Source organism: Bos javanicus, chromosome 18 (genome assembly GCF_032452875.1).
Source record: "Bos javanicus breed banteng chromosome 18, ARS-OSU_banteng_1.0, whole genome shotgun sequence".
NCBI lineage: Eukaryota > Metazoa > Chordata > Mammalia > Artiodactyla > Bovidae > Bos > Bos javanicus.
This window is the reverse complement of record NC_083885.1, coordinates 26,620,257-26,692,345: the sequence shown is the minus strand read 5'-3', so window position 1 is coordinate 26,692,345 and position 72,089 is coordinate 26,620,257. Positions and strand designations below refer to the sequence as shown.

The following is a 72,089-nucleotide window of genomic DNA, read 5'->3' as shown; positions in this document are numbered from 1 at the left end:
AAACCTCTAGCTATCAATTTCACTCCTCTTTGAGGATTTCAAGACTGTCTTTTTAGCACTCAGGTTTGTAAGCCAAGCCACAATAATTACCAAAGATTCCACTACCGAAGCACCTCTCTGTTTAACTACTGATCTTCCTCGACTAACAAGGGTTACCTCCCGATACACATAAGTTGAAAATATAATAAATAGAAAATGAATTTAATATACCTAACTTACCAAACATCATAGTTTAACCTAACCTACTTTAAACTTGATCAGAACACTTACATTGGTGGCAGGGGCTTCCCTGAAGGCTCAGTGGTAAAGAATCTGCCTGCCAGTTCAGGTGACACAGGTTCGATCCCTGGGTCAGTAAGATCCCCTGGAGAAGGAAATGGCAACTGACTCCAGTATTCTTGCCTGGGAAATCCAATGGATAGAGAAGCCTTGCAGGCTACAGCCCATAGGGTCACAAAAGAGTCAGACATGACTTAGCAACTAAACAACCCCCTTAAACTTGCTCAGAACACTTACATTAGCCTACAATTGGACAAAGTCATCCAACGCAAAGCCTATTTTATCATAAAGTGTTGAAGATCTCTGAAGATACTGAATACTGTACTGAAAGTGAAGAACAGAATGATTAAAAGTGTATCAGTTATTTACCCTGGTGATCACGTGGCTGACTGGGAGCTGCGGTTCACTGTTGATGTCCAGCATCACCAGTGAGTATTATACATGTGTATTGCTGGCCCAGGAAGAGAGCAAATTTAAAATTCCAAGTATGATTTTTATTGAACACATATCACTTTCACATCATTGTTAAGTCTAAAAGTCATCAGTCAGGACCTCCTTGGTGGTACGGTGGATGAAAATTCACCAGCCAGTGCAGGGGACACGGGTTCGATCCCTGGTCCAGGAAGATCCCACATGCCTGGGAGCAACTAAGCCCACTACTGAAGCCCACGTGCCTGAGGCCTGTGCCGTGCAACCAGAGAAGTCACCGCAATAAGAAGCCCATGCACCGCAACGAAGAGCAGCCCCTGCTCACCGCAACTAGAGAAAGCCCGCATGTAGCAACAAAGACACAACACTACCAAAAATAAATTAATCAATTAATAAAAAAGGAGGTTGTGCATTTTTTTAAATAAAAGAAAAATCATCAGTCGAAGCATTACAAGTTGAGGACAGTCTGTATTTAATCGCACTTGCCACAAGAGAAACTTCACAAGTGTAGACTCCCCCCACCCAAGACCACAGAGAAGAAACAGACATTTTGAAATGCTATATTCTTGTTTTAAAAGTTGATACTCTCATTTCGGGAAGAGAGGGAAGAAAAACAAGTAATTAGTTATACTGAAATCCTCTGGGAAAAAGAACCAGGATCAGAGACTGGAAGAAGGACTTTTACTTTTTACTTCACATCTTATAAAATTTTTTTGAATTTTCTACTCGACACATATAACTCTTTAAAGTCACCAGAGGATATCCTGGTATTAGATTTAAGATCCTTTGGTATTCATTTCTACAATCCTCTGTGTTAAATCTTTTTAAAAGGTGATTTTTAATAAAGTTCATCCTCTGTTGTCACTGGGTCCATTCAGAACCAGGAGAAATAGAGATCTCTTCATCTGAGCCCTTCATTTTACAGATGGAAAAACTGATGCTCAGACTAGAGAACTAGACATTAGAGAACTAGTCTGCCTAAGTCTCACCCAGTAATTGGTATGGCCAATGCAGGGACTAAGGCTTCTTAACTTTCAATACATCCTAACTAATATCTATATAAAGACTCTACAACAAGCTTTTTAAACCCTAAATGTAGCAATATTTTGAATGCCATACCCTGAAAGAAAAGGGACGAAAGTGGGAACTATCAGATGTGAAGTAGTGGAGGAGATTCAAGGAGGAAACTAACGAAGCATGTGGACGTTTTCTTGTAATGCCTGAATTTCTTTAAAGTGACATCACAGGGACAGGTAAGGAACATGCTCTGTGCGGCTCTAGAAAGAAGAACTAGGTCCCATGGGAGGAAGTCCAAAAGGGCAACTGCCGTTGGTCCAACTGTCCAGGATGGAGTGTTGCCTGTTTCTGCGTGAGTTTGCTCATGCGTACAGCAAGCTGGGCAACAATGTGCCAGCTATGTTGGAGAAAGAGACAGATGTAAGAAGAAAAATAAGCTGGATACAATCCAAGGTCTCTTGCCCTCTGGGCCAGGGCAGACTTGTACACACTGGCCGCTCCTTAAGTGCAGGAAAATCATTCTTCCTCTTGCCTCCTTTCACTTGGACACTGCCTCATCCTCTACTACTCTGCCCATGAAATAAATGAGCTACACGTGGCTTCACAGGACTAAAGCTTTAAATCAGCAGCAACCATTACTGGACACAGTGGCAAAGTAAGAGCACAGGGTCCCACAAACAGCCAAGGAGTAGAGCTCCCAAACAGAGCTAGACAAAGTTCAGAACTTGAGATGGCCTATTTGTTACATCCCAGTCTTTCCATCTCATGACCCTATACGTCTCACTAGGGTTTTAGTGTTATTTTTGTCTGTTTTCTTGTTTGTTTTGCACTCATTTCAAAGCATCCTGTCTATTCAAATAACAGCAAAGCAGGCTAAACAATCTTAAACAGCCTAAGGGTACTGGATCTTTGAAATAATATTAAACAAATACAGCTTCTAAACTTCCTTAGGGCAAGCCTACCCTTGTATCTTCTTTGAAAAAGAAAGTGAGAGGTAAGAATTAGCAGAATGAAAAGTGGGATAAACACTGAATATTATCCCCAAAAAGACTATTTTATAAGTTTCTTCATTAATTTATTTACCCATGTAATGAGTAATGTGTGTAAAAATATAATAATAATAATGTGTGAAAAACATATGAGCTCTGACCAGACCAAACTTTGAACTTTGGGAAAGTGACTTAACCTCTGAGTTTCAAACTCATCAAGTGCATGGAAAGAAAAATAAATTTCTGTTGATCTTCAGATTCATACACTGAGCTAACTGAAAGCATCCTTACTCAAACTCAACATGAACCTATATAACCTTCCAGAGTTCTCTGTTCCGCATTGCATCACCACACACGTAGCCATAAATCTGAGTCATACTAAATATATTACTTCTTCCTTACCCACCCACATTGATCTAGTCACCAAAGTCCTCCACTCTAAAAAGGAGTATTGTGCAATCATTAAAAATAAGATTGAGGGACTTCCCTGGAAGTCTAGTAGTTAAGACTCCACACTCCCAAGGCAGGGAACTAAGATCCCACAGGCTGCATGGCACAGTCAAAATAAAAAAGAGGGAGAGATGGAGAAATACCTAATATCTTAGAATGATGTCCCAAAAGCATGTGTACATACACACAGAGGATAAGATAAGAGACAGAAAGGGAGGGAAGAAGATACAAAAAGAAATTACAAACTGCTTTCGCCAGTTACCTAAAGGATGTTGGAAATGGAGTTGTTGCTTATTTTTCTCTTTTTGCTTATCAATACTATGGGCTTCCCTGGTGGCTCAGAGGTTAAAGCATCTGTCTCCAATGCGGGAGACCCCGGTTCGATCCCTGGATCGGGAAGATCCCCTAGAGAAGGAAATGGTAACCCACTCTAGTATTCTTGCCTGGAGAATCCCATGAACAGAGGAGCCTGGCAGACTACAGTCCACGGGGTTGCAAAGAGTCGGACACAACTGAGCAACTTCACTTATCAATACTATATAAGTTTTCTATCATAACTATTAATCAAAGGATAAAGTTACAGTTTTAATTATGAGAATTAACAGTGGAATAGATTCCTTTGCTAAAATACCAGAAAAACAAACCCTGTTGTTGCTTCAAGATTGAAAGAAGCAGCATGGAGCAGTGATTAGGACACAGACTCAGCCAGATAGCCTGGCCTGAACACGAGCTCGGCCACGCTGCCTTATGATACACTAGGTGAACTACTTAACCTCTTAGCTTCCTCATCTATAAAATGGGGATGATATTAGGGTCAACAGGACAATTAAATTAATTCCTACTACACCCTTTAAACGGAACCTGTAATATATCAGGATGTACTGCTGACCCTTGAACAATGTGGGTTTGAACTGCACAGGTCCACTTTCATGCAGATTTTTTTCAACAGTATATACTACGGTACCACCTGGTCCAAGGTTGGTTGAATTCACAGGTGTGGAACCATGGGTAGGAGGGCCAACTATCAGTTAGATGGGGATTTTCAACTGCACGGAGCCGGGGAAGTTGGGGGGGCCCTGAGTTGTTCCAGGATCAACTGTATTTAAATGTTGCTATCGGTAGTAACAGTAGCACAAGCAACTTCATCATCATCATCCTGTCCTTCTCTGTCCTAAGCTAGGGCCTTAATTTCTCTCATTGGACTATCTCAACAACCTTCTAATTCCTCTCCCTGTTTCTAGCACATCATAAATTCATCATCCAATCAGTAACCAGACTGATCGATCTAAAGACAATTGTATCCATGTCACCTTATTTCAGACAACATCTTTATCTTAGTGGGCTATAGTTACTAGTTCTGGTCTGGCCCCCCTATCCATTCTCCTTTCCTCACTTCCAAAATAAGTTACTTTGTACTTTGGAGTGTGATAACTCCAAACTGATTTCCACAAACTCTGGTGCAACACCACATCATTTCCTACATACCTTCTGGCTTTGCTTATGCTATTTTCTTTGCTTGGATTGTATCGCCCTTCTTTTCTCCCTTGGATGGCTTTTATCCATTCAATCAGGTTCAACATAGACGCATGTCCAGAAAGCTTCCCTGAAACCCCAGATAATATGACTCCCCTTCTTTTTTTACATAATATCCGGTATTCTACTACAAAGTGTTCTCGTGTGGCTATTTTGCACACCAAACTATGGGAATCTCAAGGGCAAGGACTATGTTGATTTCTTTGTATGCTCAGATTCTAGCTCTGCACACACACTCAAGTGTGTGTATAACTGAGTTTATCTGTGTAATTACCTCATAAGGATTTGCTTTCCAAGTGACTCAGTGGTACAGAATCCGCTTGCCAATGCTGGAGACCCAGGAGATGCAGGTTCTATCCCTGAGTCGGGAAGATCCCCTGGAGTAGGAAATGGCAACCCACTCTCATATTATTGCCTGGAGAATTCCACAGACAGAGGAGCCAGGCAGGCTATAATCCATGGGGTCGCAGAGAGACAATCACAACTTAGCAACCAAACAGAAACAACAACAAAGATTTGTGGGATTAACTGAAATGGCAATTCTCTTTTTAGTTTACTTTTTAAATCAAAAGAAAGAACAGAAAAACATCACACACACACACACACCTACCCAACCACCTACTATGTACCAACTCTGAGCTAGGTACAGTGGAAATGGTGATGACATTATCATATAAAAACAGTGATAAAGTGAAAGTCACTCAGTCGTGTCTGACTTTTTGTGATCCCATGGATTGTACAGTCTATGGAATTCTCCAGGCCAAAATACTAGAGTGGGTAGCCTTTCCCTTCTCCAGGAGATCTTGCCAACCCAGGGATCAAACCCACGTCTCATGCATTGCAGGTGGATTCTTTACCAGCTGAGCCACAGGGAAGCCCGAGAATACTGGAGTGGTAGCCTATCCCTTCTCTGCTGGATCTTCCCAACCCGGGAATCGAACCAGGGTCTCCTGCATTGCAGGCGGATTCTTTACCAACTGAGCTATCAGGGAAACCCCAAAAACATTGATAAGGTTCTTAGAAAACAATAACAGTATGAGGTAACATTTGATTAAGTACAAAAATAAGATACAAATACAGGAATTTAAGGGATTAGCAAAGGAATAAGTTCTTTATTAAATTCAGTACATTGAGACCTGTGAAATTGGACCCTTGATGGTTCAGGGCATAACAGGGATTCTCCTAGACAGAAGCCTGGCTGCATGAAGAGTGGTCTGTATTTTGTCTTCTACTTGTATTCTTTCCTTATATTCCACCGTAGCATGGTGTTTTTTTGGGGGGGAGGGGGGCCTCTCCATATGGCATGTAAGACCTTAATTTCCCGACCAGGAATCAAACCTGTGACCCCCGCACTGGGAGCATGGAGTCTTAACCACTGGGCCGCCAGGGAAGTCCTTTCTGTTCACTTCTTGGAATCCACAGTGGCCACTAAACATGTCCTCTTTGTCTTAAGTAGAGCAAGGATAAGCTGGTATGTTCAAAAACAATGTCAATAACCACCAAAAGGTGAAAATATAAGTCAAGGAAACTATAATAGCAGAAATTAACAGTCAAACATTTGTGAGCACCCAAACAACAATAAAAGCATCAACACACACAGAGTGTACTTAAAGTGGTGATCATAGTGCCCTAGGAGTAATAAACCTTGGCAACAAGTAGCTATAACTTCCTCAGAACAAACCAGTAGGTAGGAGGATTCTGCAGACAAGGAAACTGAGGCTCAGAATGATTAAGAGAGTGGCTCAAAGTCACAAGGTTTGTTGTAGAGACAATATTCAAGCCAGTGTCCACTAAATTGGAGAGTCTATATCCTTTTCATTATTGTGGGCTCCCCTCCTAGCCTGCTGTACCCCCCCAACACATAAAATAGATTTCTCTCCTGATCAATACTACCTATTACTTTAAGCTATACCTGCTAAGTATTGATTCACGTGTCGCTTCAAAATGCTCACCTCCTATTGGCAGAGGCCAGCCTAGCTGCAGAGGAAAAGAGGATCCAAGAAATCCATATACTCCATGATTCTGGTCTGTTTTGTTCCTTGACGCCCGAGACCAATTCACTGTCACGAGCATTCTATTCTGGCTGCCCCAGGCAGTAAGGAAGAAACACAATATTGGGAACTGTGTATACACGCTGCATATTTGCTGAAATAACCAAAGAGGGTATGGAAACAATGGAAGATCATATTCAAAGGCCTCTCCTAACCTCCCTATTCCCCACCACGTAAGAGGTAAAACACAGTTCCCATCACAGAAGACAAAAGGCATAACCTCTGGTATCAGAACCAGGATTTAAAGTTGTGGAACTGAGACATATCAATTTTCTTATGTGTAAAAGGGGTTATTATGAGGATTCAAAATAATAAGTGTAACTTGCCCAGCCCTCTGTAAGGTCAGCTGAACACTGCTGCTATTGTAAATATTAGTAGTAGAAGTAGTAGTTACTGTTTTAGCACAGGACCACAAGTAACGAAACACTGGCCTGGCAAGTCCTCAACGAACTGTATGCGCTCTTGGAAACCAGCTCCTACATGAATCCTTTCCCTTCAACAAGGGACCATGTACAGTCCAACCTAGACAAATAATCAGGGGCTTGACAAAGCATATGTGAGGAGACAGTGCAATCTTCCCATTCCTTGAGGGGCTACCGATCTGATGAATGATGAGAGTGAAAGTCGGTAGTGAGGCATAATGGTAGGAAGCATTCCCCATTAAATATTTAAATCCCAGTCACCATTCCCAAGGCCCCAGAACTCACATACTCAGATCTGAAACAAATGAAAAACAAGAGAGCAAGTAAAAGTTAGCAACCCACTTCAGAAATGACTGCATTCGTTCTGTTGAGCAGCTCTGTCAGTTCTGGTGGTTCCCACCCATTTGCCTGTGTGTAACTCTATTCAGAAGGGAAGTCTTTAATCACAGCACTATTACAGGATCTTATATCCTGAACCTATGAGGATTCTTGTCAAAAGTAAATATCTTGCAAAGGAAACTGAGTCACTGGCTCACAGCTCTATCTATCCCAGGCTTATTCCTGATGCTGAGCGGCCACAGGGCAGTACCTATCTTTTCCCTGTGTGCTTAAGGTTATCTAACTATGACTTGGCCTTCCACCTCCCCATGCACTGTCTATAAAGGTCATAAATGTCCTTCTATCTGCCTAGACTCAGGTCAGCACACAGATTCTGACTCTTATGTTATACTGGTCGTTTAACTTTCCCTTTTTTTTTACATGTAAAGCAGTATGTCAAGGCATCCTATCCCATTGAGCCCTCAATGCCTTGACACAGGGCAGTACCTATTCTGAGGTTAATGTGAGGATGTCAGGGAGAGGGATACAGTTAGGAGATATATACAGCTAATGCATCAGGCCATAAAAGTAACTGGGCTCCATTTGCATTTGAAAGTAACAAAGAGAAAAGGAAAAAATCATGTTAATAGCCCACAATATCTTGCCAAATAAATTTAAAGGAAAAGTGTCACATTTCCTCCTTATAAGCAATGACTCTTACCTTTGGATCAACTCCTGCAAATCCACCTTGGCCCCCCCATCAGGTCAACAGCATTATTTGAAGTCAACTCAGTAGCCTAAAATTTAAACAACTGTATATTTGCAGAATCTATCCCATCCCTATTATTTTAGCTACTGCGGCTGGTTATTTGACACCCATCTTTGATTCCATCTTCAGCTATCAACCCTTCAATATCTATACTCTTCTTTACCTCTAATCCATCCCAGGGGTCAATTAAAAGCTTCGGACATAAATCTCCTCTCAGTTAGCCTACAGAGAATTCATTCTCTTTTCATCCTGTCTTAAGTATCTGCATTTTCACGTATCAAATCTACCTCTGTGGTTTTAACCTTTTTAAAATAAAGTTCTTATTCCCAAACACTAAATGTCTCCCCAGGAAATAAAGGTCCAGATATCTCAGCCTGGTTTTCAAGTATTTTTACAACCTGACCCCCAATGTCCTGCATCCATCACACTTTCTGTCCCCCTCCTTGAATTCTGGAGTCCACGCAAGATAAACTGGCTATTGGTCCCAGAGTGCACAGGATCCAGGAGGATCCTTTCCTCAACATGCGTGCATGATGTTTCCCACCTGCAAGGAGACCTTCATCCACCATCTGTTCATGTCTAAGCCATCCTTCAGCAGCAAATGTCCCCCTTCCTGAAGACCTACCTGAACTCCCACACAGAAACGGTCTTTCCCTTCTCTGAGCCTTAGTGCCCTCTCTCTAACATGAATTACAGTGTGATGACTCCACAGGCGGAGTTCGTCACCAGTGCACTCAAACTTTTCTTAGTGCAACAAATTAATCTCTGAGGAGTTTGAATCCCGGCCATTTATTAAACCTGGGGTTGTTTAGTTAACCTCTACCAGCCTCCATTCACTTGCTTGTATAATGGGGGTAAGACTCCCCTGGTGGTCCAGTGGCTATGACTCTGTGCTTCCAAAGCAGGGGACCTGGGTTCAATCATTGGTCTGGGAACTAGATCCCACATACTGCAGCTAAAGATCCCGTGTGTTGCAACTAAGACCCAATGCAGCCAAATAAAATAAAATAAATTAATTAATAAAATGGGGGTAAGAATGATTCCTACTTCACTTAGCTTAATATGAGGATGTCGTGAGACAACATATGAGACAACAGTACTTAGCTGGCTGTCTGACACAGAAGAGCTCACTAAATTTTAGCTATGGTTCTTATTTATTTGTATCTGTGGAAGGTACTCTCCAAAAAGAGTTCCCTCTCTATAAGTGTGTGTTCAGTCAGTTCAGTTCAGTCGCTCAGTCGTGTCCAACTCTGTGACCCCATGAACCACAGCACGCCAGGCCTCTCTGTCCATCACCAACTCCCAGAGTTCACCCAAATCCACGTCCATTGAGTCGGTGATGCCATCCAACCATCTCATCCTCTGTCGTCCCCTTCTCCTTCTGCCCTCAATCTTTCCCAGCATCAGGGTCTTTTCAAATGAGTCCCTCTTCACATGAGGTGGCCAAAACATTGGAGTTTCAGCTTCAGTATCAGTCCTTCCAATGAATATTCAGGACTGATTTTCTTTAGGATGGACTGGTTGGATCTCCTCGCAGTCCAAGGGACTCTCAAGAGTCTTCTCCAACACCACAGTTCAAAAGCATCAATTCTTCAGCACTCAGCTTTCTTCACAGTCCAACTCTCACATCTATACATGACTACTGGAAAAACCATAGCCCTGACTAGACAGACCTTTGTTGGCAAAGTAATGTCTCTGCTTTTGAATATGCTGTCTAGGTTGGTCATAACTTTCCTTCCAAGGAGTGAGCGTAGTGTGTGTTACTTCACCCATTACCACTATTACTACCCCTCCTCTTGAATCAGGGCTGGCATTATGACTTCCCTCGATCAATAAAATGCAACAGGCCTTGCGGATGCCACCACCCCAGAGCCTTCTATATTGCCCAGCTATGGTCAGTCCCACTATGTTCTTCAACACCACTGACAACAGCGAGTCTTTGGACCACGTCTCCTTTGAGCTGTTTGCAGACAAAGTTCCAAAGTCAGTGGAAAACTTTCATGATCTGAGCACTGGAGGGAAAGGATAAATCCTGCTTTAACAGAAAAATTCCAGGATTTATGTGCCAGGGTGGTGACTTCACATGCCATAATGGCACTGGGTGGCAAGTCCATCGATGGGGAGAAATTTGATGATAAGAATTTCATCCTGAAATATACAGGTCCTGGCATCTTGTCCGTGGCAAACACAGGCCCCAACACAAACGGTTTGCAACTTTTCATCTGCGTGGCTAAGACTGAGTGGTTGGATGGCAAGCATGCGGTCTTTGGCGAGGTGAAGGAGGTCATGAATATTGCGGAAGCCATAGAGAGCTTTGGGTCCAAAAACAGCAATACCAGCAAGAAGATCACCACTGTGGACTGTGGACAAGTCTAATAAATATGACTTTTTTATCCTTAAAAATAAATAAATAAAATGCAACAGAAGTGATACCACTTCTGGTCTTCTCCTTTAAAAAGCCAGGCAGCTTCTGCTTTCTCCCTGGTAAAGCCAGGCACCTCGCCGTAAAGAAACTTGGACTAGACTATTGGATGATGAGACCACAAAGAAAGAGAAAGGCCATATGGAAGAGCACCGAGATGCCAGACATATGAGTGATGTCATATTGGACTTCCAGCCAAGCTCAGTAGCCAGCTGAATGCATGTGCATGGGAGACTCCCCAAGCAAGACAAGCAGAAAAACTGCCCATTTGAGTCTCAGAAACCTTAAAGTCAGCCATGGATTTATGGGAAATCATAAATTACTATCTAGATAACTAAAACAACATCTATCCACTTTCCCCTCTGCTAGACCATGAGCTCCTTATGCGTAAGGATCATATCAAATTTACATTTGTATCATCAGCTCCAGAAGCGTCAATTAACTCATACATTAATACACTAGTGGAGTATGTGAGTGGCTAAGGCAGAGTTGTTTGAACGGAAAGCTACTGAATGAATTATTTTCTATCTCTTTATGAGGATACTGGACATACAGAATCAAAGCCCAGGGTACAAAAACATTAATACAATCTTACAACCTAAGCAAGAGGACCCCATTTTTGAAAGCTCCAGGCGCAGCATCTTGGTTAAACATTTCCCTTCCAAAACAACCTGGATCCGTGTCAACTTCTAAGACACTGGCAACCTGGGCAGCCTGAGGAAAGGAAATGGGAAACTTGGATTTATTGCACCAAGTTGAAACTGCAGAGGGAAACAGACGGGAGATAAAACGTTCCTTGATGTTGACATTTTTCTACCCATTCAAGTAGTGATTGCTGCTCACCATCTGTCTTGGCTCCAGAGAGTTGGGTCTTTGAGCATTGAAAGAGCTTCCTTCTGTCACTTCTGCAGAATGATATCAAATGTATCACCTCTTAAGATTATATTTTGTCTAACACAGAGTCTAGCTCTGTCCCTTTAAGCCTGACAGCCCATCCCCAGATCAAAAGACCTAAAATGAAGTTATCTCATCCAGCTTTTTCTCATTCTCAAATTTTGTCCTAAACCATAACCCTCTTGTTTTTACATCTCTTTTCTGTTAAGAATCTTGCCTATGTCCTCAGACTCTTACTATGCACCAGAGGTTCTGATCCCAAGCTCTTCGCCAGCCACAATGATTTATTTTCCCATGAACTTTCCAACTTCCAGTTATATGAACAAAGTGAAACCATGCCACCTCAGTCATAAAGCACCTTCTGACCAAAGCATCCAGAGTAAACCCTTGTGATCTCTATAATTTCTGGGCATTACACATGAGATCTCAAATGAAGCCCACATTCTATCTGCTGGAAAGCATTTTACACAAATCCTTTGGAAATGAGTTATGAAGAGAAACAAAAGGATCAAGGATATGATCCTGCTAACTTGAGTAGATGTGAATGAAACCCCATGCCAGATACACTTGATAGCTTTCATTCTTAACTTTTCATCAAATCAAAAGTCATGTCCTCCACAATAATTTTTGTTAATTCTCAAGGTTCTTATATTCTCACTGCCACTCCATACTGCAGTTCCCTGAATCTAATGAATTCTTGTTCCTAGTTTTAATAATGCCACATGTACATGTACTGAGCCTCAAATACCTTTCTTACATCATAAAATGCTTCTTGAGTCTTTCATATGTGAGTGCAACAAAACCCAGTCACTGCGGTCTAGGACATAATGACCCAGTGAAAGGACAGGGAAAAAAAAAAAAACAGTAGACAAACAGCAGTGAACACTCCTCCAGGAAAAGTTGAATGTGCTCTGTAGAGCAGCACCTCATTCTGGAGGTGAGTTGGGAGAACAGAACAAGATTCCCAGGGAAATAAAAAGCAGGAGATACTTACACTCAAAGTATGAGCCATTAAAACAGACAAATCCCAAGTTACAGCTAGACATTTCAGTATGTCTCAATAATTGATAGAACAAATGGACAGGAAATCAGCAAAGAGGTGGTAGATTTGAACAGCTATCAACCAGCTTGACCTGAGTGACATTTATAAAACACTCAACCCAACAATGTCAGGATACACATTCTGCTCAAATGCATCAAGAACAGTCATCAAGAAAAACCCTATACTGGGTCATACTCCAAATCTCAATTATTTCAAAAGGACTCAACTCCCAAAAAGTATTTTTCTCTGACCACAAAGAAATTAAATTAGAAATCAATAACAGAAAGATTTCTGAAAAAAATCCCCAAAGTTTTTAAAACTAAATACATATCTAAGTAATAAACAGGTCAAAAACAAAATCAAAAGGGAAATTAGAAAATACTTTGAACAGGAGGAAAATGAAAATATGAGAATTTATGGAATGTCACCAAAGCAGATAAATTTATAAGACTAAATGCTTATATTAGAAAAGAAAAATCAATTTCACTTTCCACATTAAAAATTAGAAGTAGAAGATAAAATTAAACCCACATTAAGCAGAAGAAACGATATACTAAAGATCAAAGTGGAAATAAATGAAACAGAAAACAAAAAGGCAATAGGAAAAAAAAAAATGAAGCCAAAGTTGCTTCTCTGAGATCAATAAAATTAATAAAACTCTAGCCATAATGATTAAGAGAAAAGACTCAAATTATCAACATAATGAATAAATGAGCTACAACATTTAAATTTCTACTGGGAATTCTCTGGCAGTCCAGTGGTAGGACTTGTTATTTTCACTGCTGGGACCCAGGTTCTATCCCTGGTCTGGGAACTAAGATCCTGCAAGCCATATGGTACAGTCAAAAGTAAAAAAGTAAATTTCTACAGATATTAAAGGAAAACAGCAAATACAGGGGACTTCCCTGATGGTCCAGTGGTTAAGACGCTGCACTTTCAATGCAGGAGGCGTGGGTTTGATCCGTAGTTGGGGAACTAAGATCTCACATGCCACTCACCCAAAAAATAAATAAATAAAATTTTAAAAATAAAAGTAAATGTAATGAACAATCTTATGGCAATAAATACAAAAACTTATATGAAATGAACAAATTCCTTAGATGACACAAATGACCAAAGCTCATTAAAGACAAAATTTGGCAACCTGAAAATGTCTATCGATGAAAGGAACCTAAACTATAATTTAAAACACCCCATCAAGGGAGAACGGATACTTGTGTATGTGTGGCTGAGTCTCTTCACTGTTCACCTGAAACTATCACAGCATTGTTAATCAGCTATACACCAAAATGAAATAAAAAGTTTTTAAAAATAAGTAAGGTATTGTATATATAGGGGGAAAAATATATATATATACGTATGTCCCAATGTTCATTGCAGCACTGTTTACAATAGCCAAGACATGGAAGCAATCTAAATGTCCCTTGACAGTGGGTAGAGATGTGGTGCAATGGAAGATACAATGGAGCATCACTCAATGATTAAAAAGAATGAAATAATGCCATTTGCAGCAACATGGATGGATCTGGAGATCATCATACTAAGTGAAGTAAGTCAGAGAAAGACAAGTAGCATATGCTATCACTTATATGTGGAATTTTTTTAAGTGATACAAATGAACTTATTTACAAAACAGAAACAGACTCACAGACTTAGACAAAGAACTTATAGTAACAGACAGGCGTGGGGGGTGGACGGGGGAAGCGTCGAAGGAGGGATCGGTTGGGGATTTAGGACTGACATGTACACACTGCTGTATTTAAAACAGATAAGCAACAAGGACCTACTGTACAGCACAGGGAACTCTGCTCAATATTCCATAATAACCTAACTGGGAAAAGAATTTGAAAAAGATAGATATATGTATATGTTTAACAGAATCACTTTGCTGTACATTTAAAACTAATAAAACATTGTTAACTATCCAATATAAAATAAATTTTTTAAAAAATAGTAGCTGTACCATTAAAAAAGAAGAAAACTCCAGGTCAGATGACTTCCCAGTGCATTCTATCAAATATTTAAAGAAGAAATAATGTCAATTCAATACAAACCCTTCCAAAAATTGAGAATGGACTACTCCCCAACTTATTCTGAGGCCAGCAGGACCCCAACAACAAAATCAGAAAAAGATATTACAAGAAAAGAAACAGACCAATATTCCTCTTGAATATAGATGCAAAAATTCTAAACAAAACTTCAGCAAATCAAAAGCAACAATATATTAAATGGATAATATATCAGGACTATGTGGGATTTTTCCAAGGAATGCAGGGTTATTTTAACATTCAAAATTCAGTCAATGTAATTTACTATGTTACATAGTAAACTAACTAAAGACAAAAAAACACATGATAATCTTAATAGCCACAGAAAAAGCATTTGCCAAAATCCAACATCCAATCCTGATTTTAAAAAAAAACCTCTGAAAAGAACAAACAGAAGAGAACTTCTCCAATCTGAGAAAAGCCATCCATACACACACACACCCAAAAACAGTTAACATCATACTGAATGGTGAAAAACTTGAATGTTTCCTCCCTAAGATCAAGAACACGTCAAGGATTCCCACTCTTATCACTTCTACTGAACACTGTACTAGAAGTTCTAGACAGTGTAATCAAGCAAGAAAAAGAAGTAAACAGTATCCAGATTGTAAAGGAAGAAGGAAAATGTGAATCTTTATTCACAGATAATATGATAACCCATCTGGAAAAAAACAAAATCAACCAAAAAACTACTAGAATAAATAGATGAGTATAGGAAAGTTGTAGGAGTCAAGATCAATACATAAAAATCCATTATATTTGTATATGCTACCTATAGTTGGAATCTGAATTTTTAAAAATATCACTTAAAACAGGTATTTTAAAATAATAATTAGAGATAAACCAGAAAACGATGGGAAAGACCCAAACAGTGAAAACAACTGTTGCTGAGAGAAATTATGGATGAATTAAACAAATGGAGAGCTATACTTTGACCATGGGTCAGAAGACTCAGTGTTGTTAAGACATCAATTCTCCTCCAAACTGATCTGCAGATTCAAAGCAATCTCAATCAAAATCCTAGCAGACATTTTTGTAGAAATTGATAAGGTAACTCTAGAATTCATATGAAAAGATAAAGAACCTAGAATAACCAAAAACAACTTAGAAAAAGAACAAATTTGAAGGACTAACATAACTCATTTTAAGAGTTTTTTTTTAAACTAGAGTGATCAAATCAGCATGGCATTGTATAAAAACAGACAAACAGAATAGTGAGTCCAGAAAAAAAAACCTACACATATATGAACAGCTGGATTTTTACAAAGGCACTCAGACAATGCAGAAAGGATAGTCTTAACAACAAACAGGGATGTAACAATTGGATATAAATATACTCTGGCAACTCTAGACCTTCGTTCCCATCAGCTAGCAACTTACTGGGCACTGTGCCAGTCACCCAGAAACCCACTCTGCATTTTGACCTGCTCCCCACTGCTCCCACCACCCAGCTTGACTCCCCTGCATAAATCATTCATTCTAGTTGCTCACTCAGCCCCTACAGACAGCTGAAGAGGGCACCCCCAGGGGACTCTCTCCAGACCTGTGGCCCCCTGGGCCTGCCATAACTGCTGCCATCCTCCCTGCAGTGACCAGCCTCTGCGCTAGGAAAGGATTTCTGGATTCTGCCGGGGTGCAAATATGAAGCGAAGCCCACTGACACACAAGGCCAGACAGGGCCTGGGCAGTGGGCTGTCACACTGGCTCCTCTCCAACCACCTGGTCCCTCTTACAGAGCCTTCCCAGAAACTGGACACAAGTCAAGCTCTGGTTAAAAAATGGGCCCTTACCACAAATGCCCACAGGGTCTAGGCCTAGAAGTTGAACCAGTGGAGGGTCAGAGAGAAGACAACAGCAGATGGAGGGGATTGAGGCAAACTATATAGAACAGCCCATCCTGGTGGCAGCTGACTCCTGCCTACCCTGACACGAACTGGTATTGTCATAGCCTTGCTTTTTGAGAAGATGGGAGTCCAGATTTTCACGTGTAACTGTCTAAGTGTCGTCAGTGAATCTAAAGTAAAAGAAAACCCACAAGAGGCAAACACCCCAGTTCTGAAGCTACATTCAGCCTCAGATGCCAGCAGATCCCAGGTTAAACTCTTCAAAGCGTGGGATCAGCTCTGGTCCTGGGTGCCTGCGAGGGCAGGTGTGAGCTGGAGGGGCCACAGGCAGGGCTTTTTGCTTCCATCTGGGAACAGCAGCCCAACCACAGCTCAGCTTCCCAGCTGCCTTCCCCGGCCAGGGCCAGACTCCCAAAGTAGCTGTTGTCTCAGCCCCACCACCTGGAAGCCCAAATGATGAGACTGGCAAAACCTCCCACACATGATGAGAGCAAATATGGCCATGCCTTTGCACTGCTGCTTGGTGACAGTCTTGTTCAAGATGAGCCCTCTGAACCTGGGGAGAGAAACAGCAAGCGGTTAGAGTGCAGACTTGCCACCCTTCTCCACAAAGACCACCCTATCAGCCTGTGTCCCCAGCTCAGCACTATTCTGGCCACCCTAAAAATATCTGTGGTGGCCCAGCTCGTTTCCCCAGTGTCCTCTGCACCCCACACATGCGTTCCCACCTCTGTTTGGAGTCTTGGCTCTTTCAGAAGGTTCACCTGATGATATCAGCCCACTGAAAACACAAGGAACCCCTTCGGAGACCACTTAGCTGGCGGAGGTCTGCCACCTGACAGACTGTGAGCTACTTTTCAGCAGAAAGCTGAATCCGCAAAGGTCTCCCACTGCTCCCCCCTCCACTTCCCAGAAGACCTGCCCCATCCAGGCCCTGGCTCCACCAGGCACTGTAGTTTATCAAAGGCCTGGAGCCCAGAAGCTTCTGGAAGGAAAGACACGTTGACCACAACTTCCCCATCCTGAGAGTCAGTTAGGAAAACACATCGGAAAGGACTGGGGTGGTCCCCTTCTGGGTCCACGAGCAGAAAGGGCCCAGGAGGATGCGGCTGGAGAGCAGAAGGTGTGGGCTGGGACGGAGGCCCCAGGGCCCCGCGGCCCTAATCCCTCTGCCCTGTGAGTCCCACCAGCGGCGGTGCACTGAGCCGTCACCTTGCGGCCAGCTACACGGGGCCAGGTCGGCGAGGGGCCTGGCCAGCACTGTGCTCGGAGCCTCGCGTGCCTGATTCTCATTCTCAACGACAAGCCCAGACATGCCTAGGAGGAGGTGGCCGACGAGGACACATGCCGGGGAGCTGTGATGCCAGCCCGGCTCCTGCAGAAGCCATTTCAGGGAACCTCCTCGGCGCCCTCCTTTTTCCCTGGGCCCGGACCTCGGCCCGCTTTGCACGACCTGCTCCAACCACGGGAGCCGCGAAGATGGACCGCAGCCTGGGCCCAAACCAGAGCCCACACCCGGGGCACAGGCGGCCCTTCGCCCACCGGACGCCACCACCACCTGCCTCCCACACACACGCAGAGTCACCGGCCTTGTGCAGAAGAGTCCCCCGACAGCCGGCGCGCCCAGGGCAGGCTCAGGGGTGCGCACCCCTCCGGAGAGGCCACAGGCCCAGAGTCCAGGCGCCGCTCCGTGTCCCCTGCCCTTCTCCGCAGGAAACAACTGTTGCCCGTGCTTCCGCCCTCCACGCCCTCTTCCAGCTGCCCGGCAGCTGCAGCGAAGGACCGGCCCCCACAGGCCACGGGCTCGCGGAGGGCATCCTGGGCAGGAGGCGGGCACGGGACTCCGACGCCCTGGAAATGGCAGCCTGGAGAAGCAGCTACTTCTGCCCGGATCCTCCCAGCACCCTGGTGACCGCCTCTCAGACCACACGGCAGGCTTGATGGCCGAGAGCTCTCCAGCCAGCACGCACCTGACTGGTGCCCCGTCGGAGACCCGCGTGCCCCCGAGAAAATCCATCGTCCAACTGCAGCGACAGGTGACCCAAAACTCAACGCAGCGTCCAGTGCGTCGTGTGGGGACGTGGGGCTGAGCGCAGACTGAAGGGAGGGTCTAGGGGAGGCCTGTGGCTCCACGCTTCTGTAAATTAAACTCAATCACTAACCGGTGCACAAATCTCCTTTGAAATTCAATTTGGGTTGGGGTTTTTTTTGTTTTTTTAGAGTAAAATTACTCTACAATGTTGTGTCAGTTTCTGCTGTGCAACAAAGTGAAATTCAATTTGTTTGAAAAATAAAATTAGGTCATCTTATAAAAGAGAGAGAGGAAGGAAGGGATCTCAAACAAACAAGCTAATTGTACACCTCAAGGAAATAGAAAAAGAAGAATAAACTAAACCTAAAGTTAGGAGAAGGAATAAAGATGAGGGTGGTGATAAATGAAATAGATAATAGAAAAACAATAGAAAATATTCATGAAACTCAGATCTGGGTTTTGTTTTGTTTTAAGATAAAGTTTGACAAATCTCTAGGTAGACTAGGAAAAAAGACTCAAAATTATAAATGAAAGAAGAGACATTACAACTAATATTATAGAAATGCAAAGGATCATAGAAGACTACCACAAACATTTATTTATACGCCCACAACCTAAGAGAAGCAGATAAATTCCTGGAAACACAAAACCTACCAAGAATGAATAATGAAGAAACAGAAAATCTGGACAGACCAATAATGAGTACGGAGATTGAATCAGTAATCAAAAGTCTCGCAACACAGAGAACAGGCCCTGATGACTCCACCAATTAATTCTACAGAATATTTAAAGAAGAATTAATGTCAAGCCTTCTCAAACTCTTCCAAAAATTTAAGAAGAGGGAACACTTCCAAACTCATTTTAAAAGGACAGCATTACTCTGATACCAAAGCCAGACAGAGCCATTACAAGAAAAGAAAATTACAGGTCAAGATCCCTGATGAATATAAATGAGAAATCCTTAAAATACTAGCAAATTAAATTCAACAACACATTAAAAGGGTCATATACCTTGACCAAGTGAAATTTATCCCTGAATGTGAGGATTGTTCAATATACACAAATCAGTAAGTGCGGTATACCACATTAACAAAATAAAGGACAAAAATCATAGGATCATTTCAGTAGATGCAGAAAAGGCATTTAACAAAATCCAATACCCATTCATTATAAGAACTCTCAACAAAATGAGTAGGGAGGGAACATAATAACATAAAGGCCACATATGACAGCTAACATTATACTAAATGGTAAAAAACTGAAAGCTTTTTCTCTAAGATCAGGAACAAGACAAGGGTGCCCATTCGGACCACTTTTATCCAGTACAGTTATGGAATTCCTACTCAGAGCATTTAGGCAGGGAAAAGAAATAAAGGCATACAAATTGGAAAGGAAGAAGTAAAAATGCCTCTGTTTACAGAGGACATGATATTATATAAAGGAAACCCTAAAGAGTCTGCCAGAAAAAAAAAATGCTAGTACTAATACACAAATTCAGTAAAGATGCAGGGTGTAACATCATATTCAAAAATCAGCTGCATTTCTACCCAGTGGTTTAAATCCTCTGGGCCACATTGGGGTTGTCAGCAAAAAGAAAAGAGAACAAATGAACCCTTGCTAGAATATGATGGAGAAGATTCAATTCTCTAAAATTCTTAGAAGAATACCTGGGTGGGGGTGGGGGTTTCTAAAGTGACTTTTACAAGCCCCTGTCTCCTGCCCAGCATTTCTAAAGGAACTGAACCTATACCTTGGACAGCGAAGGGTGATTCCAGTAGGCAGATGGGAGCTGAACGCCACAAGTATCAATAAATAAGTCTTGAATGTCACTGTACGGTCTTTTTGGAAGCCAGATGGAGAGGGGGTAGGTAATGAGAATTTCCTTCCACAGGCTCTCTGTGATCAGCAGCCACAGCAAAAAGATCCCAGGATCCTCATTTCCAGGGCTCTCTGCCACTGGTCCCCAGTCTCATAAATCCAAGAGGAACCAAATCATGTGCCCGAACTCTCCATCTATCAGTGACAGAACCCAGCTGCTCTTCCCCACTGGACACACACACACACCTTCCAATGTTCACCTGCTTTTCTGACCCATCAGCTACTCCACTCTGGAAAAGTAATGGTATTAGTTATTTTGAAATTTTGATCAGAAGTCAAGGTAGACATTCAGGTCACCATCACTGTCACAAAGATTTACCAGAAGGAGCAACGTCGGGTAATATGTTGAAATATTTCATCTCTATTGTATGTTTCCCAATTTCATGTCCTCAGTTCAGTTCAGTTCAGTCACTCAGTCATGTCCGACTCTTTGCGACCCCCTGAATCGCAGCATGCCAGGCCTCCCTGTCTAGGAGATAAGCAAATAACTGGGCATGTCACCATTGACTCAGGAGAAAAACAAGGCTAAGTTTAAATCAGACAGATGTTGCAAATCTTTTTGCAATTTTTATCTAAATGTTAACCCTCAGGAAGAAGAGGATTCAGAGGTATGGACACCTTAGGTCTATGTAATGGGTAATTTTATGTGTCAATTTGACTGGTCTAAGGGATGAGACCAAACAGCTGGTAAAACATTATTTCTGGGTGTGTCTGCAACAGTGTTTCCAGGAAAGATTGGCATATGAATCAGCAGTTGAGTAAAGAAGATTGCCCTCCCCAATGTGGGTGGGCATCATCCTATCCATTAAGAGCCTGAATTGGGACTTCCCTGGTGGTCCAATGGCTAAGACTCTGCACTCAGTGCAGGGGGCAGGTTCAATCCCTGGTCAGGGAACTAGATCTCACATGAGACAACTAAGAGTTTGTATGCCACAACTGAAAGATCCCTCATGTCGCAACTAAGACCTGGTTCAGTTCAGTTCAGTTCAGTCACTCAGTCGTGTCTGACTCTTTGCGACCCCATGAATCGCAGCACAACAGGCTTCCCTGTCCATCACCAACTCCCAGAATTCACCCAAACTCATGTGCGTGGAGTCGGTGATGCTATCCAGCCATCTCATCCTCTGTTGTCCCCTTCTCCTCCTGCCCCCAATCCCTCCCAGCATCAGAGTCTTTTCCAATGAGTCAACTCTGCGCATGAGGTGGCCAAAGTATTGGAGTTTCAGCCTCAGCATCAGTCCTTCCAATGAACACCCAGGACTGATCTCCTTTAGGATAGACTGGTTGGATCTTCTTGCAGTCCAAGGGACTCTCAAGAGTCTTCTCCAACACCACAGTTCAAAAGCATCAGTTCTTCGGCGCTCAGCTTTCTTCACAATCCAACTCTCATATCAATACATGACCACTGGAAAAACCATAGCCTTGACTAGACGGACCTTTGTTGGCAAAGTAATGTCTCTGCTTTTTAATATGCTATCTAGGTTGGTCATAATTTTCCTTCCAAGGAGTAGTGAAAAGTGAAAGTGAAGTCGCTCAGTCATGTCTGACTCTTCGCAACCCCATGGACCATAACCTACCAGGCTCTTCTGTCCATGGGATTTTCCAGGCAAGAGTACTGGAGTGGGTTGCCATTTCCTTCTCCAGGGGATCCTCCCAACCCAGCGATCGAACCCGGGTCTCCTTTGCAGGCAGACGCTTTACCATCTGAGCCACCAGGGAAGCCAAGGAGTAAGCGTCTTTTAATTTCATGGCTTCAATCACCATCTGCAGTGATTTTGGAGCCCAAAAAAATAAATTCTGACACTGTTTCCACTGTTTCCCTATCTATTTCCCATGAAGTGATGGGACCAGATGCCATGATCTTAGTTTTCTGAATGTTGAGCTTTAAATCAACTTTTTCATTCTCCTCTTTCACTTTCATCAAGAGGCTTTTTAGTTCCTCTTCAGTTCAGTTCAGTTCAGTTCAGTGGCTCAGTCGTGTCCGACTCTTTGTGACCCCATGAATCACAGCACCCCAGGCCTCCCTGTCCATCACACAGCCAAATAAACAATTTTTAAAAAAGAACCTGAATTGAACAAAAAGGTAAAGGAAGGGCAAATTTGCTTTTTTGCTTGAACTTCATCTTCTCCTCTCCTCAGACATCAACACTTCTGGTCCTCCTGACATTCGCTTTACTGCAATGGTCTGGAACACAATGTGTGATCTCTCTGAGGTATGCCTGTATTATTTTTTTTCCTTACATGTTCAAAGTCGAGTGAAAGGGTTAATAAGGGTTTGGGTAGATATCCTTACGTGGCTTGGCATTCTGTAAAGTTTTGGGTGAACAGGCAGAGCACGAACGATTTTTTAGGGCAGAGAAGATATTCTGGACCATACATAATGAGGGATATATGTCATTATACCCTTGTCCAAGTCTCTAGAAGGTACAACCCTAAGAATGAGCCCTCATGTAAACTGTGGACCTTGGATGATTACGATGAGTCAACGTAGTTTCAAAGGTTGTAACAAATGTAACACTCTGGTGGGAGAGGTCGATAATGAGGGAAGCTAGGTGTCTAAGTAGGGGTACAGAGTTGATAAGGTAAATGTCTGTACCTTCTACTCAGTGTCGCTGTGAATCTAAAACTGCTCTAAAACAGTATTAAATAAAGTAAATATGACATACATTCTACTCCAGAATATATCTATCTTGTTTCAGGTTTTGTTTTTTTTTTTTTAATTGCTTTCTGGTAAAATCGCTTAATCCTCTTCCAAAAGCAGAATGGGGACTGCTCAGCCTTTGCTGTGTCCTGCATGGCGCATTCTGAGAAGCTACCACGAGGTGGCAGCATCCACCCACAGACGCTACAACCAGCCTAGCCCGTCTCTGCAGCAAGGAGATGGGAAGAAACCTGAGTCCTCCTCATCTCTTTAGTGGGAGGCCGAGATGCCAGTTCAGTGCGGGTTCAGAAAACATTGTAACCCTATGTTTTAACCCTATGAGAGGCAATCTTCTCCTCGCCTCCACAGGTACACACGTCACTTTTTATACACTTGTGGCTCTTTTTAAACACACATACACACTTACACACACACCCCACCCAAGTTGTCCAAGCCCAGAACAAGCCCCTAACACACTAAATGGTAAAGTTCAGAGGACTATTGCACCTGTTCATTCATCCCTATTTTAACTACAGAAGTCACTGGAGATGCAGCATGTTAAATAATACATGCTTTGTATGATTTACAAATAATACACAGCAAGACAGCTTCAGTATCAGGATTTACCAGCCACATTGTCAGCCAGGCCACCTCAGTGGGGTGGGGGGGTGGTACTCTGCGCAGCCAGGACCTACAGGAAACCACAAACTAAGGAATCCCAGACACGGATGAGCACACCCTGGTACCATGAAGCAATTCATTCCCTTTTTTCACTCCGTAACTGATTGTCAGTGTGCTTTAGTCACATCTCGATTTTCATAGACCACCTAGGGGTTGAAGAGAGATTCAAACCCAAATTGTCTGATTTCAAACCCTCTTCTTTCTACTATCACTTTATTGTAGTGTTTATCTACTTTATTGGAACTTTTCCTGCAATACTGGAGGTGGGGGGACAAGAATATTCGGTTCTCTGAAAAGATTTAGTGTCACTTGGGTATTTTTTTTTCTTCTTACAAATAGAATCCAATAGAATTAAACAAAGAACTTTGCCAAATGCTAAACAGAAGTTTTCCTATTAAAGACATAGCATAGTTCAATGAAATGGAATATGGAATTCTAGTCAACAAGAATTCTCACAGGTATAACAGAAAAAGAAATTAGCACCTGAAATTAGCACCTGAACTGCCTTCAATAGCACCTGAACTGGAGAAGGCGATGGCACCCCACTCCAGTACTCTTGCCTGGAAAATCCCATGGACAGAGGAGCCTGGTAGGCTGCAGTCCATGGGGTCGCTAGGAGTCGGATACGACTGGGCGACTTCACTTTCACTTTTCACTTTCATGCATTGGAGGAGGAAATGGCAACCCACTCCAGTGCTCTTGCCTGGAGAATCCCAGGGACAGGGGAGCCTGGTGGGCTGCCGTCTATGGGGTCGCACGGAGTCGGACACGACTGAAGAGACTTAGCAGCAGCAGCAGCACCTGAAATGCCTCATCACCAATATAAAATTTAAGTTCTATGAAGATTGACACACTTGTTCAAAAACGTCAGTAAAATAAACTATGCATTCTTATTAGTTTGAGATTAGTGGTTATATAACTCTTACTCAGAAGAGTTTTTTCTATGCTACTGCTAGCCACAGGGCCATTATAACCAGGAAATCAATATGACCTTAAGTTGCACTAATAAAAGAATGAAGTGATTATCGGGCCTCCCCCGTGGCTCAGATGGTAAAGAATCTGCCTGCTATGCAGGAGACCTGGGTTCGATTCCTGGGTTGAGAAGATCCCCTGGCAAAGGGAATGGCAACCCATTCCAGTATCCTTGCCTAGAGAATCCCATGGACAGAAGAGCCTGGTGGGCTACAGTCCAGGGGTCGCAAAGCCAGACACAACTGAGCAACTAGGCACAGCACAGCTTAGGCTGATGATGTATTGATTATCTGTTCCTATGTAACAAAGTGCCACAAAGTTAATGGTTTAAACTGAGAAATTCCAGTTTAGCTGGATTTAGAAAAGGCAGAGGAAACAGAGATCAAATTGCCAACACTCGTTGGATCATAGAAAATGCAAGAGAATTCCATAAAAACATCTACTTCTGCTTCATTGACTACACTAAAGCCTTTTAGCTTAGTCTATGTGGATCACATACAAACGGTATGGATCACAACAAAGTGGAAAATTCTAAGAGATGGGAACACCAGACCACTTTACCTGCCTCCTGAGAAATGTGTATGCAGGTCAAGAAGCAACAGAACCGAACACGGAATAATGGACTGGTTCCAAATTGGAAAAAGAGTACATCAAGGCTATATATTGTTACCCTGCTTATTTAACTTCTATGCAGAGTCAATGCGAAATGCTGGGCTGGATGAAGCACAAGCTGGAATCAAGATTGCCAGGAGAAATATCAATAACCTCCGATATGCAGATGACACCACCCTTATGGCAGAAAGTGGAGAGGAACTGAGGAGCCTCTTGATGAGGGTGAAAGAGGAGAGTGAAAAAGCTGGCTTAAAACTCAACATTCAAAAAACTACAATCATGCTATCCAGTCCCATCACTTCATGGCAAATAGATGGGGAAACAATGGAAACAATGACAGGCTTTATTTTCTTGAACTCCAAAATCACTGCAGATGATGACTACAGCCATGAAATTAAAAGACACTTGTTTCTTAGAAGAAAAGCTAATACCAACCTAGAGAGCATATTAAAAAGCAGGGACATTACTTTGCCACAGCTATGGTTTTATCAGTAGTCATGTGAGAGTTGGAGTATAAAGAAAGCTGAGCGCCAAAGAAGTGATGCTTTTGAACTATGGTGTTGGAGAAGACTCTTGAGAGTTCCTTGGACTGCAAGGAGATCAAACCTAAAGAAAATCAATCCTGAATATTCACTGGAAGGACTGATGCTGAAGCTGAAACTCCAATACTTTGGCCACCTGATGCGAAGAGCTGACTCATTAGAAAAGACCCTGATGCTGGCAAGGATTGAAGGCAGGAGGAGACGGGGATAACAGAGGATGAGATGGTTGGATGGCATCACCGACTGGATGGACATGAGTTTGAGCAAGCTCCAGGAGTTGGTGATGGACAGGGAAGCCTGGCGTGCTGCAGTCCCTGGGGTCGCAAAGAGTCAGACACGATTGAGTGACTGAACTGAACTGAAAGTGATTATCACACTCTCCTCTGACTGGATCAGACCTCTCCCAATAGTGCCAAGTTCTTGTTATGACATTTTATGATGGATTTGTTAACCTAAAGAATGGGTTTTGATGCAAAAAGTTCTTATAATATTTTAGGATGAAAAGAGAAGAGAGCTCAAGATGGTCAGGAGCTCTATGCCAGACATCCCCAGGATCCTCAGCTGCTTCTGCTGCCGTGAACTGAAGAAGAAATGGTTTCTTATATTATTTATTTGGCTGCAACAGGTCTCAGTCGCAGCACTTGGGATCTTTTAGTTGCAGCCCATGGGATCTAGTTCCCTGACCAGGGATTGAGCCCAGCCCCCCTACACTGGGAGCACAAAGTCTCAGCCACTGGACCTCCAGGGACGTCCCAAGAAATTATTTAATGAGGGGGGCACAGCACCTGTACTCAAATATGCAGGGCATTTGTTTCCTGGCTCTAGTGGTCAGATGCAGATCTTTGAATAGAACGTACACAGATAGGGATTATATTGTGATGGGGAAAAGCACTGTCATGCTGAGTGCTGTCCCACAGTGGAACAGGTGACCTGGTGAGAGCATCAGTCTTTGATGAACCCGTGAGATCCATAAGCAGAAAACCCTCCCATGTATGTCCGATGCTGTGCCAAATTCTAGATGTGCAGTGGTGTTTGAGGTAGGCTTTGTCTTTGCCCTCACAGGACCTTCACAGAAAACACAGACCAGAAAACAATACAGTTTTAACTATAAGGTATAAAATGTACTATGGTAAGAACAAGAGGGCACCTTGTTCTTACCCATCCAAAGGGCACCTGACCCTGTCTCTGAGTGCAGAGGATTCTGAGAATGGATACCTAACATGACACTTAAATAGTGAAGGAGAATTCTTCGAACAAAGAAAATAGGAGAAAGAGAAGATTTTCCCCTGAGAAGAAAGCTCCTTCCCAAACAATTCTCTGTAACCTCCTTCACATATGTAACCTTTAAAAACATCAGGAAAAATAGCCCATCGTTATCAGTTATCTATTGCTGCATAATAATAAACCACCTCAATATTTTGTGACTTAAAACCATAACCATTTAGGGATCTTCCCTGGTGGTCCGGTGGTTAAGACTCCAAGCTTCCACTGCATAGGGCACAGGTTTGATCCCTGGTTGGGTAACTAAGATTCCATATGTCATATGGCAAAAAAAAAAAAAGGTAATATTTAAAAAACCACAATCATTTATATGCTTACGATTCTGCTCTTGGCCAGGCGTACACACAGGAACATCTCCTGGCTCACCTGGGCTCATTCCTGCAGATAAAATTATCCAGTGGCTCCACTGCGATGGACTGGTCAGATGCCCTCAGCCAGGGCGCCTTGGTTCTCCCCCACAGCCTCTCACCCTCTGGCAGGCTAGACGGTTCCCCTGCTTAGTGGTCTCAGGGCTGCATTCCAAGAGGACACAGGAGACATCTTAAGGCACCTGGGACCCAGGCTCTAGAACTCATATAGCATCATTTCTGCCACTTTCTATTAGTCAGAGCAGGTCATAAGGCCAGTTTGGATTCAAGCAAAAGGGGAACAAGCAAGAGACCTGGGTTCAATTCCGAGGTCAGGAAATTCCCCTGGAGAAGGAAATGGCAACTCACTCCAGTATTCTTGCATGGAGAATCCCATGGATAGAGGAGCCTGGCAGGCTACAGTTCGTGGGATCGCAAGAGTTGGACATGACTTAGCGCTACCTTTCTTTTCTTTCTTTAAAAGGGAAACAGACTCTTCCTTTTGATAGGAGGAGCTTCAAAATACTATGGCTCTCTTTTTCCATCTACCTTGTGTATTCTAAGAAAACCCAAAGTGGAAGGAATTAGGGGAGACTCCAGGGAAGAGATGGAGCTTGAATTCAGTCTTAAAGGATTAGTCAGATTTTTTTTTTAGAAGAACACAGCATCATAATGACGTGGAGCTGTCAGAGAGGATAGACAACCTGTTTGAGGAAGAATACAGGGATTGGCATCCAGCTCAGGGGGCAGAATTGTGGGGAAAGACCTATCGGGAGAAGAATGTCACCGCATGTAGTCCTGTCCCACAGGCATCTGGCTGTTCATGATATGATTAATAAATGCTGACTGTGAGGGACTTCCCTGGTGGTACAGTGGTTAAGAATTCACCTTCCAATGGTGGGGACATGGGTTCAAACCCTGGTGGGGGAACCTAAGATCCCACACACTGCTAGTCAACTAAGCCCAAGCACCGAAACAAAGACCCAGTGCAGCCAGTTTTTTAACTAAAAAATAAATAAATAAAATAATATACAATAAATACTGACTGCGTCCAATCAAGGCCAAAATTATGAAGGTTATATGATAAATGTAGGAGTTCGCCAAGAGAAAATGTTTAATCAAGGGAGTTAGGCAATGAGACTTTTCCTAATGTGTCTGAAATGTCAATTCATAGACACTGCATAAAGTATTGTAGCATCCAAACTATTTTCTTTCTATGGATCTGGTCACGACCTTTAATTATCTGTACTTTCTGTGGAGGCTGACGTGATCATCTGTGTCAATTCTGACTCCTTGTTCTGATCACATCAATTCACTCAGAGCAGAGGACAGAAATACTGTCCTCAGCAAGTTACATTTCCATCTGACATAAAAATGGACACTGAAACCAGGAGACCATTATGAAAGCAGACATGGAGGCATATGGCAGCTACCATCTAAGCCAACACACATTATCTCCCTCCAGTTGTGTTTACACAAGATTTTTTCTTCTCTGTGCCCTCAGTCGGTAGAAAGGAGATATTTTATTGCTAAAAGGTTGGAGAGAGAGAGAGCTGAGACTGTAATTCTGGAACTAATCAACTTTGGCAAAACCAAGATAGTGGTTATTTGTCACTAGAGTGGTAGATTTCCCAGGATCACATGGACCAAATGATTTAAGCCACTAAGAACAGAGCATAAACATTTCCCTACATCTGTGGTTGCTCTGTGAGCAGGAACCAACATGACTCATGATGAAAGTGCAGTCATAAAAGACCACGTATTATTACTGTATGATTCCACTTACATGAAGGGTCCAGAAGAAGCAAATCTACAGAGCCAGGAAGTAGATTCGTGGTTGCATAGTACTATGAGGAGAAACAGAGGGGAGCTGCTAAAGGACACAGGGTTTCTTTTTTGTCTAGTCTCTAAGTCGTGTCCGATTCTTCTGCAACCGCATGAACTATAGCCCAAAAGGCTCCTCTGTCTGCGAGATTTCCCAGGCAAGAATACTGGAGTGGGTTGCCATTTCTTTCTCCAAGGGATCTTCCCGATCCAGGGATCGAACTTGCATCTCCCGCATTACAGGCAGATTCTTCACCGCTGAGCCACAATTTCTTTGGGGGATGATAAAATGTTCAAAATTTGGTTGTGTAACTGAACAGAGGGCCTTCCTAGGACAAACCCTTTCACCATGTGCTCTGCCTGCCTATTATTTGTAGAAAAACTAGCCTCCTAAGGCCTTCCCCAGCTTCCAAAGAATATATTTAATCAAAGAGGTGAGAAAATACAGGGACAGAGGAAATACAAGAATACAGAAAATACAGGGCAGAGGACAGCAGTCGAGCACAGGTATTAATAGTTGAGCCAATAAACAAAGTCAAAGACCTTTGGTTCCTCTTCAAGGGCTGTAGATAATATTCTGAGCCAAATTCTTTGGGCTGTTTTGCAGCCACTGACACCCCCACCAGGTGGGAGAAGTTAACTGCATGCTGCCCACAAGCACATAGACCCCAGACCGGCTGGTTGATGATACTGACTCCCAGTTACCTCACCACCAGCCAATCAGAAGAGTGTCCACGAGCTGATCACACACACAGTGCCACCGCCTCCCTCTCCCTGTCTTTATAAACCTTTGTCTGAAAGCCATGGGGAGTTTGGGCCTTTTGAGAATTAGCTGCCTAAACCCTTTGCTTTTTCCTGCTATAAACACTGTACTTTTCTTCACCACAATCTGCTGTCATTAAATGGGCTTTTCTGCATGTAGGTGAGCAGACTGAGTTTGGTTCAGTAACAGTTGTGGTGATGGTTATAAAACTGAATACATTAAAAATCATTGAATTGTACACTTTAAATAGATGAATATATGGCATGTGAATGCTATATCAATAAAGCTGTTCCAAATAATACTAAGTTAAATTAAAGCATAAACTCTCTTTACATGCAAATCCTGTCATTTGGATGCTGGCTGGCAACCAGCCTCCAATCTAACCTTTGTGCTCAGAAAGTCTTTTCGAAATCAAGGAGAGACATATTCTCAAAGCAAAAACAAGTATAATAAACATGTCTTCTGCTTTCTAATTGTGCCCTTTTTCAATCCAAAGGGAGCAAAGGGCTTTCACACACAATGGTCTTAGTGATACTCTCCTCAGTCATTGCCCGGAATAGTTTTTTTTTTTTTTCACTGACAAGTAAGTTTAATGTAGTTATTTTCAGTAAGTTTTTATTGGTGTCTTGTTGCTTTACAATGTTGTGTTGCTACTATACAGCAAAGTGATTCGGTTGTGTGTGCATTGCATGCGTGCTAAGTCGCTTCAGTTGTGTCCGACTCTTTGCAACCCCATGGACTGTAGCCCTCCAGGCTCCTGTGTCCATGGGATTCTCCAGGCAAGAATACTGGGTGGGCTGCCATCCCCTTCTCCAGGGGATCTTCCAGACCCAGGGACCGAACTTGCCTCTCTGAAGTCTTCTGCATTGGTAGGTGGGTTCTTTACCACTAGCACCACCTGGGAAGCTTGTTGTACGTATACATATATCCCCGCTTTTTTGGATTTTTTTCCTTTTTAGGTCACCACAGAGCACTGAGTAGAGTTCCTTAAGTTATACAGTTGGTTCTCATTGGTTATCTATTTTATGTATAACATCAATAGTGCATACACGTGAATCCCAAACTCCCAACTCATCCCACCAAACCCTCTTCCCCCACTGGTGTCCACATGCTTGTCCTCTGCGTCTGTGTCTCTATTTCTCATTTGCAAATAAGATCATCTACACCATTTTTCTAGATACCACATATATGTGCTAATATATGGTTTGTTTATTTCTTTTTTAATGGAAGGATAATTGCTTTACAGAATGTTGTTGTTTTCTGTCAAACCTCAATATGAATCAGCCATAGGTATACATATACCCCCTCCCTCTTGAACCCCCCTCCCATCTCCCTCCCCATCCCACCCCTCTATATGAGGGGTGTTTTTCTCTTTCTGACTGACTTCATTCTGTATGACAGTCTCTAGGTCCATCCACATCTGTACAAATAACCCAAGTTCATTCCTTTCTATGGCTGAGTAACATTCCATTGTATATATGTACCTCATCTTCTTTATTCATCCTCTGTTGATAGACATTTAGGTTGCTTCCATGTCCTCATTTTCAGAAATAATTTTATTTACATTTATTTGCATATAGGAAACTGAGGTTCAGAAACATCAGAATATATAGTTGTCAGAGCTTAGCTTTAGTAGACATACAGTGCTTTGTTCAAATTCCTTAAATACAGCTTATTAACCCAAAGACTTTTGGCAAGTTTTTACACCTGAGTTTTAGTCGCCTCATCTTTATTAGGGATGATAATAATGCCTCTCTCATAGGCTTGTTAGAACTAGAGGAGAATTTATCCACACGCACATGCACATACACACACACACACACAAACACACACATGGACATACACACAGACAGAATGCTAAACTTCAAAAGAGTTTAGCAAATGGTTATTAAACTGGCCTCTGGAGTCTGACTACTTGGGTTCAAATGCCAGGCCTGCCATCTGCCAAAGCTCAATCATGGAAGAAGCTTGGCTTCGCTGTGCCACATTTTCCTATGCAAATGGGGACAGTAATGGACCCCACTAATGGCAGTGGTAATTCAGGGGACATGGGTTCTATCCCCGGTCTAGGAAGATCCCACATGCCATGGGGCAAGTAAGCCTCTGAGCCACAACTACCGAGCCCTTGTGCCTAGACCCTACAAGCTACAAGGGCAGCCACTGCAACTAGAGAGCAGCCCCTGCTTGTGACAGTTGGAGAGCCCACAAAGCAGCAAGGATCCAACAGTCAACAATGAATAAAATTTCCTGGACAGGGATCAAACCCATGCCCCCTACAGTGGAAGCATGGAGTCTTAAACACTGGACGCACAAGGAAGTCCCCGTTCAGCTTAGTTTTGATAAAGAGTTTTCTGCTATGATCACAAGGCACTCATATACCGCCCTGCGCTATGCTTAGTTACTCAGTCGTGTCTGACTCTGCAACGTCATGAACCCCACCAGGCCCCTCTGTCCACGGGAATTCTCCAGGCAAGAATACTGGAGTGGGTAGCCTATCCCTTCTCCAGGGACTCTTCCCGACCCAGGAATCGAACCAGGGTCTCTTGCATTGCAGGCGGATTCTTTACTAACTGAGCTACCAAGGAAGCCCCAGTACCTATTTTCAGGAGAGTATATGAAGGTGGCCATTTGTATCTTGACCTTCACCTAGGTCATTCATTCATTCAATCATTTTCCTAGTGCTTTAACTAGCCCAAGTTCAAATACTTTGCAATATATTAAGTTTCAATTTCCTTATCCTTGTTGGGAGACAAGTCTGACCAGATTTCTCACCTGATGCAAGATCTGGGTCTTCTATGTAAGGTATGTTTGAATGGAAAACAGCCTTGGAAGCTAGAGACACATATTTCATGAGATGTTTGGCGATTATCTCTCTGGAGATACGGCAAGGTAGTAAAGATAAGCCTTTTCCTCCTCTATCCCTCAGTGGAAACCTGCTTACATTCCAGGGGAATAACTGATCTCTCTCACCATTGGAAAGGATCACCAGTTTCCTAATCTGAGGGCTCCTGTCCCATAGGGCAACCCTCTGTATGAACAGGTAACCTCTAGCTTTCATCACCTTTTCCCTCGGAGCGTGAAGCAGGTGGAAAAGGTTCCCTGGCAGGTGAGTACTAAATCCTCCTTGTCTCTGACCCAGAGGTCTCATGTCTGCTCTAAGTATATAAAAACTCTAACAGGCTAACTCATAAGCTTACAAGTAAGGTAAAAATCTCAGACTTTTCTCAATTTCTGACTGAAGATTTTATAAAATGAATAATAAGAGTCACCCTTTAGGATTTTTGTCAAGACCATATGAAATAATTGAGGCAAGAATTAGCTATTACGTGTCAGTCACTGTGTCTTAATATAGGCTTCCCAGACAGCTCAGTGGAAAAGAATCCGCCTGGCAAATGGGAGACACACGTTCAATCTGAAAGCACCTTGACTCTGTCTGACTATCTATGCCTTGTTCTCTGATGTCTTCCAGCCTTGACAAGTGCTGTTTCTTTATGTTGGTAACATCCTTCCTTTTCTGCTTAGTAAACTTGTACTCAGTCTTCAGATTCAAGTCAGTGTTTCCTCCTCCAGATGTTTTTTTCCATATTTTTTATTGAAGTATAGTTGATTTACAACATTAATATTAGCTTCAGGTGTACATAGATAAGGAAATGCAAACCACTCCAGTATTCTTGCCTGGAGAAATTCATGGACAAACCTGGCAGGCTACAGTCCATGGGGTCGCAAAGAGTTGGACATGACTAAGCAACTACTTGATGGAATTCCAGTTGAGCTATTTCAAATCCTGAAAGATGATGCTGTGAAAGTGCTGCACTCAATATGCCAGCAAATTGGGAAAACTCAGCAGTGGCCACAGGACTGGAAAAGGTCAGTGTTCATTCCAATCCCAAAGAAAGGCAATGCCAAAGAATGCTCAAACTACTGCACAATTGCACTCATCTCACACGCTAGTAAAGTAATGCTCAAAATTCTCCAAGCCAGGCTTCAGCAATACGTGAACCGTGAACTTCCTGATGTTCAAGCTGGTTTAGAAAAGGCAGAGGAACCAGAGATCAAATTGCCAACATCTGCTGAATCATGGAAAAAGCAAGAGAGTTCCAGAAAAAATCTATTTCTGCTTTATTGACTATGCCAAAGCCTTTGACTGTGTGGATCACAATAAACTGTGGAAAATTCTGAAAGAGATGGGAATACCAGACCACCTGACCTGCCTCTTGAGAAATCTGTATGCAAGTCAGGAAGCAACAGTTAGAACTGGACATGCAACAACAGGCTGGTTCCAAATAGGAAAAGGAGTACATCAAGGCTGTATATTATCACCCTGCTTATTTAACTTATATGCAGAGTACATCATGAGAAACGCTGGACTGGAAGAAGCACAAGCTGGAGTCAAGATTGCCGGGAGAAATTTCAATAACCTCAGACATGCAGATGACACCACCCTTATGGCAGAAAGTGAAGAGGAACTAAAAAGCCTCTTGATGAAAGTGAAAGTGGAGAGTGAAAAAGTTGGCTTAAAGCTCAACATTCAGAAAACTAAGATCATGGCATCTGGTCCCATCACTTCATGGGAAATAGATGGGGAAACAGTGGAAACAGTGTCAGATTTTATTTGGGGGGGTTCCAAAATCACTGCAGATGGTGATTGCAGCCATGAAATTAAAAGACGCTTACTCCTTGGAAGGAAAGTTATGACCAACCTAGGTAGCATATTGAAAAGCAGAGACATTACTTTGCCAACAAAGGTCCGTCTAGTCAAGGCTATGGTTTTTCCCGTGGTCATGTATGGATGTGAGAGTTGGACTGTGAAGAAGGCTTAGTGCCGAAGAATTGATGCTTTTGAACTGTGGTGTTGGAGAAGACTCTTGAGAGTCCCTTGGACTGCAAGGAGATCCAACCAGTCCATTCTGAAGGAGATCAGCCCTGGGATTTCTTTGGAGGGAATGATGCTGAAGCTGAAACTCCAGTACTTTGGCCACCTCATGCGAAGAGTTGACTCATTGGAAAAGACTCTGATGCTGGGAGGGATTGGGGGCAGGAGGAGAAGGGGATGACAGAGGATGAGATGGCTGGATGGCATCACTGACTCGATGGACGTGAGTCTGGGTGAACTCCAGGATTTGGGGATGGACAGGGAGGCCTGGCATGCTGCGATTCATGGGCTCGCGAAGAGTCAGACACGACTGAGTGACTGAACTGAAGCAACTATTTGGAGAAGGAAATGGCAACCCACTCCAGTGTTCTTGCCTGGAGAATCCCAGGGACGGGGGCGCCTGGTGGGCTGCCGTCTATAGGGTCGCACAGAGTCAGACATGACTGAATCGACTTAGCAGCAGCAGCAGCAGCAAGCAACTATTACTCACTCACTCAGGTGTACAGCACAATGATTCAGTATTTTTATATGTTATACTCCACTTAAAGTTATTACAAAACAATGGCTTTATTCCCCACGCTGTACAATATAGCCTTGTTATTTATTTTATACATAATAGTTTGTTTCTCTTAATCTACCTTTCACCCCTATTCCCCTCTCCCTTCACTCTCCTCACTGGTAAATACTACTTTGTTCTCTATATGTGTGAGTCTGTTTCTGTTTTGTTATATGCCTTTGCTTGTTTTAGATTCCACGTAAGTGACAACATAGAATATTTGTCTTTCTCTGATTTATTTAAGCATAATACCCTCTAGGTCCATCCACATTGCTGCAAATGGCAGAATTTCATCTTTTTTTTTGACTGGAGTGATATTCTATTATATACATATATGTGTGTGTGTGAGTGCTCAGTCGTGTCCAGCTCTTCATATATATACATATATATCTTCTTCATTCATTCATCAGTTGATGGGCACTTAGGATGCTTTCATATCAGAGCTATTGTCAATAATGTTGCTATGAACATTGGAGTGCATGTATCTTTTCAGATTATTGCTTTTGTTTTCTTCAGATATATACCAACAGTGGAATTGATGGATCATACTCCAGTGCTCTTGCCTGGCAACTCCCATGGACGGAGGAGCCTGGTGGGCTGTAGTCCATGGGGTCGCTGGGAGTTGGACACGACTTCACTTTCACTTTCACTTTTCACTTTCATGCATTGGAGAAGGAAATGGCAACCCATTCCAGTGTTCTTGCCTGGAAAATCCCAGGGACGGGGGAGCCTGGTGGGCTGCCATCTATGGGGTCGCACAGAGTCAGACACGACTGAAGCAACTTAGCAGCAGCAGCATGTTAAAGTTTTAGTTTTTTGAGGAACCTCTATTCTGTTTTCCATAACCGCAGTACCAATTTACAACCCCACCAATAGTGTACTAGGGTTTCCTTTTCGCCACATCTTCACCAAAACTTGTTATTTGTAGACTTTATAATGATAGTCATTCCGACAGGTGTGAGGTGATATCTCATTGTGGTTTTGATTTGCATTTCTCTGATGATTAGAAGCTCCAACACATTGACCACCTGATGTGAAGAACTGACTCATTGGAAAAGACCCTGATGCTGGGAAAGATTGAAGGCAGGAGGAGAAGGGGACGACAGAGGATGAGATGGTTGGATGGCATCACCAGCTCGATGGACATGAGTTTGAGCAAGCTCTGGGAGTTGGTGATGGACAGGGAAGCCCGGCATGCTGCAGTCCATGGGGTTGCAAAGAGTTGAACACGACTGAGTGACTGGACTGAACTTATGATCAGTGACGCTGGGCCCTTTCTCATGTGCCTGTTGGCCATATGTATGTCTTCTTTGGAAAATCCAGGTGGTTTTACTTGACATCACAGGTCAGATGTCTCTGCTCTGCACTTCTCTGGCCAGCAGCATCTGTATTTACATTTATTATCACATTTTGAGAACCCCAAATCAGTTCTGCCCTTCAAAATGCTGTCTTATGGCAGATGCTGCATCTTCCTTTATAATTGCCCTTTTTCGCAATGTCCCCTAGGGTGATGATATGTTTTAGAAGGACACTGCTGGCTGTCCTAAGGAGAATGCCCTAAGGGGCAAGACTGGAGTCCAACAGTCTACTGACGGGCTTCTGGGGTGACCCAAGAGAGGGCTATGATGTGACCACGTGGATGAGAGGCAGGTGCCTTCTACTTCCTGTGATAATGAGAGATGGGCCTGATCCCCAACTCAGCCCCTCCCTTGCTATAGACTTTGGGCTCCAACTTCCTTCCAACTTATTGTGAGGAATAAATGAGGGAATAAATGTTTTAGTAGCTATTTATTAGTATATTCTGGGGTCAACTGGGGAGTGTGGGAGGTGATAGAGAGCTGGATCAAGGATGACTTGGATTTCTGGTAAAGTCAGAAATGACTCAACACTGAGCATGTCAAGTCTTGATGGGAGGGCGTATTTGGGATCAGTGGATGCAATAGGCGCAGGCCTTCACATCTCAACCTGAATCCTGGTCCTCACCCCATGGGCAGGGCAGGGTGGATCCAGCAGAGGCAACCAGAGGGACAGAACTGTTTGGGAAAAACAACAGGCCACCTATGTGACAGGCTGCTGCTGCTGCTGCTGCTGCTAAGTCGCTTCAGTCATGTCCAACTCTGTGCAACCCCATAGACGGCAGCCCACCAGGCTCCCCGTCCCTGGGATTCTCCAGGCAAGAACACTGGAGTGGGTTGCCATTTCCTTCCAATGCATGAAAGTGAAAAAATAAAGTGAAGTGTGACAGGTTAGGCCCTATTAAAGGTGCTCTGTGTGGCCCTGGGTGAGTCACCTTCTCCACCTCACCCCTCCTGGTTCCCCAGTCACAGGCAACCCCTCTAGACTCTGGGCTCCTAGAACCACCACATGACAGGCAGTTACTTAGAGCTACCCCACAGCCCCAACACAGATGGCATACACAGGACATGCGAGGCCACGTGTGCACCTCCCTCTCATTCAGGTGACCGGCGTGAGCCAGGGCTGGTCCAGAACCCAGAGCTAGTCATGATTCTAGCTGACAGGGCAGCTGGGGTCCTTCAGGTGAAGTGTCTTGAGTGTGAAGCAGAACAAAGGGAAACCAAGACACACCCAAGGGCCGCACACAGGAGGCCACAGTTGGACACCTTTAATAAAGGGTTTTCAAAAATCATTTATTGAAATCCTTATAGTTATCAGGTAAAAACGCGAAGTATACTTTTCCAGAGTGACTTCACAGGCACAGAAAAGTGTTTGGAGACATTCTGCGAGCCAGGGGGAGAGGTTTCCAGATGGTCCACCAGCCAAAGACCCCAATACATTCTGTGGGGGCTCTGGAGATGCCCTCCAATCCTGAGGAGGGGCAGAATCACCGGAACCTTCTCCTACAGCCTCCTTCTGGTAAGAGTGCCTGCACCCAGGCCTCCCCTCAAGCTCTTCTTCCAGGGCTGCACCTTTTCCTGGGGCAACTGGGCGTGGAGGACAAGGGTTGAGGGGATACAGAAGGCCCCGGTCCATCCAGAGAAAGGGCTGCTTCTTCAGATGAGGTGGCCTTCAGCAGTACCATCCCCTCCCCACCCAAGGCCACAAAGACAGCCCAGCATCCCCTGCCGTGGCTCAGGGGCCTCCTCTGTTCTCCTCGGAACAGGAGGCCACAGGGCTTCTCATCGAGTGGGTCTGGAGGCCAGTACATGTCCAGCTGCCACCACTCCCACACCCACACACAAATGGAGCACACCCAGACGTCGGCACAGAGCCACACACTGCTGACTTCCACGTGTACACACAAATGAATGACACAACAGGTCACACTCAAATGCAGTCACCCCAAGTGCACATGAACACTCTCTGAAGGTTCCAAAGAGGCACATTCCTATCCAGCCACCATATACACATGTGCGCGCACACACACACACCCCCTACATACAAGTGGGTCCCTCATAAGTACTCTCTCATAAGTACTCTCTCCTTACAGTTTATATAAACATCCACGTGGTAGCCGCTGGGGGTGGCTGCTCAGATGCCCTGCTCCCTTTCCACTGAAGCATTCACTTGCCAGGCAAGGTCATGCAGCAGGACAAGGGACTGTGTACAGGTGTAAAAGCCAGACCCCTCGCCCCAGTTCAGGACCACTCTTCAGGGCCATTATAGCTTCAGAGCCTTTGTTCTTTCTGCCCAGTCCTGCTTCCGTCATTCCCCCAGGTGGTGATGGCGAGAACACTCCCCTAAAAGTACAAGTCTGTGCAAAGGTCTCTCTTTCCTTAAGGGTCTTCAGTTCCCTGGCCTAGAAAAGATTATACCTTTTCTTCCTGCAGCCTGAGGCTGACCCGCAGCACCGATCCACAGCCTGGGCCTGGAACAGAAGCCTGGAGATGGTTCCTGGACAGGCCACCAAGGAGCTGACTCCAGGTCAGGAAGAGATCAGGGGATCCTCACAGTCATCCGCAATTGGTAAAAGGAATCTACCCTTCATCTGTGCTTTTGTTCCCAGTCTCAAGCCCCAGCTGGCCAGGTGACCTTAGGCAATACTTCGTTCCTTTGACCTCAGATTCTCCATATATACAGTGGGAAGTCTGGAGTTTGGGACACAGGCTTCCACTGACATCTATAAAGTGCTGCATGGCATGGTCTAGATTTACACTGCTCCAAACATGGTCCACTGGTCAGCAGCAATGGCCTAGCCAGGGAGCTTATAAGAAAAGCAGAATTACAGGCCCCACTAAGACCTGCTGAATCAGAGCCTGCATTTTCACAAGACCCCTGGGTGGTTCCGATGCACATCACAGCATGAGAAGCACTGTCCTGAAGGAGCTCTGAAAGCCCTTTCAGTTTCTAGATTCTATGATCTACAACTGCATTGGGATGGAGTGTGGGCCTTTGGGTTGAGAGGAGTTATTGATTTGCTAGCGAAGTTTTGTCTTTGTTGCTCTCTCCAGCTCAGTTCCAGGCAGCTGGAACTCCAGCAGAATTCCTGGCTGTGTGGTAAGAGTAATTTTTAAAATAATAATACAAACAATGATGAGGGTTGAGTACAGTGAAAAATTTCTTTGACTCAGGATCTCCTCACTATTAGACATTCCTGCCCCCTTTCACCCAGGAGAATCCAATAAATATTTGGATCTACCTGGAGCCCAGGGGGCTGACTTTTCTGAGCTCAGAAAAGTTTCTGGAAACACTTCCTCTGAGTCTGCCTGAGGGCAACCAGGAAATGGGAGAAAGGCTCCAGACGCCATGTAACAGGGCATGATATTATCAACAGTCATTTCCAATTGCTGGAATCCAGAGCCTGTGACTGCCTGAATCCAAAGGTCACCCAGACTGCCTGGACCAAGGGCTTACATGTGGTCTGTTACAACTGATTTAAAGGGAATGGGAACTCCCTGGAAGTCCAATGGTTAGGGCTCCATGTTTTTACTGCCAAGGGCCTAGGTTCAATTCCTGGTCAGGGAACTAAGATCCCAAAGCCACACAGCATAGCCACCCCCCCCCAAAAAAAAAAAAAAAACTGATGAACTTGACATATATATATGAGTGTATGAGTGTTTACTTGGAAGTTTATATGTAAAATAAAGAGAATATAAATAAAGTACAGATACATGGTTGACTTGAGGGCAGAGGAGGCTGCCAGAGGCTCTCTGATTGCAAAAGCAGATGGATGGATTAAAGAATTCAGTCAGTTCAGTTCAGTCACTCAGTCGTGTCCAAACCTTTGCTACCGCATGGGCTGCAGCACACCAGGCTTCCCTGTCCATCACCAACTCCCAGAGCTTGTTCAAACTCATGTCCATCAAGTTAGTGATGCTATTCAACCAACTCATCCTCTGTCGTCCCCTTCTCCTGCCTTTGATCTTTCCCAGCTAATTAGCAGATGAGGACCAAAATCTGAAATGCAGGATTCAGGAGTCCAGGCCATTAATAGTAGGGTTGGGAGTGGGAGGTAAGAGGGTGAGGAAAAAAAAACAGGAAATGGCCAGAAGAGATGATCAGTCAGAAGAGGGAAGCCAACTAGCCACTGTCTTCTGAAGATAAGAGTCAGAAGGTGGAGAGCCACCCTGATGATGGTTGAGAACAAAGACAGGAACCAGCAGGGGCAGCAGGGACAAGTTAGACAGTGAGGTGGAATACGGACCATGTTTTCTCCTTCCTTCCTCCCCAACGTGCAAACCATCATACATCCTACAAAGTTCAGATCAAATGCCATCTCCTCCATGAAGGCTTCCCTGCTTTCCACAACTGGCACTGAGTCCTCACTCCTGGGCCCTCCCCAGCTCTCTCTCCTCCAGCTCATCTTTGCCACATTCTGCCTCATTCTATTATAGCTCCCTTAAAAGGCAACTGGTTGAGAATTCTCTGGCATTCCAGTGGTTAGGACTCCATGTTTTCACTGCCAAGAGCTGGGGCCAGGGAACTAAGATCCCAAAAACCACCTGCCAAAAAAAGGTAATACTGTGTATCCTTTGTACTTGATTTTGTGTGTGTATGTGCGCCTCTTCCTTTAGACTCCTGCTTGGAATGGAGACGTGGTGGCTGAAGCTATGACTGCCTCCTTGGACCACTGGGTAAGGGCCACACCTTATGGAGGATGGAGGCACGAGCTGGGTTGCTGAGGGCTGTGTGGGGCAGAAATGCCATACTCGCCCTGGACTGCCTATCTCTAGATTTTTAAGTTAGAGAAATACATTTTATCTTGATTAAGCCTGTTATTTTGGATCTCTGTTACCTGCAGATAACTCTAATTTTAACTGATAAACTGGGAATTATTTCAGACTCCTTTTCTACTTCTACCTGAATTTTAATCACCAAACACTTTTGATTCTTCCTCGTTGATAAGTCCAGACCTGTAACCTTTCCTCCATCATTGCTACTTTTACCTGAACTCAGACAATCGAGAATTTCTTGCCTGGATTATTGTCAGCCTTCTTTTGACCTTGCCTCCCTACTCCTTGGACTTCCCTGGTGGCTCAGTGGTAAAGAATCCACCTGCCAATGGAGAAGACGCAAGTTCATAGCTCAGGAAGATCCCCTGGAGAACGAAATGGCAACCCACTCCAGTATTCTTGCCTGGAGAATTCCATGGATTCTCATGGACAGAGAGGAGCCTGGCAGGCTACACTCCATGGGATCACAAAGAGTTGGACATGACTCAGTGACTAAATAACAACAACCCTACCCCTAACAACTGTCTTTTCCAATTCACTTTTCATACCAGTATCTCAAATTTGCTTTCTTATGAGAAAGTAAAATGTATTTATTACAGAGTTCCGTACCCAGAATGGTGATAATTGGTAACATTTTCTGTAATTTTTTATGAAGCAAATATGACAAAGTTGTCTTATTCTCTCCACAAGGGCAAACACCCTCTTGTGCCCTCCTGATCCTGAACTCAACTGGATCTTTGGTGCATTCTTTCAAACTTTTACATATGTTTATCAATGCAAAGAAATAGAGGAAAACAACAGAATAGGAAAGACTAGAGATCTTTTCAAGAAAATTAGAGATACCAAGGGAACATTTCATGCAAAGATGGGCTCGATAAAGGACAGAAATGGTATGGACCTAACAGAAGCAGAAGATATTAAGAAGAGATGGCAAGAATACATAGAAGAACTGTACAAAAAGATCTTCACAACCCAGATAATCACGATGGCGTGACCACTGACCTAGAGCCAGACATCCTGGAATGTGAAGTCAAGTGGGCCTTAGAAAGCATCACTACGAGCAAAGCTAGTGGAGGTGATGGAATTCCAGTTAAGCTATTTTAAATCCTGAAAGATGATGCTGTGAAAGTGCTGCACTCAATATGCCAGCAAATTGGGAAAACTCAGCAGTGGCCACAGGACTGGAAAAGGTCAGTGTTCATTCCAATCCCAAAGAAAGGCAATGCCAAAGAATGCTCAGACTCCCACACAATTGCACTCATCTCACACGCTAGTAAAGTAATGCTCAAAATTCTCCAAGCCAGGCTTCAGTAATATGTGAACCATGAACTTCCTGATGTTCAAGCTGGTTTTAGAAAAGGCAGAGGAACCAGAGATCAAATTGCCAACATATGCTGGATCATCGAAAAAGCAAGAGAGTTCCAGAAAAACATCTATTTCTGCTTTATTGACTATGCCAAAGCCTTTGACTGTGTGGATCACAATAAACTGTGGAAAATTCTGAAAGAGATGGGAATACCAGACCATCTGACCTGCCTCTTGAGAAATCTGTATGCAGGTCAGGAAGCAACAGTTAGAACTGGACATGCAACAACAGGCTGGTTCCAAATAGGAAAAGGAATACGTCAAGGCTGTATATTGTCACCCTGCTTATTTAACTTATATGCAGAGTACATCATGAGAAACGCTGGACTGGAAGAAGCACAAGCTAGAGTCAAGATTGCCGGGAGAAATTTCAATAACCTCAGACATGCAGATGACACCACCCTTATGGCAGAAAGTGAAGAGGAACTAAAAAGCCTCTTGATGAAAGTGAAAGAGGAGAGTGAAAAAGTTGGCTTAAAGCTCAACATTCAGAAAACTAAGATCATGGCATCTGGTCCCATCACTTCATGGGAAATAGATGGGGAAACAGTGGAAACAGTGTCAGACTTTATTTTCTGGGGCTCCAAAATCACTGCAGATGGTGATTGCAGCCATGAAATTAAAAGACGCTTACTCCTTGGAAGGAAAGTTATGACCAACCTAGATAGCATATTGAAAAGCAGAGACGTTACTTTGCCAACAAAGGTCCGTCTAGTCAAGGCTATGGTTTTTCCTGTGGTCATGTATGGATGTGAGAGTTGGACTGTGAAGAAGGCTGAGTGCCGAAGAATTGATGCTTTTGAAGTGTGGTGTTGGAGAAGACTCTTGAGAGTCCCTTGGACTGCAAGGAGATCCAACCAGTCCATTCTGAAGAAGATCAGCCCTGGGATTTCTTTGGAGGGAATGATGCTAAAGCTGAAACTCCAGTACTTTGGCCACCTCATGCGAAGAGTTGACTCATTGGAAAAGACTCTGATGCTGGGAGGGATTGGGGGCAGGAGGAGAAGGGGACGACAGAGGATGAGATGGCTGGATGGCATCACTGACTCGATGGACATGAGTCTGGGTGAACTCCGGGAGTTGGTGATGGGCAGGGAGGCCTGGCGTGCTGTGATTCACGGGGTCGCAAAGAGTCGGATACGACTGAGTGACTGAACTGAACTGATGAGTGAATGTATGCTATGGTTTTGTGTATTTTCAAATTTTATCTAAGGACTTCCCTGGCAGTCCAGTGCTTAAGAAGACTGAGTCAATGGTTAAGACTCGGTCTTCCAACACAGGAGCTGTAGATTTGACCCCTGGTTGGGGAACTAAGATCCTGCATGCTGCAGGGCGCAGCCAAAGCAATAAACAAATAAGTAAATACGATCACTTCTTTAAAAAATAATAAATAAAATAAAATTTTATCTAAACGGCTCCATATTACACTTATAGTCCTGTAACTTGCTTTTTTATGTTCTTGAGGTCATACATATTGATACCTATAAACTGAGCTCATTCATGTCAGCAGTCTGTAATTCTTCACTGTGTGACTGTATCAGCACATGCGTCTAATTTTCTCTTGATAGGCAACTAGGTTGTTGCCTGTGTCTTAGTTTTACCAATAACGTTTCACTGACATCCTTAAACATACACAAGGTCTCTAGGATCTGTCCCGGGAAGTATAATTGCTGGGCTCTGGCGACAATGATTATTATGCATTGAAACGTATCCTGCAATCAGGTAGCTTGAAGTTCCAACCCACATACCTGGGAATGTGATTTACTAGCAAAGGAGGTCTTTGCAGATGTAATCAAGCCATTAATGGGAAGCCCTTATGGTGGTCCCTAACCCCATATGACTGGCATCCGTGTAAGAAGTGAAGAGACACGCAGGGAGAGAACACCACGTGAAGATGGAGGCAGGGGTTAGAGCAATCTGTCAGTAAGCCAAGGAGCTAGCAAGGATTGCTGGCAACTGCCAGAAGCTAGGAGAAAGGCATGGAACAGATTCCATCTCAGAGACTCCCAAAGGAATGAACCCTGCCTTGATTTTGGAATTCTAGCCACTGAAAACTGTGACAGAACAGTTTCTGTTGCTTTAAAACATCCGGTTTGTAGTAATTTGTTACAGCAGTTGTTAGGATACTAATGCAGAAGGGGAATGGAAATCACGGCCTGTGAGGGCAAAGGCTGAGGTCGGAGAGTGAGCAGATGAGTCTGAGACAGTAAGTTGGGGCTGCTCTAGGAAGAGCCTAGAATGTGACACCAGGTAGGCATCCAGACTTACTCATTTACACACTGTCATGATATAGAAGATAAACTAAGTCGGCAAGAGACACAGTTCTACTTGGGTTTCAGAGAAGAGGGTCCCAGAAACAGCCACTGGGAATTACCTGGCGGTCCAGTGGTTAGGACTCTGTGATTTCACTGCCAAGGGCCAGGGTTCAATCCCTGGTGGGGGAACCAAGTTCCCATAAACTGTGCAGCATGGCCCCAAAAAAGAGAAACAGCCACTGTTTAGAATGGACTTGTTTGAATCTTTCCACGTCTGGAGTCTCAAATTCATCTGCTTTTTCCTTTAAGAATGATTAATTCCCTTCCACACACAACTGCAAGGATTTGACAAACACAAGGTTATCATTAATAACCACGAGTTGTTTCTAGTTTGCTAAACCAGACCCTGTTTTTCGACCTAATCGGCTAATCTCGCCTAATCCTCAGAAGTGTCCCAGGAGATAACGCATGTTATCTTCTCCATAACAGAGATTAGAAACCACGCAGGAACAAGATGAGGTGATCTGCATTTACGGAAACATCCGGCTGAAGATTTAGGAACGTCCACTTAGGTAACTGGCTCTATAGTCTTAGGCAAATTACTTCACCTACGTCAGCCTACCTTTTCCCATCTTTTAAAGTGGCATAATAGCAGCTACCCCTTCGGTCGGGTCCCTCGTCGTTAAATGAGTGAAGTGTGTCGAGCGCTGTAAACTGCAATAAACTGTGCTGTCACTGTTTTCCGGGACCACGTGGCGCCGACCCGGGACCCGCCACCCAAGGCTGCACAGAAATCTAGCCGCTCCGCTCCGACCGCCAGGGTGCGCTGTGACGCGGCTCGGGGCCTGGCGGGAGGCCGCTCTAGCCTCTCCCGGGAAGTCGCTGCCCTTACTTTCAGCAGGACCTCGCGCCTCTGGGTCCGCGCCCGCTGGCATCTCCGCTCAGTCCTCCAGCTACCCACTGCCTGCCTGCCGCCCACCATGGCCCTGCTGCACTCTGGCCGCTTCCTGTCCGGAGTCGCCGCGGCTTTCCACCCAGGCCTCGCTGCCGCGGCTTCTGCCAGAGCCAGGTAAGCAGGGGGAAAAGGAGCTGAGGCGACAGGCCTGCCCAGCCGAGCTGCCGGCGCCCCAGGACATCTAACCCGCCTTGTAGGCACACGCGGGCACCCTCACACACCAACTTTCTCCGCTCCCCTCTCGGATTCACAGGGGGCTGATGATTGAGCGTCCACATCTCACAATGACCCTTTGGGTCCTACATCCCACCGCTCCCATGTCCCTGGGACTGTTGGAGAGCATGCCAACGTGTTCCCCTGGGTTAGGAAGTATGTCCCTCTACAGCACCCGGACTCCATTAGGGGTTGGGGGCGGGGGTGGGATCTCAGTTTCGGCTCAGTTGGGGGTGGGAGCGAGGGGAGAGCACCCGGGCTGCGGCGCAGAGGAGGCCTCGCGCGGATTGGCTGCGGCGCCGGCTCTGCCTCGCGCCTATTGGCTGCGGGGCCTGGGGAGCGTGTGCCCTTGACCGGCAGCTCTGGGGCAGGAGGCGGGGCTCACCCGTAGAAGTCTCCCTGGGCCGCGGCAGGCTTGGGCGGACTGCAGCTGACGGCCGTTTGTGCGTCGGGGCAAGGAAGCTCAAGGAAGGAAGATTCTTGGGCTCTGGCTTTCGGGCCCGGCTTTCCTCTCTCATTCTGTGGCCTTGGCTCCCGGCATCCTCCCGCCAGTCGTCTCCTGAGTCACCAGTGACCCCTCCCCCAGCCCTTTAGCCCTTGGATCTAAGAGTCCGGGTTGAGTGACCCCCCCCTCCCGCCTTTTATCCCTCAGGAGGTCTGGCCGTAGGAAAGTTGCCTTTCTTCCCCTCCCGCTCGCTCTGCTTTTTGATCTAGTGTTTCTTCATCCCAGTTTCACAGAGCCAGGCACTAGACCTGTGCTAGATAGATACTGCAGTGAACAAACAAGCCCGAGGGAGGCGTCGGTGCCACTCAAAAATTCCAAATTTGTCATTTCAAACTGTGTGATGTGTTGCAGAGAAAAGGTTGCAGCGCATGAAACGAGTCAGTAATCCCTTCCTAGTGGAGAGACCTAAGCCAGGCTGTTTAATTCACTCAAGAAGCCGATTTGGGACAGTGTCCTTAATAACTCCCTAATCAGGAACCGAGTCTCCAAAACCACCGCAATCAGATAATAACTCTAAAGAGCGAAGCCTTGACCTCTCGGACGTGTCTTGGCCTTTTCGTTTAAATGCATACAGGAAGCCTCTAAGCCGGCGGGACACTTTGTTCTTTCCAAACCCTGTCCAGGTTTGCCCAGGCTTTCCCGTTCTTCTCTCCCTGATTTGATTCCTTCTTGGCCCACTGTCAAGCTGTGCTCTTTAAGGCCGCCTATCTAGTGGGCCAGAGTTAGGGAGGGCTTATCATTTATGCAGCAAATTTGGAGAACAGAAAGTAGTGCCTAAAATTATAGCCAAGTGACAGTCTGTTTCACCATTGTAAATCTTCTTGTTCTCTGGATTTGACTGGGTGCCCTCAGCTCTACTTACAAAGTAATTGGTGAAAATCCCCGTGGCTCTGACCTTTTAGTCATTCTTTCACTTTGACAGCCTGATTCTTTTGTGTCTTTTCCCCATTAGAATGTGAATTCCATGAGAGCAGAGACTATACCTACTACGTTTACTGTTCCGTCTCAGCATTTAGAACATTGGCTGGCATGCCTTTCAAATGAAATATTTTAACTTTAAACTTTGCTTTTTAACTTAATGCAACAGAGACAAATACAACATTTTCACATTGTATCTTAGTTCAAAATCTAAACATAGGGGAACCAGAGTGGTGCAAAATGTGTACCAAAAAAGTCTTAAAGTATGTGAGCACCTGCAGTTGAGATGTTCAGGTTTAACACTGATGCATGATTGACTGATAGAAACAGGTGCCAGGCCTGGCTATGACTGTTAACTGTTCAGACAGCAAGAAAGTAAGAACCTCCTTTCCTGCCACTGTGGATGTGATCTTTACCTAAAGCCAAATGGTAAAGTTGGAAAACATTTATGAAAAATAAACTCAACTGGTTGAAGTTTCTTTTCTTTTTCTTTTTTTTTTTTAACAGCTCGTTCTAATACAGTGAAACCTTGGCAGTTGGTATTCTGAAGAACTGGGTATTTATCCTATGAAATACTTTATTTTCATACTTGAGTCATTTAAATGAACTAAGTTCAAGTGTTTCATATAGCTGCATTTTTTATACAGAAAGCACTAAACATTTAACCTTTCCTTATTGTGCTGTAAAAACACAGTAACATGAATTGAGACAGAGTCACAGGACAGTGAAGAAAGGAAAATATGCTAATGTATTTTATAGATATCTGTTGTTATTTAATTCTGATTATTTAATTTGTAGTGAAATAACTGAAAGAGTATCAGGAGACCCTTTAAAAGGCCGTGTACAGTAGTGGTACAGTAACCAGTAAGAAGATCACAGTTGTAGTATCGTCTTTGCTGTTTTTAGTTCTATGATCATAAGCAAGTTAATTAACTTCTCTTATTTTAAATTAAGAATCTGAGGGAAAGCATTTTTAAAACTATGAAGCACTAGATAGGCCTGCAGAAAGTTTTGCAGAGTTTTTGAGTTGGAGGTGTTTATCTGCATACTTTGCACCTGACATCTTTTGGTTGGCTGGTCAGTATTGCTCAATGGCTGAAGTTTTGCACTTTTGTCCAAAGTGCATAGATAAGAGTGCTTTGTAGGCCACAAGTTATCAGCATCAATTTTGTCCCTGGAGCACTCTTGGTTCCCACTAGTACTCTCTTAAAAACAGAGTTCTTGCAGTGTAGGTATAATCTTTACCCTTTTAAGCAATAGAATAATAAAGAGCATAAAGGACTCAAACATCCTTACTGATGTAGAACTAAATCAAATGAAATATCCCTGCTCCTTTATTTAGATTAAGATTTAATATTTTGAAATTCTTTTAGAATTCTTAAAAGATAGCACTCTCAGTGACTTCTCTGCCAGAAGACTCAAGGCTGTGATTTCTGAAGAAATTTCTCTACTAGATAAGCTTTTTAAAGAACTTGACAAATAATTGCTTTTCATACGCTTTAATAAGAAGGGTGCCTTCTCCTTGTGGTTTAGGAGCAGTGCTCTGTCATTGTTGATGGAAGGCCTTGGAAATAGAACTGTGTTTTTAAAAGTGAAAATTGCTTACTAAAAGTTCTATGTCCTTAGGTATTCAGGGTGTTCCTTGCACTCATCATTTAATGATAGTGATATAGATGGGCAGATGGCTACATGTTTTCAGGGTCTGAATCATGGGTAGGATATAATGAAAGCTTTCGCCAGGCACAGTTCAGAAATTGCTTCGGGGTATCTGTTTCTTACTATTGCTTAGGTACTGAAACAACCTAGCAGCCTAGAACAATGAGAAAGAATGAGAAGGAATTTGACTCCTGGCAGGAGTGCTAGTAAGGAGGAAAATTGATGATATCTCCCAAGACTCCAGAAAAAAACTGAGTAGTAATCATTGAAAAGCAAGAAAGGCCTGCATTTGGTCATAAAGTTATAACTTACGCTCCTTGAATTTTTTTATATACTTGCCTCATCAGTCTCTGTACTACTGGCAAGATGGTTTAAAAAAATATATAGTAGTAATTACTTAGTAGCAGTGATACCAGCTAACATCAAGCACTCACTGTGTACCAGACCCTGTTTTTGAGTGTTTCACATTTAATAACTCCTTTCATCCTTATAACAACCCTCTGAGATAGGTACTGTTGTGCCCCCACTTTACAAGTAAGCAAAGTTGAGGCTTAGAGAAGTTAATTGATTTGCCAGTGCTCACACAGCTGGTAGGTGACTGAGCATTGGAATCCATGCTGTTTGCCCAGTCCTAACATTGCCCAGGGCAAGCTGTTAAAAGAAGTAAAAGCCTGGGAAATCTGAAAATGGAATAATCCACCCTTTGACAAGAGAGAATTAGCTGTACACACCAATTACTGCTCCAGAGACTGAGACAGTTTTCACCTTGTCAGGAGAGCTAAAATTTACCTCTGCGGCCGTGTCTGAACAGCTATCCCGTGTGCCTTGTGGAGGAAAGAGGTATATTAGTGCTGACTGGCCTCAAGTTCAACAAGAGAACGATTGTTGGGAAAGAAATTTTAATGAAATAATAATAATTCATCAGGCTTTCAGTGTGGATAGTGTGCTGTGCTGTGCTGAAACATTTGATTAGTTAGGACTGGATAAATGATTACTAGAAAAAGGTGGGCTGTTTCACCTAAGTCATTGGGAACCTTGCTTCCCTAGCTTCCAGTTTCTACTGCAACACCCTAGGCTCTTTCTTACCCCTAGCCTCTGCTTAGACTGTCTTTTTCCTCCTTTCATCTGTAGCAGTTAGCTCTCAGGTCACCCTCTCCTGGAAGCCTTCCTAAGCCTGTACTTCACTCCCCTTCCCAGGCTATCAGGCCCTTTCCTCAGGGCCCCCATGAATAATAATCTATGCCCTGAGCCTGTCTTCATCACTGTACATTGTCCCCCTCACCTCCACCCCCCAGCCTACATTGTCTGTAACTCCCTACTGGTCACTCCACTGGGCTAATCTGGTGGTGAGGGATTGTGTTTTTATACCCAGCTCTTAGCACACAACAGGTTCTCAGCAATTGATTTAGAGATCATACTTTGTTTTCTATAATATGAAACTATAAAATAAAACCCTTTCTGTTCATTATCCCTGAAGGAAAATCTAGAATAATCTTTTTCTCAGAACAGTAATTTACCATGAGGTAAAACCTCAGTTTTATCCACTAATGCATCCATGCTGCCAGGAGTTTTATTGGGGGGAAAAAAAGATAGTGCTTTTCAGGGGTCAATCACAAAGATAGTTTTTGGTAAAAGATAGCCTGAAATTTTTATGTTTTCTGTAGCTATGATTCAATTTGGGGAAGGTCAAGTGAAAGTGTTGTTAGATGTTATTAATATTTGGTCCCTTGATTAAGATGAATGAAGGATTGTGAGTGCCAGAATAGTGATCATTGCTTACCTATATGATCAAAACAACCACAAAATAATATAAACATATAACATGATTGTAAAGAACCTGGCTCTTTCAAATGTGCAGAACATCAAATTTTAAAAAAAACAACTTTGAGTTGGAAAATAGAAGGGAAAAAAAAAACTCATTGTACCTTAAATTCTTTTGTTCACCAAATTGCTAGCCAAAACTAAGATTAATCTACTAAATTTGTTCTAATTTATCCTTAAATAATCAAAGACTTAAGAGTCAACATAAAGCATAGAGAAGTATTCTGCTTTCTAAAACACAGAATCTCTAACATCTAGACAGATTACACAAAAGGTAAAAAGTAACCTTTCATATTGTTGGTAAAATCACCAAGAATGATTGAGCAAAAACCTTATTAAAATGGCAACATATTCCGTAGCTTCTTTTCAGACCCAGTTATTATAAATCAAAACAAAATTCACTTTCTAAGGTTTGTCATGTAACACCACTTGTGGCGTCTCAGTTCACTGACAAGGGATTGAACCAGGCCACAGCAATAAAAGCCCAGAATCCTACCCGTGAGGTTACCATAGAACTCAACTCCCCTAAAGTGTGTCTTACTTGTTCTTTCACAAACTGACACTTTAGGATAGTCTCTCAGTTTCATTTCTGATAGAGTAAATCTTGGTAGGCCTATGCCGTATAAATAAAGGCTCAAAGGCTCTTTTGGATCCTCAGTAAATTTTGGGAGAATAAAGGGATACAAAGACCAAAATGTTTGAGAGCAACTGCCCACTGCAGTACTCTTGCCTGGAAAATCCCATGGGTGGAGGAGCCTGGTAGGCTGCAGTCCATGGGGTCACTGAGGGTCAGACACGACTGAGCGACTTCACTTTCACTTTCATGCATTGGAGAAGGAAATGGCAACCCACTCCAGTGTTCTTGCCTGGAGAATCCCAGGGACGGGGGAGCCTGGTGGGCTGCCGTCTATGGGGCCGCACAGAGTCAGACACGACTGAAGCGACTTAGCAGCAGTAGCAGCTTTAGAACAACACTTTTTTCCCTTGAAAAACAAAAACTTACACATTTATTTCTGTGTCACTGTTGATCATAGTATAGTCTCAACCACTCAATAATTATAATCTTAACCAAAGTAACTTACATTTCACAGATAAAACAGGGGAGAGAGTTTATGTCAGTCCTACACAGGCATTTAATTAGGCTTAGTAATCAGCATTTCAGTATTTTGTCATACTTAGAAGTTATCTCTGTATCAATGATTAATTACTCTGTTAACTCATTATAATATGAATCCAAGATTTTAAGTTATTCAAAGATCTGAGAAATTGTCTTCGAGTATTCCAAAATTTACAGTTCTCCCAAAAATTCTCTCCAAAACCCATAACCCTAGTCTAATCATGAGAAGAACATCAGACAAATTCCAAAAGAGGGGCATCCTACAGAGTATCCCTAACCAGTCCCCACAAGCAGTCAACATCATCAGAATAAGGTATGTCTGATACTGTCGCAGGCAAGAAGAGCCTAGGGAGACATGACAACTAAGTGTAATGTGGTGTCCTGGAACAGATATAGAACACTGGGTAAAAACTAAAAAGTCTGAATAAATTGTAGACTTAATGTAGCAACCATTGGTTCTTTCATTGTAACAAGTGTACAATACTAATATAAAATGTTAAGAGGAAACTGTTGTGGGGTGGGTGTACAGGAGTTCTGTACTATCTATTCCATTTTCTCTAAATATAAACTGTTCTAAAAAATAAAGTCTGTTAATAAAAAGTAAAAGTATATTTTTACTGAGAACCTCCCTGGTGGTCCAGTGGTTAAGACTCCCTGCTCCCAAAGCAATGGCAGTGGCACCCCACTCCAGTACTCTTGCCTGGAAAATCCCATGGACAGAGGAGCCTGGTAGGCTGCAGTCCGGGTAGGCTGCAGTCCATTGGGTTGCTAAGAGTCAGACGCAGCTGAACAACTTCACTTTCAGTTTTCCCTTTCATGCATTGGAGAAGGAAATGGCAACCCACTCCAGTGTTCTGCCTGAAGAATCCCAGGGACGGGGAGCGTGGTGGGCTGCCGTCTATGGGGTCACACAGAGGCAGACATGACTGAAGCGACTTAGCAGCAGCAGCAGCAGCTCCCAAAGCAGAGTGCTGGGTTCGACCCCTGGTCAGGGAACTAGAGCCCACATGCCAAAATGAAGATCAAAGATCCCACGTGCCACTGCAGAGTCCCAGTGCAGCCAAATAAGTACAGTTTAAAAAATATATTAAAAAATATACTATTACTGTTAAAATTTTAAATTTGTCAAAATAAGAATTGGTTGAACACAAATTTACATTTTCCATAATTTTGGGTGTTTAGGAGTGCTGTTGGGCTTCCTGGGTGACTCAGTGTAAAGAATTCACCTGCCATTGCAGGAGACGTAAGAGATGCGGCTTTTTTCTTTTTCTTTTTTTTAATTGAGGGATAATTGCTTTACAGATTGTGTGGTTTTCTGTCATACATCAACAAGAATCAGCCATTTATTTTCAGGGCAGCAATGGAGAAATGGACATGGAGAACAAACCTATGGACAAAGTGGGAGGAGAGGAGGGAGAAGGGGAGATGTATGGAGAGAGTAACACAGAAATTTACAATACCATGTGTAAAACAGATAGTCAATGGGAATTTGCTGTATGACCCAGGGTACTCAAACAGGGGCTCTGCGACAGGCTGAAGGGTGGGGTGGGGAGGGAGATGCAGCTCTGATCCTGGGTTTGGAAAGATCCCCTGGAGAAGAAAATGGCAACCTACTCCAGTATTCTTGCCTGGAGAATCCCATGGACAGAGGAGCCTGGTGGGCTACAGTCCATGTGGGATCACAAAGAGTTGGACACAACGGAGCATGCACCCGTAGGAGTGTTGTTAGTTTCTTTTATCAAGTGAACTAGTGTAAATTTAGAAAAAACAAACCCACATAGAATAAAACGTATGCTTGTATTATATTAACATGAATAAATAAAATATATAGCTGGGTTTTTTAATCAAATTTAGTCTTATTTATCAAGGATTTAATTTATATGAACTTGAATTTCTAAAATGTTTCTGAGCTGTTTAAGAAAAATTGAGTCTAGCACATTTTAAGCACTAAAAATTCAGTTTCTGTAACAATTAGAACAGAGCACCTTTACTTTGAGGTTCTTATAATCTATTTTACCAGAGATAGAGTAATCTAATCAGTGTTTTCCATCTCTCGCCAGAGATGGAAAACATTTAACATTCAGACACTCAGAGATATAACAAACAAAAAAAAAGACTTTCTGAATTATACATGGAGACCTTATATCTCTTAAGATCTGTAACTTCGGACTTCCCTGGTGGTCCGGTGGGGACACGGGTTTGATCCTTGCTCTGGGAACTAAGATCCTGCATGCCAAAAAGAAAAAACTATAACTTCAGTTACAGGTGAGGAGTAAAAACACACAATCTCAAGTCTTATTTTAAAAAAAGAAAAGGTGCAGGGAACTTCCCTGGTGGTCCAGTGGATAAGAATCCACCTGCCAATGCAGGGAACACAGGCTTGACCCCTGGTCTGAGAGGATTCTGCATGCCCCACAAAGCAGCTGGGCCCATGCAGCACAACTACTGAGCCCGTGTTCAAGAGCCCACACACTGCAACTACTGAGTCCAGGAGCTGCAACTATTAAAGCCCAAGTGCCCAGAGCCTGTGCTCTGCAACTAGAGAAAGCCCACACACAGCAACAAAGACTCGGCACAACCAAAATAAACATGCAGGGACTTACCTGGTGGTCAGTGGCTAGGACTCCACACTCTCAATGCAGAGGGGCTGGGTTCGATCCCAGATCTGGGAACTAGATCCCACGTGCCTCAACTAAAGATCCTACATGCCACAACAAAGATCGAAGATCCCATGTGCCACAGCTACAACCTGGTGCAGCCAAATAAGGAAACAAATAAATAAAGATGCAAAACAACAGCAAACCAGAGTATCTGTCATCTCGCCCAATGGAGAATAGAGCTCTACTATCCATTTCCAGAAATCACTAATGGTCAAAGCATAATACCACATTCACAGTCTGTGTTGCTGACAACTGACCATAAAGGAACCAGAACCCCCAAATTAGTAGGGAGTGGGGAACAAGCTAGAGAAAGCTATTTAGGTGCGTTTCCCTTTTGGGATTCACTCTGGGAATGTACTTCCCCAGCAAGGCAGTTCATCTGACCCCACTAGGTAAATCCACTGGGCAATAGTGGATGACCCCAAACACTGAAAGGATATGGTTTTTCTTTTAATTCTTATTTTTATACAACTTTTCAAAGGTTACTTTTCATTTGCAGTTATAACAAAATATTGACTATATTCCCTGTGTTGTACAATACATGCTTGAGCCTATCTTAACACCCAATAGCTTGCACCCCCACTCCCCCTGCACCCCTGTATTGCCCCTCCACACTCTCCACTGGTGACCACTAGTTTGTTTCCTGTATTTGTGGGTCTGCTGCTTTTTTGATAGGTTCACTAGCTTTGTTGTATTTTTTAGATTCCCCATGTAAGTGATATACCGTATTTGCCTTTCTCTGTCTGACTTAATTTCACTTAGCATAATGCCCTCCCAAGTCAATCCACATTGCCGAAAATGGCAAGATTTCATTTAAAGGATATTTTTTAAGGTAAAATCATGACTGATACAAATATAAAATGCTGAACATTGTTAAACATTTTAACTCAATAAGTAATAAGGAAATCAGTGCAGTGTTACAACCGGCTCTAAATACCTGGCAGTTCTTTGTCATCTCCACCACTACTGCCCCGACCTGGTTCAAGCCTTCATCTCTTTCTCTTGCTGGGTAAGGAACCAGATTTTTCAGTGATCCTTCTGCATTTCCTCTCCCTCTGCATTCAGTGACCATCTTGTGACCAGACAAGCTATAAAAATCTATTCACATCACTGTTCTTACCTGATGACCATCTGCCCTCCAAAAAAAAACTTAAATGATTCTGTATAGTTTCACTGCATCCAAAGTAGAGCCCAGCAATCTGTATGTTAGCAGGCTCTCCAAATGATGCCCTCAACAAGTTGGTAAACAGGCTAAAATGCAACCCCCTTGGTTGGGTGTGTTACATAACAACTTTACATTGGCCTTGCTTCCTTCTCTTGTCTCGTCATTTACCACTCAGCTTCTTACTGCCAAATTACTTGTGATATCTTTTGCCTGGGAATTCAAGTCAGGTTTGGACTGCATTGAAAGCATGTACATCCACCCTGTCCTCCCCAGGATGATTCAGGTGTCCCTGCCTTTTGCCTCTCAAAGCATTTGTATTGATATTATTGGCCTTCTCCACTCTTCAGCAACTGCTGTGACATCTTAGGTATTGTATTATATTGGTGTCTGTTGCTATACTGTATAGCATAGTATAGCAGAAATAGTAGAAGAAATAGTAGACATTTCTTGAAATGGATTTTTGGCAGATCCAAGTTGTCTCTGGCCATGGAAGTCTAGGTACTGTGACTGATATCTTATTTTTCCCATTTCAGCTCCTGGTGGGCTCATGTGGAGATGGGGCCCCCAGATCCCATCCTGGGAGTAACAGAAGCCTTTAAGAGAGACACCAACAGCAAAAAGATGAACCTGGGAGTTGGTGCCTACCGGGATGATAATGGAAAGCCTTACGTGCTTCCAAGTGTCCGGAAGGTAAGCTTGCTAGACATCTGTTTGATGGGGATAAATAACTGAAGGGCCCTCCTGAAGACAGACTCCTGGATTGGGGAGACCTGGGTTCTCGTTCTGATACTCACTACCTGAATCACATGTGTTATCTGGGGTAGTCTCCTTAGCTGTAAAAGTGAGAGGTTGGGAGTATATGATCTTTTCCAATATTGAACTTCTGTGATTATCTGTAAAACAGGCAGAGTGTAATGATGGTTGAGATGGTTGAATGGCATCACCGACTTGATAGACACGAACTTAAGCAAGCTCCAGGAGTTGGTAATGGACAGGGGGGAAGACTGGCGTGCTGTAGTCCATGGGGTCACAAAGAGTCTGACAGGACTGAGTGACTGAACTGAATTGACTATAATGATTAATCCTAAGGATGCACAAAAGGACCAAGAATTTAAACATTGTCTCTTGTTGATAGGAATAGCCCGTTATAGATGAGGGTCACCATTGTTATTTTCCATTTTTCCTATTTTGATTGCCTTAATAAGACGCAACTACCTAGGCATGCTCTGTCCTTTCATCCTATTGAACTATTAAATAATTTTATTTTGTTATATTTTTATTAGTAGTCTTTTTACTGGTTATCACAACTCTAAATAATGTAACTAATTTCCTTCTAACAACTTTTTAAAAGAAAGTACTTCCTTTCCATCTGCACCTCCTCTGATGAAATATCAATGTGCTGCTGTGTTTCTTCCAAACATGGGGTAGTGATGTGTTGTTGCTACAAACAGCAGAACTAGGCATCCTGAGTGGCAGTTACAGAAGCATAATTTTGGGTGACAGTAAAGAACCGCATTTGAGCTTCAGTAGGCTGGCTCAGGCCCTTGTGAGCCACTGCAGTAACAGAGCAGGGGCTGAAGGAACCACCGAAAGAAGAAATTTCTGAGTGTGTAGGAGTACAGATTAGGTGTCATCTCTCTAGGAAAAAAAGGACTTAAGAAATAGCTGTGATGAGAAGACTCAGAAAAACTGCTGGCTCCTGGGTCTCAGGTCGTGCAGGGATTACTTTTGTTCTCAGTAAGTCAGTTTAAAGTATTTGGCGTGAGGCTTCCCTGGTGGTCCAGTGGGTGAGAACCTGCCTGCTAGTGCAGGGGTCAGGGGTTCAGTCTCTGGTCAAGAAGATCCCACATGCCTTGGCACAACTAAGCTCATGTGCCACCACTCCTGAGCCCATGCTCTAGAGCCCATGCTCCAGAACAAGAGACACCACTGCAGTGAGAAGCCTGTGTGCCACAACTAGAAAAAGCCCATGCACAGCAGTGAAGACCCAGTGAAATCAAAAATTAATTAATTTTTTAAAAGACCTGGAATAAAAAGGAGAAGAAAGAAAGATTATCTGCCTGAACAAATTTTTTAAAAATAAAATTTAATTTAAAAAATTAAGTATTTAGCATGTGTTAACTATTGACAGAAGCTGAAACACTACCACATACTTTTGTATATTACCTCCTAACTCTTTACCTGAGTCATATGAGGGTTAGAAACAGCTGTTGAGCAAACTGAAATTCAAGGAGGTTAATAAATCACCCAGAGTCACACAGCTAGTAAGGGTCAGCCAGGCCTCTGACTCCAAAGCATGAAGATACGTGACTATAACTGTCAGCCTTGAGACTCCATGGACTATTGCCCGCTAGGCTCCTCTGTCCATGGGGATTCTCCAGGCAAGAATACTGAAATGGGTTGCCATGCCCTCCTCCAGGCGATCTTCCCAACCCAGGGGTCTCCCACATTGCAGAAAGATTCTTTACCATCTGAGTCACCAGGGAAGCCCTCTTAGATTGGCATATACCTTAAAATACTCCCCCTTTATGTATTCAGATTTGATTTGCTCTTGTGCATCCCGAGACTGCCATTTTTTGTTAAACCAAGAGATATCATATACCTACCCATTCACATAAAACCTAACTTTAAAAAATAATAAAATATGATTAAAAAATATAAAATTTCTGTGCTATTTATAAAATATATTCTAGTTACCCTTCTTCTTGGACAGTATCTCCAAACTTTTTAAAAGAGGCTTTACTTCCAAAATTTAACTTAGAAAACATTTTTTCCTTATCTAGGCGGAGGCGCAGATTGCTGCAAAAAATTTGGATAAAGAATACCTGCCCATTGCGGGGCTGGCTGAATTTTGTAAGGCATCTGCAGAACTAGCCCTGGGTGAGAACAATGAAGTGTTGAAAAGTGGCCGGGTAAGTAGCACAGACTCTGGCATCATACAGGGTCTGTTTTTAAATTTAACAGATTAAAGAAATTTGAAATAATTTAAACAAGAAAAGATGTATCACTTTGTGTGTGATGACTGTTTGGAGGTGGCTACACTATGACTAATGTCTCTTCCTTTAGATAGTAAATTGGCACTCATTCAATAGAAGATTTCCTATAATACTAATTCCCAAAATGGAGTAGGAATATGAAATGTTGTGATCTGACCAAAGATTTGCCACTGCTTTTGCTGTTAGTCTGTGTGAGCTTTTGCTCGTTTTACACTGAATGGCTTTTAAGAGTGCCAAACTGTGCCGAGTTTTAAGGCCTGAAGTTAGCGCTCTCACCCTCTGTTCCCACGCTTCAGCTTAGGTACAGGAAACAGGCGGAAAACAAGCCACAGGGCACTGCTGGGGCCAAGACAAGTCTGGCGGTCCTCTGCTGCCTCTTCACAGCCAGCTTGCATGTAGAAAGAGAGCAGACCATGCTTACTTGTGAGTGTCTCCCTCCTCTCAGGGCAGAGCGCATCGCTATAGCCTTGAGAGGATGCACAAGAGACTCCTAGATGTCTCCCCCCTCCAGTTCCCTGGGGGGCCCTCTTTCTAGGAAAGAAAGAGGTTTTTACAAACAGATTCTTGTATGCACCCACAGAGAAAGCATAAGCCACTTCATGCACGTGGGATACAGCCGGCCAGCCTGACAGGTGGGCTCATGTGCATTACAGTTTACTTGCCTTTGAAGCAAATATATTTGTTAAATAGATAGATTTGTGTGTTTAAATATTTACTTTTCTGGGTAAGTCTGGGGGAAAACACACACAGTAGCAAAGCTAAACTAGCACATCTCCCTTGCCTATTCCCCAGGCCAGAATAAATGGTTTATATAAGACTGGTCTAAGTCAGTACATCAGTTCATTAACTCCAAGAGAAGCATACACCCTCAACCGCAGGGTCATGTACTATTGATCGTAAGTCATGGACAAAATATGGTCTGATGGCTGTCTGTCAACCAACCACCTGTTGAAGTAAAGTGAAGTCGCTCAGTCGTGTGTGACTCTTCGTGACCCCATAGACTATAGCCTACCAGGCTCCTCCGTCCATGGAATTTTCCAGACAAGAGTACTGGAGTGGGTTGCCATTTCTTTCTCCAGGGGATCTTCCCAACCCAGAAATTGAACCCAGGTCTCCCACATTGCAGGCAGATGCTTTACGGTCTGAGCCACCAGGCAAGATCCAACCACCTGTTTACCAGTCACTAAAATGTCTATATTTTTCTGTAATTTTTGCTTAGTCTGTGTTCCTTGAGTGAATTATAGCTAAGTATAAGACTGGCCTATCTTAAAATAACAGTTTAAATAAAATAACATCAGTTTCTCTTTTATAAATTGCCATGCCTCTGTCAGTCTTATTATCAGATCTACAGTTAGGTTTTTATTTCTATCATGCCGAAGTTTGCATAGGCAAATTTTGTTTACGAAAGAGTACATTAGTAGGGGTTCCCACCATTTAATGCACCGCCTCCCAGTCCAGAAAATAGACTTAGGTTTTGTAGAGCATAGTACTTTGTGGTGCCTTCAAGCAAACAAACAAAAAAAACCCTAACTGTAGTTTCTTCCTCATCCCCTAAAGTTGACCAATTTGAAGATTTACTGAGGCCGTTTCCCTGTTACCCAAAAGATATTTTCAGATTATGAAAACTCATAGGCTATGATTCATGTAATAATGTTATTCTAACATACTTGTTGACTTTTTAAGATGACTTGCTTTTTCATGTTCAGAGAGTCATTCGATTTCATCTAAGTCTAGATTCTATATATAAATCAGTCCTTTTTCATATCTGATTGAGGTGGGAGTTGTGTCCTGAGAATTTCTGCTACAACACAGTATGACTGACAATTTTCAGGCCAGGCAATAAGGAATTAGCGTCCACATCAGCAAAGGCGCTGGAAAGTGGAGAGCCAGCTCTTTTGAGAACGTGTAAGAAGAGTCTTGCCTGGAGAATCCCAGGGATGGGGGAGCCTGGTGGGCTGCTGTCTATGGGGTCACACAGAGTCGGACACAACTGAAGCGACCCAGCAGCAGCAGCAAGGAGAGTCTATCTGTCACTTAGAAAATGGAATGAAAACAATAGTGCTGTTCTCTTGTTTCCAAATCTTCCCTTGGAAGGGTGTCCTCAGCTTCTGAAGAAGGAGGGGCACTGACTGTACAGTGCCTCTCTGTGGGCCTGAGCTCAGGTTGGGTAAGTCATGGGCCCATAGAGAGACTGCTGCACGTCACTGACCACTCACCTCTCTCCTTCAGTATGTCACCGTGCAGACCATTTCTGGAACCGGGGCCTTAAGGATCGGAGCCAGTTTTCTGGTGAGTCTGGAAACTCCTTCATGAAAGAGCAGTAAGATGGTCTGTAAATTAGGGATGATGGGGTTCCCAACTCCATATGTGTTTGACTTCTGACCTGGAAATAGATTTTCTCTTTCCACAAGGCTGGAAGATTTCCTGTTTTCTGATAAATGAAGTTTGAGGAGGGGAGGAATGGAAGTACTTAGAAGAAACAATTATTAGAAGAGTTATTATGAAGTACAACTTACTGAGCACGTACTGTAACTAGGAACTTTTATATTTTAACATGTTTTATCTTCTGAGGGAGACTTAGTTAATGCCATTTTACAGAGGAAGAAAGTGAGCCCAGACAAATCCTTGGCGACACAGCCCAGTATAATTGTCGGAGCCTGAACCAACCCAGGAAGTCTCACTGCTGAGTCACCACTGTCTCTCAATCATAGAGAGAAGCTGACTTTCAGTAGAGAAAAACCTCCTCTCAGTAAAATATACTTTTTTTTTTTTTTGGCCTCTCCTTTCTTCATTTTTCCATTCACTTTCATTCAATCTTTTAGCAAAGATTTTTTAAGTTCAGCCGGGATGTCTTCCTGCCCAAACCAACCTGGGGGAATCATACACCCATCTTCAGGGATGCTGGCATGCAGCTCCAGAGTTATCGGTACTATGACCCCAAGACGTGCGGCTTTGACTTCACAGGCGCTATTGAGGACATTTCAGTAAGTGTGGCTCTCAGGGCAGGAGGGAATAAGGAATTAACCTCCTTGTGGAGGTTTGAAGTCTCCCTACTTGAGTCCAATATCCAACTTAAAATACTGGGATGAGGGACTTCCTGGTGGTCCAGGGACTTCCTGGTGGCCCAGTGGTTAAGCCTCTCCATTCACTGCAAGATGTTATGGATTTGATCCCTGGTCGGGGAACTAAGATCCTTCATGCCATGTGGAGTGGCCAGAAAAACAAAACCAAGATGAGCTAATTCCCAGACCTCATGTTATCTTCGTTACTTATCAAATAATGGTGACCCTGTGCATTTCAGGTAAATGATCTCCTGTAAAGCTGCAGAGTAATCTCTTGGTCCTTGTTTTTTTAGAAAATACCAGCGCAGAGTGTCATTCTCCTGCACGCCTGTGCCCACAACCCCACGGGAGTGGACCCTCGTCCTGAACAGTGGAAGGAGATGGCGACAGTGGTGAAGGTGAGGGGGTGAACTGACCGGTGACAGTTCTACATTTAGGAACTAGCCTTGGACGCTTCACTTGGCAGAGTCTTAGCAGTGAGAATTAACCTCAAGGCTGCATGAGATTTCCACTCATTGTGTAGTCACCAGAAAAGAATTCCTCATTTGCATAATTAACAGTTCTGTAATTCATGATACACTAGGAGTTTGAAAATAACCTTTTGTTCCTCAGCCAAGATGTATGGGATTCTGCTAAAACTTGTCTCTGGCTAGTCTGCACAGTTGGCATCGTCAGCCCCATGACGTCTGCTGCTGGTGCCTCCACTTGCCCTGGCCAGTGGTTATGTGGTCACCCTTTCATCCACTGTTGCACATCCCCTCCTGTCTGCCACTCTTCTCAGCACTGCCGTTAATTATTCACAGTGAGTCTCATTCTTCTACGAGAGAAGGCACTCGTCAAAGTTCCCAAGGAGGGAGATACCTATTGCCTCACATTCCCATTCTCATTCCTTTTGGTTTCCCCTTTCTTTCGATTCTGTCAAACCTAAGCTACGAACAGAATGAGACAGGGGAACAGCATTCAGAGAGCACTTTCAAGATGAAATGGTTATAATGAGGCCTGGAATAAGATGGCCTGCCGGAGTCACATTAGCCCCAGGAAAGGCTGAAGTTAGTCCTATGTTGACTGGACCAAAATAATTACCCAGACCACTGTGGGCCTTAGAAGAGCTTCCTGTTTGGACTTCCCTGGCAATCCAGTGGTTAAGACTCTGCTCTTCCAATGCAGGGGGCACAGGTTCAATTTCTGGTCAGGGAACTAAGATCCTACATGCTGCACAGGTGGGCCAAAAAACAAGGAAGCAGTTTTCCTGTTTGACCACGCAGCATTCTATCCAGATTGGATTATCTTTTCTTAATGTCTTCTTGAAGGCCTGTATCCACCAACATAAAAAATATATATATGTTAATACCTTAATTCTAGGAAAGTTAAACATCTCCAAACTGACACCTGGGGACAAAACTGTTGAATCTGAGCAAGACAGGCATGGTCCCGATAAGCACAGGTAAACATCTGGGGCGTCTTGGGAAGGATTCCTAAAGCTTTGGCCATCTTTTCTTTCCTTCCCAGAAAAACAATCTCTTTGCATTCTTTGACATGGCCTACCAAGGCTTTGCCAGTGGCGATGGTAACAAGGATGCCTGGGCTGTGCGCCACTTCATCGAACAGGGCATTAATGTTTGTCTCTGCCAGTCCTATGCCAAGAACATGGGCTTATACGGTAAGCTAAAGGACTGAGGGTGATGTGTGTTCTGTTGAGATTGAAGAAGTGCTGGGAGAGGGGGCCGCAAAAGTGTAGAGTCGAGGGGGGAGGGATTGCACATGAAGATGTGTTTATAACAAAGAGTTATTTTTGCAGTGCTTCTAATGGAAACATATAAGACATAGCAAATTTAATCATGATTGCCTTTATCATTTTCAATCAGAGAACCAGAAGACGATCCATGTTGTCTTTTCAGGTGAGCGTGTGGGAGCCTTCACTGTGGTCTGCAAAGATGCCGAGGAAGCCAAAAGAGTTGAGTCCCAGTTGAAGATCCTGATCCGTCCCATGTATTCCAACCCCCCTATCAATGGGGCCCGGATTGCCTCCACTATTCTCACCAGCCCGGATTTGCGGAAACAATGGTAAAGGCGATTTGCACCTCTCCAGCCATCTGCCTTTCCCACCACTGATCCTTCAAAGCTCCCTTATACTTGGCTTATAGGGACATGCAGTTATCACTCAGCTTCCACAGGTGGAAGGGGAAGGAGAGAGGAGTATGCATTTTGTCAGCACTTTTGAACAGATAAATTGGTTTTCCCCTGTAAGAGACAGGCCTAATTCAGAAACAGCAGTTCTCTGTAGTCCATTATCTCCATGTTGAGTAAAACCTGCCTTCTCCTAAACTGAAGTGTCTTATGTAGGAAAACTTTCTTCCGAATGTTATATCTTTTGTTTTTATCCTAATAATAGCAAGCATTGAATTGGTATTTCTGCATATTTTATATTATCTATACTATCTGAATCTCTTGGCACCTGTGCTCTAAATTAGTGTTATTCAGAAAAAAGACTTTTTTAATCACAATCCACATAAAACTTATATCTTACATCATCACCTATGTATGTATGAATATATAACTGAAACTATATACATATATATACTATATACGTGTGTGTATACACACACACACACACACAGCTTTCAAAACTCAGGATTTGGTCTTCCTGAGCTATACTCCAATTTTTTTTTAAATGCCAGTTGCCCCCAACTGTATTGAGTTTATGACCTACTAATGGGTCATGGCCACAGTTTAGAAAACATTGCTGTAGATCAGGGGTTGGCAAACTATGTTCTACAGATCAAATCTAGGCTGCCGCAATTCTAATAAATAACATTTTATTGGCACACAGCCCTACCCTCTTCTTGATGAATTTGTATGGATGCTCTCATATCACAACAGCAGAGTTCAATAGTTGTGACAGAGGGTTATACAGCCCACAGAACCTAATATATTTATGATCTAGCCCTTTAGAGAAAGCTTACCAAACCTTGCTCTATATAATTCAGAGTCTTGGAAGATGTGATTTGTTATGTAAGAGTTTATCCTGTATAGCTGATTAGCTGAGAGGTAGATCCCTAAGCAGCTAATGGGATAGAAGAACTAAGTCTGTAAGAAACTTCATCCTCAGCTCACCTGGACATCATGTGAGAACTATTTTTTCTACCTTAAATTAATCCTGTGAACACTGAGGGTAAATAGAGTCTGGTTCAGGATATTTCAGATATATGCTAGGCTTACTAAAAAATCAACTACTTTTTAAATTAGAATTTTATTTTTTTCCTTTACAAAATTATTGTGTGATTACATTTCAGAAAATTTGGGCAAGTCACTATAACCCAGATTTTGTTTTTCCCTTTGCCTGTTATTATTCCTATTGTAACATTAATAATATGTCTATATATTTATTATATGTGTGTATATATTAGATATATATGTGTAGGGTTGGTTTGTTTTTGTCACAAAGAATTATAACCTTTTTTCTTAATTTTTAAGTGGTTTTTAAAAAAGATTTCCATGGTCCTTAATGGTTATCAAGATGTTTATTTTTTTTTAACGTGTGCATTTCAATATTCATTTTGAAGTCTGTAGTGATTGGAGAAGGAAATGGCAACCCACTCCAGTGTTCTTGCCTGGAGAATCCCAGGGATGGGGGAGCCTGGTGGGCTGCCGTCTCTGGGGTTGCACAGAGTCGGACACGACTGAAGTGACTTAGCAGTAGCAGCAGTAGCAGTGTACAAAGATGACAGAGATACTGTGCTAGGTGACTAAGATGTCTGTCCCTTTGGGGAGTTTATAATCTAGTGAGAGAGATAACATGTATAGCATTGATACAAGACAGATAGGATAAATGCTGAGTAAAGGAAGAGCTATTGATTAGTGGGAAATGAGGAAGGATGTGATGCAGACAGCATCATTTGACTGTGCCTTGAGGAGAGAGGGAGCTCTTTTCCGAAGGGAGGCGAAAGGAAACTTGGAGGGAGAGATGTGCATGAGGATCAGCACAGGCGCAGGATGTGCTTTGAACGTGGCAAGTGAGTTTTGTGGCAGAAACACTGAGTGTAAGGAGGATGGAAAGGGCAGCGAAGCTGGGAAGGAGCAGATCAGGAAGTACTCTGATATTGTAAGAAGCCAGATCTTCATTCTGTGGACAACAAGGATCATGGATGTGACCCTTGGAAGCAGTGGTTGCTGAGGTGGCCCTGCATCTAGCCATTTTGTGTACTCAGTGCCTTTAGGGCCCAGGCTCAAAGTGAGTGGAACTGGATGAATAGGACTACAGGAAATTTAAAATCAAATGCCATCCTTAGTGGGGCCAGGGGTTCCAGCTCCAGCCAATAATCGCACTGCCAATGCAATGCTGCCAGCTTCTTGTTTTTTAAGAGAGGCTGCAAATCTGCATCTTTATGTGCAAGTGCCAAATTTAGGAACCTTTAACTGGGTCAGATAAGTCACGACTAAGACTCTTATTTGACCTTTGGTTGGTAACCTGTAACCTCTGTTCTAACTCTGCATGACACTATCATAGAGAGATGGTTTGGAAAAGTGAACCCATGAGAACAAGGAGGTAAATTCTTCACAGTCATCTAGCTGGTAGGAGCCCACAAGAATTGCCCAGAGCTCCACAGGAATGGAAAAAAAGGGTAGATCCTGAGGAAGGGGGAGACTGTGTCTTGAATCCAGAGGACTGCTTTCTTTGCTCCCCCAAATGGAATTAGCCCTCTCTTCCAAAGGCTGTCTTAACGCAGCACCTATTGGTTCATGGCTTGTCCTGCTTTGTTCCATAGTGGGTTGTTTACAGGTGTGCCCCGGCCGCGGGTGGCGAGCCTTTAAAGGCAAGGGCCAGGTCTCAGCCCTGCCCTTCTCCTCAGCACTTAGACATGGCTGGGCACATGGCCATTTCACAGTACACTGTCTGAACTGTGAAGGTGGCAATGTTTCCTCCATCCATGTTAAAGAATAAGGTAATATTTTACTGTTTAATTTGAAGGTTTTGCCCCTGCATAAAAGATGGAGAGCCTTAGCCCTCGTAAGTTTTAGAATGATTTATTCATTCTTCTTTTTTTTTTTAATTTGAAAATCTAATTGGCTTTATTAAATAATTCATAAATTGGGCAGTATCCATCTGGTAAGTAGAAAGGCACTCTGTTCATTTTCCTTAATAACTCCATTATGTCAACTATTTTAGTTGCCTGATCATAGTGTTTCTGATATAAAGCAGAAAGCTATCAAATAGCTTTCTTCCCAGACAAGGATTTGGTCAAGAACAGAGAATTGAGGCACCCTTGGGGGGTACTCAAGGGAGGTATTAATAAAAGCACTGAGAGCTGGCTTATCTGTCAGGGCTTGGCCAGAACTGAGCTACATCTTGGGGGATTTTTTTTTACAGGTTGCAAGAAGTGAAGGGCATGGCCGACCGCATCATCAGCATGCGGACACAGCTGGTGTCTAACCTCAAGAAGGAGGGCTCCTCCCACAACTGGCAGCACATCATTGACCAGATCGGCATGTTTTGTTACACAGGCCTAAAGCCTGAACAGGTGGGTAGACTCCCGTTCCTCTCCCACTGACTAACTGATCAGTCCTTGCAAACCAGAATTCCTCAGGTCACCTGTGTATTTAGGATTACTCTGCTGCTGCTGCTGCTAAGTCACGTCAGTCGTGTCCGACTCTGTGCGACCCCATAGACGGCAGCCCACCAGGCTCCCCCATCCCTGGGATTCTCCAGGCAAGAACTCTGGAGTGGGTTGCCATTTCCTTCTCCAATGCAGGAAAGTGAAAAGTGAAAGTGAAGTCACTTAGTCGTGTCCGACTTTTAGTGACCCCCATGGACTGCAGCCTACCAGGCTCCTGCATCCATGGGATTTTCCAGGCAAGAGTACTGGAGTGCGGTGCCATTGCCTTCTCCGAGGATTACTCTAGGAAGAAGCATTCATTTCGTCTTATTCTTTGTTAGTCGTTTATCTTTTGTTAGTACTTGACCTATCTGTTTACTCTGTGAGGTTATAAACTTCTGAAGAACAGAGCTTGCCTTGGTCATTTTTATGACCAGCACTGTTTCTCAAAAGATTCCAGAACAAGCAAGAGCCTGAATATTGATAGGAAAAGTAGCTATTCCATAGCTAGATTCTGGATCCATTTTTCTAGAAATGCTGAATCTGAGATTTTTTTCACCTTTCCCTACCTCAGAATTCAACATCCTACTTTAAGATAGCTATTTATTCTTCTTTTGTTTTAAGCTAACACACCAAACTCTAGGAATGGGTTTAAATGAGAAAACAGAGCTTCTGTTATTTTTTTTCTGTTCTAAACATTGGCTAGTTGTGCTGTGCCAGGGCTGGGGAGACCACCCCCCTCAACCAGGAAGCACCCACACACTCTCCTCTCTGCAGGTGGAGCGGCTGACCAAGGAGTTCTCCATCTACATGACAAAGGATGGCCGCATCTCTGTGGCAGGGGTCACCTCAGGCAACGTGGCATACCTTGCTCACGCCATTCACCAGGTCACCAAGTAATTCCCCTGGTCAGCAGGAACAGAGACAACCTTCCTGTCTTCAGCCTCTGCTGTTATGAAATCCACATGGAGGAAGAGGGAGGGTGGATGGTGGTAAGCGGATCTTTTTTTTCCAACCACAGTACTTTAAAACTCAGCGATTGAATGTGTTTCTCAGAAAAGAACGTGCAGTGAAATAGGGCGGAGGCACCTGTGACTGGTGTCGGGAACTTTGTGGCTGTAAACCAAACTCATCCTTTATTTCCAGTTTTTCCACCAGAGTTTACATGTACGAGAAAGCCCCCCAAAAAAAAAAAAAAAACCCTGTCAGTCACTCCATTGCAATATTTCAGAAGCTTTAAGTGAAATACCTTTTGGTGTCACGGGTTTCTCTGTAGAACCAGCCTGAAAACAGCACCTGTTAGAGGCTTTATGAAAAGATGAAGTTCTAACATTAGCAGTCAGCCTCATGTTTGTCCTCCCGTGACTGAGCAACTTGTCAACAAACTGTATTATGGAAATCATGTTTTACAGCGAGTCTGCTACCACTGTAGTGGGAGAAAATAAAAGATGCTCTTTCCCATCTTATTTAGGGAAAAGAGAAAGAAGGCTTTTCTTTCTAGTACCTGCAGGATTTTATTGTTCCTCTTTTCTCCCTAATCACTGCTGTTCCTTTCCTCTGGCCCAGAGATCTGTAACTAGCCCAGATATTCGTCCTGTCCTACTTCTTGAGTGACCATCAATCCCATCCCATACGATTTATTTATTTGAAGAACGAAGAACATTATTTACTGCTCATCCCAATACCCTCACTTTTCTTGGCAAAGAATAGCAGAGAGTAGGTAAACCGCTTTATTTTGGCATCCTCTTCAACGTGGGGACGTTGCCTCTGCCCAGCTGGCCCTCGTCCCTTTGTGCAGTGTGGTTGTGCAGTCAGTCATCTCATCAGGAGTCAGGCCGTGCAGGGTAGAACCGGGAAAGAGGATACTCTGGGCTTCAGTTTTAACCCTTGTGTGCTGCCAGCTGGGCTCAGGCTTCACCCTCTGGAAAGAAAACCACCATTTGCTCTAATCATGTAGACTTGTTGCAGCCTGGTTTCTCTGTTACAATAAAGTTACTGTAGACCCAACCTGTCTACCATGTTATCTTTTTTCCTTAATGGGATGAAAAGGTATGAGTGGGTATATATCCCCGGAATCTAGAATTGTGTCCAGGTGACCATAAGCCAAGAGATGTTTTAGCTGTTTCGAATGTAAACTAAAGCCACATCCTAGGTGTCATTCCTTATATCCAGTCCAATAATGTTGAAAATGTGGGTATAATCGTTTGGACCTTGGGGGAACAAGTAAGTGGAGTACCTCAAAATCCTCTGGATATAGGCAGTGATGAGATGACGGGGAAGTGGCAACTTCAGATGTCTACAGGATTCAAGTAGGTAATGTAAATAAATAGTACATGTAAAGTAAAAAAGTAATGTGAACTTGACGTGAAATGCTTATTGGTGACCAGCCAACGTCCTCAGAGTGAGACATAGAGAAGTAATTGACAGGTACTGTGAAAACAAAAACCCAGGGTTGCAGGTCTTCATTTTTTCAAATAAAATGGAAATCCTGATTTTTTTTTTTTTAAGGAGGTCTATTGATGCTTAAAAGCTGGCAACTAATTCTTTTTTTTTAATGACTTATAAGCAAGATGCAAACTAGATCACCAGCCTCTACCATAAAGTCACGTACTCCGTCAGCAAACATCCCAAGGTTTTCCTGTCACCTTATACTTCATGCCAGGAGCCATTCACGACAGGACAGCTCTGGACGGACAGGCAGTGGAGCAGGGGTCAGGCCCAGAGCCCATCCACAGAGTTTTGATTATAGTTAGGAGGGGAAAACGGGCTCACCTTGGTCCTTCCCCCTTGCATCTCCTCACTCTCTGAGAGACACAGTGCATAATGGGCTCATTCCCGCTTCTTGGCTCTGCGTGTTCCTGTTGCTAATGGATATCCCCAGGTGATGAAGGGTCAAGTGAATGGACTGACTCACTGCATGTCTTTGGGAAGGTATCTTAAATGGGTAAACAGGCAACGGATTAGTCAGCGGCTATGTAAAGGAGCTGACTGCCTATCATAGAAGAAACTGCTTAAAGTCGCCCTGTCTGGAGCCAAAGTGGTTGAAAGTTGGCCATCAAGACCTCAGCTGGAAAAGGAACTTGACCACGAAGCCAACCTTGTTATTTTTAAACACATGCATTTCCAGCTTACCCTGGACTAAGTCCTATTCCTCACGAAAAAGTCATGCAGGGTGTGAACCTGATGTTTTTCTGACAGTTCAGTCTGTTTGCCATCAACCTTTTCCTTGCTTCCTACTAGAGTCTAAGATGTTAATGTTCTTCCACTTGATAGAGGAGGTGGTTTGCCTGCCCAGAAAGAGAAGTCATGCCTTTGTTTCACTATAATTTAAGGCAAAATAGTTCTCAAATCTGGATTTTTAAAATATTGATTCCCTGGTCTTACCTCTGGGCATTCTGGCTCAGTATGTCTGAGGTAAGGCTTGGAATTTGTTTTTTTAATAATAATAAACTTTCTAGGTGATGCGGAGATACAGCTGACCCATGGGCCAGCCATTGGGTGCTATTAGACCAAACTGCCCTTCTTACCTCTAAACAACCAAAGTCCAGCTCATTCAACCAACTTGAGAATTTTGTTTTTGAGAATTTTTTCCTTACTCCTAGGCTGTTGAAATTTTTTTAATTAGTTTTTATTGGAGTATGTCGATTGGAAAAATTTTAATAGAAATTAATGGCTCATTTCTATCTAATAACTGAAAGACCAACTTTTTTTTTAAAGTCTTATAAACATGTTGAGAATAGTGTTGTAAATCACATAATTGACAAGGGATTTATATCAAGAATATATAAAGGAATCTTACAACTCAATAAAAAATAACAGGAAAAGGGGTCTGAATAGACACTTCTTCAGAGAAGACATACTAATAGCTAATAGCCACATGAAAAGATGCTAACATGAGTCATCAGGGAAATGCAACTCAAAACCACAATGAGAATCACTTCACACCCATTAGGATGGTTCTAATCAGACAATAGCAAGGGTTTTCATGGAAATAGAGAAACGAACCGTTATGGACTTCCAGGCATCAGTGGTAAAGCATCCACTGCCAGTGCAGGAGACACGAGAGACGCTAGCTCGATCCCTGGTTTGGGAAGATCCCCTGGAGTAGGAAATAGCAGCCCACTCCATTATTCTTGCCTGGAAAGTCCCATGGACAGAGGCGCCTGG

The 72,089-nt window shown here is 43.4% G+C and overlaps 1 protein-coding gene and 1 pseudogene across 1 annotated transcript; both read left to right on the top strand.

The window, feature by feature from the left end:
* The first annotated feature begins 10,148 nt into the window (after positions 1–10,148).
* LOC133229849 (peptidyl-prolyl cis-trans isomerase A-like) lies at positions 10,149–10,788 on the top strand (annotated as a pseudogene).
* Positions 10,789–46,117: 35,329 nt separating this feature from the next.
* On the top strand, positions 46,118–69,929 carry GOT2 (glutamic-oxaloacetic transaminase 2). The gene is made up of 10 exons (XM_061387403.1): positions 46,118–46,329; positions 56,804–56,960; positions 59,054–59,182; positions 61,496–61,555; positions 62,089–62,250; positions 62,622–62,726; positions 63,838–63,988; positions 64,227–64,392; positions 67,697–67,847; positions 68,700–69,929. The coding sequence occupies exons 1-10, from the start codon at positions 46,241–46,243 to the stop codon at positions 68,820–68,822; spliced, it is 1,293 nt and encodes a 430-aa protein (XP_061243387.1). The 5' UTR covers positions 46,118–46,240; the 3' UTR covers positions 68,823–69,929.
* The last annotated feature ends 2,160 nt before the right edge of the window (positions 69,930–72,089 follow it).

Excerpts from the sequence above, each read along its gene's own strand:
- GOT2 (XM_061387403.1), top strand. The coding sequence starts at position 46,241 with ATGGCCCTGCTGCACTCTGGCCGCTTCCTGTCCGGAGTCGCCGCGGCT. Across the intron at positions 61,556-62,088 it reads GGATCGGAGCCAGTTTTCTG|CAAAGATTTTTTAAGTTCAG; the intron begins GTGAGTCTGGAA and ends TCAATCTTTTAG. Across the intron at positions 62,727-63,837 it reads AGATGGCGACAGTGGTGAAG|AAAAACAATCTCTTTGCATT; the intron begins GTGAGGGGGTGA and ends TTTCCTTCCCAG.